General features: G+C 41.5%; 8 protein-coding genes across 10 annotated transcripts; 3 read left to right on the top strand and 5 right to left on the bottom strand.

The window, feature by feature from the left end:
- Nucleotides 1-1243: 1243 nt before the first annotated feature.
- Nucleotides 1244-4437, bottom strand: LOC127769297 (heat stress transcription factor A-6a-like). Its single transcript, XM_052294840.1, is given in 3 exon segments — nt 1244-2433; nt 3905-4296; nt 4299-4437. Coding segments are annotated over 3 exon segments (1185 nt in total). The 5' UTR covers nt 4345-4437; the 3' UTR covers nt 1244-1686.
- A 2977-nt stretch (nt 4438-7414) lies between these two features.
- LOC127764072 (uncharacterized) lies at nt 7415-10180 on the bottom strand. The gene is made up of 3 exons (XM_052288900.1): nt 9864-10180; nt 8054-8153; nt 7415-7795 (listed from the first exon to the last, which is right to left on the bottom strand). The coding sequence occupies exons 1-3, from the start codon at nt 10132-10134 to the stop codon at nt 7723-7725; spliced, it is 444 nt and encodes a 147-aa protein (XP_052144860.1). The 5' UTR covers nt 10135-10180; the 3' UTR covers nt 7415-7722.
- Nucleotides 10181-15683: 5503 nt separating this feature from the next.
- LOC127781318 (uncharacterized) lies at nt 15684-21297 on the top strand. 2 transcript variants are annotated; one of them, XM_052308268.1, is made up of 5 exons: nt 15684-15819; nt 16546-16719; nt 17350-17487; nt 20403-20564; nt 20805-21297. In XM_052308268.1, the coding sequence occupies exons 2-5, from the start codon at nt 16569-16571 to the stop codon at nt 21140-21142; spliced, it is 789 nt and encodes a 262-aa protein (XP_052164228.1). In that variant the 5' UTR covers nt 15684-15819; nt 16546-16568; the 3' UTR covers nt 21143-21297. The 2 variants fall into 2 exon arrangements, with proteins under 2 accessions (XP_052164228.1, XP_052164220.1); XM_052308260.1 differs by having other exon boundaries at nt 15684-15823.
- Nucleotides 21298-21733: 436 nt separating this feature from the next.
- Nucleotides 21734-25513, bottom strand: LOC127781308 (mitochondrial carrier protein CoAc1). Its single transcript, XM_052308248.1, has 7 exons — nt 24390-25513; nt 24205-24290; nt 23902-24112; nt 23560-23689; nt 22634-22818; nt 22413-22544; nt 21734-22229 (listed from the first exon to the last, which is right to left on the bottom strand). Exons 1-7 carry the CDS (start codon nt 24561-24563, stop codon nt 22125-22127), a joined length of 1023 nt encoding a protein of 340 aa, XP_052164208.1. The 5' UTR covers nt 24564-25513; the 3' UTR covers nt 21734-22124.
- An 18254-nt stretch (nt 25514-43767) lies between these two features.
- On the top strand, nt 43768-46953 carry LOC127760916 (IQ domain-containing protein IQM1-like). 2 transcript variants are annotated; one of them, XM_052285202.1, is made up of 7 exons: nt 43768-44040; nt 44377-45096; nt 45204-45292; nt 45401-45488; nt 45587-45724; nt 45837-46031; nt 46124-46953. In XM_052285202.1, exons 1-7 carry the CDS (start codon nt 43918-43920, stop codon nt 46649-46651), a joined length of 1881 nt encoding a protein of 626 aa, XP_052141162.1. In that variant the 5' UTR covers nt 43768-43917; the 3' UTR covers nt 46652-46953. The 2 variants fall into 2 exon arrangements, with proteins under 2 accessions (XP_052141162.1, XP_052141212.1); XM_052285252.1 differs by having other exon boundaries at nt 43922-44040; nt 44372-45096.
- A 2179-nt stretch (nt 46954-49132) lies between these two features.
- On the bottom strand, nt 49133-54319 carry LOC127775235 (carbamoyl-phosphate synthase large chain, chloroplastic). The gene is made up of 3 exons (XM_052301557.1): nt 52963-54319; nt 51160-51855; nt 49133-50977 (listed from the first exon to the last, which is right to left on the bottom strand). Exons 1-3 carry the CDS (start codon nt 54244-54246, stop codon nt 49439-49441), a joined length of 3519 nt encoding a protein of 1172 aa, XP_052157517.1. The 5' UTR covers nt 54247-54319; the 3' UTR covers nt 49133-49438.
- A 4380-nt stretch (nt 54320-58699) lies between these two features.
- LOC127778049 (uncharacterized) lies at nt 58700-60128 on the top strand. The gene is made up of 2 exons (XM_052304730.1): nt 58700-58780; nt 59343-60128. Exons 1-2 carry the CDS (start codon nt 58700-58702, stop codon nt 60126-60128), a joined length of 867 nt encoding a protein of 288 aa, XP_052160690.1.
- A 3061-nt stretch (nt 60129-63189) lies between these two features.
- Nucleotides 63190-68031, bottom strand: LOC127780123 (uncharacterized). The gene is made up of 14 exons (XM_052307084.1): nt 67738-68031; nt 67577-67617; nt 66851-66920; nt 66605-66753; nt 66397-66492; nt 66230-66300; nt 65901-65962; nt 65705-65768; nt 65537-65621; nt 65332-65458; nt 65173-65255; nt 65029-65089; nt 64022-64161; nt 63190-63900 (listed from the first exon to the last, which is right to left on the bottom strand). Exons 1-14 carry the CDS (start codon nt 67811-67813, stop codon nt 63607-63609), a joined length of 1419 nt encoding a protein of 472 aa, XP_052163044.1. The 5' UTR covers nt 67814-68031; the 3' UTR covers nt 63190-63606.
- Nucleotides 68032-69534: the final 1503 nt, after the last annotated feature.

The following is a 69534-nucleotide window of genomic DNA, read 5'->3' as shown; positions in this document are numbered from 1 at the left end:
TTTTGTCGCCTGGAATGTGATATTGGGGCTCGAGAAAATGGATATTTGGCTACGTTCAAAACTGGGTTTCGCTATAATACCATCCTCAAAACGTGATTCGATAAAATACCATTTTCGAGCACGTATTACTCGCCAAAGTGCCATTTTTGCTGTTTTATTCATTTCCAAAACGAATTTCACTCGGCTGTGGGGTGATGAGACGAAAATGCCCTGTTGACAGGTGGGACCCCGGGCTTGTTATCCCCTTGCAGCGAGCTCAATCTTTATACTGTACAGCAATGAAAGGAAACGAAGAATTGTCGTCGGCGCACCGCACGGTGGCCTTTCGGTAGAACCACTTCCCTACCACCGACCCCATCATAAACAACATCGACATCGCCACGATGTCTCATCCCGCGTCGTCACCGTCACAGCCAACTTCTTCACCGCCGCTGCCGGCTTCTTCACGTAGATCTCATCTCCCCCTCCCCCACCCGCCTCTTCTCTCCCTCCTGCAGAGAAAGAAGTGTCCGCAAACGTCCCCAGTAGCCGCCGCCTCCGCCCCCTTGAGCTCCTTCCATCTACGTCGTCGCCGTCGCTGCCTCCTTGAGCCCCATCGCCGTGGACCTCCCACCACCGCTGCCGCCTCCTACGGACGCGACGGTGATTGCCGCCACCAACCACCTGCTCCAGATCACGCGAGCCTCGCGACCGAAGAGCTCCGGGCGCAACGGTAACCCGCTGGTGAGGGAGCTCGAGGAGGGAGGAGGGATTGCCAGGAGAGAAAGGGATGAAGCGTCACCATCCGTGGAGATAAAGAGGAGGGTGGGACCCACTGACATGTGGGCCCTACTAATTTGATGTTTTGTTTGACTGACATGTGGGACCCACATTTAAAAAAAATCAATTTCACTCCTAGTCCACGTCACTACCACGCAGGACAAAGACAAAGTCAGACTAGTCACATAGACGCCACGTCATCCAAACCGCCTTAGAACTTTATGTGCACTGATTTTTTAAGTTGGGGGATGCCTTGTATCCGGTTTTGCGTATCAGGGATGAAAATCAAACTGGACGACAAATTGAGGGACCTAAAGTCACATAGACGCCACGTCATCCAAACCGCCTTAGAACTTTATGTGCACTGATTTTGTAAGTTGGGGAATGCCTTGTATCCGGTTTTGCGTATCAGGGATGAAAATCAGACTGAGCGATAAATTGAGGGACCTAAAGTGAACTTATTCCGAGTAAAAATGGGTGGACATTTTATATTCAAGAAATAATAATAATACCAGCAAACTTTGCAGCGAAGTTGCATAAACACAAACACATAGGAACAATTATCTCTGTAATTCGCAGATCCATCATATTGTCACCTGTTCTAATAACTTAACAGTATAAAGTATTCGCATTGATAAGACTGGCATTCGTATTTTTCCTCGGCTACATTGCCGAGACAGTATTGTATATCAACATCACGATTTTTTTGCTGCGCCCAGCAGAATTTACAGTAACAAATCTTCAATCCTACAAACTCCTGGCTTGCATTACCTGAGAGTGTTCGTTTTCTATATTTAAGCTCTGTTCCAGGAGCTTATGCTATTCATAGTACAGACTTCTATCGAAGTGGGTAATTGATATACAGATATTCAGACGTTATAAACACGTTCCACTATTCTAAGGACAGATTGTATTCTTCTCATGCCTCTAGTGTTCCACGAACTGCATCGGCTCCACAAGGTATGGGCAGTCATCAACCCAACCACAAGGCCTTCCGACGAACTCCTCGACATCGAAGGAGCCAATCCCAGCCTTGTCTTCCTGCTCCATTCCAGTTTCAGGTAAGGCGTCCAGCTCTTCCCAGACATCATCACACAAATTCTCAATATTCTGGAAATTGCACATTGGAGTGGTCTCCACTTTCCCAACTGTGCCACAGCCAGTGCTCCCTGGAGAAACATCAGCTTCCATCACAGATGCAGCTTCCATACCTTTGTTCAATGGCGAATCAGCATGCTGTTCTTCGTTTTCCATCAGCCGTTGTCTTTTCGCGGTGCCTCTTAGGCCATTCTTGTTCACATAGTTGAGTAGAACCTGCTGCACGAAAACCGGGTTGGTGAGTACCTTGGCAAAGAAGCTGATGGTCTGCTGTTGCCTTCTCTCGATGTTGCGGACCATCTCCTCCATGGCAATGAGCTGAGATTTACAGGCGTTGTACTGCTGCTTAAGCATGATGACCTCAGCTCTGAGGGCTGCACGGTCTCTCTTCAAGCTCACAACCTCACCAGGAGCCTCAGGCTGTCCAAAAACAACACTGGTTTTATTTCTTAGTTGTGAATCCATGAGAGGCTTGGAAACACGCCTCCTCTTGATGTTTTTCAGCAAATGCTTCTGACCAGCTAAGAATGCTTCATTTGCAAACTCCCACCGATCTGGAGTGACCTTTCGGAACCCCTGCATAGCAACAACAGGTAGAGGCCGGTAAGTTTTTCTAGAAGCAGCTGCAGGGAACTAAACCCAGTCTAGAAAGTCAGCCGTATTTAAGGATTGAAAACTGTCAATGGTAGGTATACGCATATTAACAAAAGAATCAGTCTATGGTTTTAGTCTATCAGATATTAAACTAGCAATTTCACTTCTGTCTTCTACCATTGAACCACAGGACCAGCATTACCCAGAAGCTAGAAGGTTCAGTTGCCTGATATGAAATGTCTATTTACATCAAGAAAAGTATATAGATAATATCAAAACAGCAAGAATGGTGGTGCCATTAGCAATAAACACAAACAGGCCAAAGAACCGAGAACACACTGCTAGATGCAGTTAGTGGTAGCAAGAACAAGGTAACTGTTCTGTACTTCTGCAGCTCATCGAATCAGATAAGCTCATGTATGTACAAAAGCACGGAGCTCCACATCATCAAAAAAGACAAAAGAAAAGGTGGGGGAGCATAGTTCACCTAGATCATGTTACCATCACCTTTCCCTTTTAACCATTAAAGGTATGGACAGGTCATGAGGTATTTGGTCTTTCAGAGTGGTAGAAAAGACTTCAAGATTTCGAGTACGACATACGAGCTACCTGGACACTTGTAATGCCCACAAGAAGGAATATTATCCACTTTAAGTATTTTAGGGATCAGTATCTTGGATTGCAACGTGAACAGACAGAACATAGGTCATATCTAGTGACAGTGGAGCAGATGAAATCCAATCCAAGTGCATCATCACAAAGGGGCTAAAAACCAAGACAAACATTTGTCCCGTAGTACAGATGGATGCAAGTAACTAGCATGACTTTGCATCGTACAATACAAGTATACCATCACTGAACATTCAGCATAGTACAAAAAAACATGGCTGAGGATTCCAATTTCTTGGTAAGACAAAATTTCTAGTATGCAACAACCTAAACTAGAGGTGGAACAAAATTGCATATACAGGGGATGGATGGTTCTATACCATTTCAAGTCCAATCTTAACCAATTTAGGCATGATTTTTATTCTGGTCAAACTTGAAATAGAATTCTCCTGCTATCATCACCAATTTTGACAAAACACGATGAATGGACTATTGTTTATGCGAGCGCATTCGTGGACACGAACAAACCACAGCATAGGACAGTACCAGTTCATACATGATACGATTCTTGATTAGTACGGAAACGCAGTAAGGATTTCCCACGAATTTGGTATCAGTCCTTTTCAAAATTTCATTCTCATAATCAGTTATCTATCATGTTCGATCAACTAACAACTATTGTCTCACCAGCATCAACGATTCAATTTACACGGAAACAGAAGCACACGAGACCGATCAGCGATCACCGATTCACAGAAAGAACAAAAACTGCGATTAGGGGCAAACAACAGATCGCGATTTCAGAGCGGTGTGTGGGGAGGGGGCGGCAGATTGGGATACGTACGTAGGTGTTGAGCTGGCGGACGAAGGAGGAGAAGTTGGCGTGCTTGAAGAAGCGCGGGAGCACGCCGGCGGCGAGCGCGTGCGGGTCCCACACCACGAAGGAGGCCCCCGAGCCGCCGGGCCCCCACGACACCACCGCGTCGGTGCCCGCGTCCGCCACCATCTCGTACGTCTTCGCCACGAACGGCGCCGGCCCCGCCTCCCCGAGCCCCTCCATCGGCCGGGGCGGCGGCACCACCCCCAGATCACCCCCGCCCCACCCCTCCCCCGCCTCGGGCTTCACCTCCCGCTTCACCGGCGCCGCCGCCATTCCCCCCTCCCCTCCTCTGGAGAAGCGGCGGGTGGTCGGCCTGGGGATGAGTAGTCGGCAGAGGGAGGAGGAGGAGGACGCCATGTGGGATGCGCGGCGCGGCGAGCGCGAGGTGTTTGGGGTTTAAGCATTTGACACGCTCTTCGCCTCCGCTATAATAATAGTAGAGAAAGCCGTTGGTTAACCCCACGGGGGGGGAAAGCGGTGGCAATGCATGGCTAACACGAGGGCACACATTGCCACCTGACTCACCCACCCTCCCCTCCTCCTGCCGCTCGTGAGCACTACTAGCAAGTGTTGACGAGAAAACTTCTCCAGATAATGAGTGTGACTTTGATACCATATCCGTTCTAAAATAAGTGTAGTCGTACGTATCCGTGTCCTATATTTGATCGTCTGTTTTATTTAAAAAATTTATAAAAAAAATAAAAATAATTAGTCGCACATAAAGTACTATTCATATTTTATCATCTAATAACAATAAAAATATTAATCATAAATTTATTTTAAAATAAAACGAACGGTTAAACTTTAGACATAAACAGTGTAAAACTGTACTAATTTTGGGATGGAGGGAGTAGTTTATACAAATATTCCTTCTATCCCAAAGTAAGTGTAGGTTTACACTATTTATCTTCAATCTTTGATCGTTCGTTTTATTTGAAGAACTTTTATGATAAAATATGAATAGTAATTTATGTGTAACTAATTTTTTTAAAATTTTTCATAAATTTTTTAAATGAGACGGATGGTCAAACGTTGGACACGGATTTTCACGGCTGCACTTATTTTGGAACGGAGGTAGTACATACTGAGAAAGAAGCATGTAAACAGAAAAGATGTTGGCAGTTTTAAGAAGATGATGGTACGGACTACGGAGAGGTTGCCAGTTTTTTAAAAAATATAAGTGTTTGTGTCTCGTCTACAAGAACGTGCATAAATATAATGGTTTGGTAAAGGGACTGGTAAACTGTAGAATGCTTTTAAATACCGATATGTCTTTTTGTAATATAAAAATTCAACCGAACGGTTTCGATCAGCCCGGGTAGCTAATATTGAGATTAGCATAGTGGCTATCACGTACGGAGTAGCTCATATGGCTATCGTAATGTGGCCAATGGCATGATTTTCGACTTTGATACTTTGAGCTAACACCGATGAGCCGTGGAAAATTGAATGAAGTTGCATACGATGAAAAACTTTAAAATCAACTTAAAATTAGGTCCTAAAATTATGGGTGATAAACTAACAACAAGATGATGAGAGATAATATAAGAGAAATAGAAACATCTAGTCATAAGAAGAATGAATAGAAAAAAAAAAGAGAGAACTATGGTATTGTCTTACACATCTTGAAGATGTTTTCATGGCTAGGCCAAAAACCATTTAAATTTTCAATGAGTTTTAGACCCCTTTGAAACACATAAGTAGCAAAATAAAGAAACAGAAAAAAAATGTAGAAAATTTACAGAAATGTAAGTGCAAATAGAAGATTATGAAAAAACAATAATTATTATTTAGATAAACCCAGAAAAAACACATGAACTGGATGAGAGAGATAAACTCGAAGAAATTCTTCTAAGAGGTTAGAGCTCTCACTAATTTTCTTCAAAATCTTTAAGATCATCCATTCCATACAAATTTTAAAGAAATTAATAAGATTCATTCGAAGGTCTTTATAGAAATATTTTATATAGAATTAAAATCCTCTAAATTTTCTCTACGGATGGGGCTGCCCATGATTATACTATCCCTCCAAAGTTGGTGAACAAAACAACAAATAAATCTAGCTGACACGTGCGAGCTCACAACTAGTCCGTCTAGCTGACACCTGCTTGTCTGCTTTATTATCTCGAGTGCAGCACGGTTTCTCCGGCAAGTCATCCGCGGCAGGCACACACACTGGTATATCGCCTCCGGAGCATCCACGTACACAAGGCTACAGCCACGTCGCACAAGGGTAGGGGAGCCAACGAGGCACAGAGCCAAACAACAACCTGCCATGCGCCGCGCAGGCAGCGACTCCATCCCCGGTTAGTCATCAAACCCAAGTATTTTTTTTTTATATTTTTTCAATGGTTTTTTTGAAGCGGCAGGGTACGTGTAGAATTCCCTGACGAATTCATCGGCAACAGGAGTCCGCGGCTTGCAATTCTCTTCTGCTTGTCATTCCCCAGTCTGAAAATAAAATAATCCTGGTTGGATACGCAGGGAACAAGAGCACCCAACAAGCAAAGCTCAGCATGGCGTCCAGATGAGAGATCACGATTAGTGTTCATGAATAAACTACTAGCAAAAGAATGGTTGAAATGGATTCAAGGACAGAAGGCAGTGGTTAGGACAGCCAAGAAGCGCACACAGACGGCTGTTTGAAGTTGAACCCTGCCAGCTGCGATTGTGCAGAGAGCATCTCCAACAGTTTCTTCATCCTACTTTCCAAGTTAAAATTTAGCCATTTTAAACAAAAATCACACTCCAACAGCCTCTTCATCCCACTGTCCAAACTATCCGGATGGCCAAATTCCTTCCCTCATTAGCCAAACTTGGCCAGCCTACTCCACTTGCCATTCACTTGCCATCTGTGGGTCCCACCACCTTCCATACCATTTTCCTCTGTTTGGAGCCGATGGCAGAGCCGCATCGGTGGAGCGTATCCAAGAAAAGGGATCGGGTCGACGAGGGGAGGGTGCTCCAACGGTCGATGGGCTCAGCGAAGGGGTGGACGAGGACGATGGCATCACCGCGAAGCCGATGAGGGCGGCGTCCCGAGCGGCGGCAACAGCAGAGAGAGAGAGAGAGAGAGAGGAGCGGCGGGAGCTCAGTTCCTAGGGGGTGACGGTGTCCCGAGCGGCGGCGACGGGTGACCGTAGCACCGCGGCGACGGCAGAGAGAGAGGAGCGGCGAGCCAGGCGGGGAGGCACGAGGAGGGGCGAGCGGGTGGAACGCCGCCGCCCGCGACGACGGCAGGAGGCGGCCCTCGGCGACGACGGCGCGTAGGAGGCCCATGGCGACGCCTCCTTCCTCCCTCCCTCCTCTGCAGCTCCGTTGTCACCGATGCTGGTCACCGCGCATCGCGTGGACATCATCGCCAGCAGTGGGAGAAGAGAAGGGGAGAAAGAGGAAGAAGAATAGATAGTAGAGGCTGACACGTGGTTCCTAAGTGTCATAGACTTATTATAGAGAGTGTAGATGGAGAAGCTGTTGGAACGAATAACTAGTTTGAATAGCCAAATCAAATGGAGAGTTAGCTATATAGGTGTTTGGAGAGTCCGATTTGAAAAGGCCGTTGGAGATGCTCTAAGTAGCCATGGATGTGGCCAATCAGTCCAATTGCCTAGTTTATTTCGTAAAGATAATTCGGTACATGGCACTACTGTTTCTGCTGCAGCTGTCCCTCCACAGTGAGGGCGGTAAAGCGTGCAGAAACTGTGAGCTCTTAGATGTTCATGGAACGGACGATGTGAAGCTGCAGAAGAACCAACTTCCAGGGGAAGCTATGGGTTCTTTTGTTACACTGAAATTCTGTGCCTGCCCTTGGCGATCCTGCGCGCAATCACCTTACGCCCACCTTTGGTTGATTTTCTGTTGATGAAAATGAAAAGAATGGAATATCAATGCACTGAACACACAAGCATCTGAACCACAATTATGTTCCAGATAATACCAACAAAACTAACACTGGTGGTGTGATTGGATTTTGGTATCCAAAAGTAATTTTGTCCGATAACTATGCAGTACAAAAGAGAATGATATTAACTTGGGAAACATGGCATCTTTCGCAGGGGCCTTTGCACAAGCAAAATGACGGAAAGTTTAATCAGATTAGTAGATAATCAATACCGTGTAAGAAACCCATGGGTTCTTTTCCGCTTGATGGTACTGGGCTGATAAGTTCTTTTTGGAAGTAGCTCCAGGGGTTCGTTAGCAACAGGATCCTTTCCTAATAAGAGCAAAATGAATAAAAAACAAATTAGAAACCATGGAGCCAGTCTAACCGACGAAAATAACCATTTCGTCTTAGCTCACCAGATCACAATCATACTCCTAGAAGCTAACTTCCTAGCCATTTTAGTAGCATTCATGTAACAAATAAGACACAATTTGAGCAGAAATACAACAAATAATATTATATGCCACCATGCAGTTAAACCCATATTGCAAAATATGAGTACTTCACTATTTCTCAAAACATATATGGCCAGAATTTAGATTTGAAGTAATTAAACCACAACTTCATAAGTTCAGTAATATTTAAGCTCCACAAGCTTTCTATTCTATTACTGTTATGTATGTTAAATTTGAGTTGGTTGGTTGATGGGTAACTGTGAAATGTTCTGCATATCTCTGGTTGCCATTCAAGCTACAGAAATTGCATCCAACTATCCATGAGATTGAAAATACCATATACTGCATTACAATTATTGCATGCTTTCATGCATAACATGGTGATCATTAAGTAAAATCTGAGGGTAATTCGCCAAACTATAATATGAGCAATATCATTTGATACTGCAAGTCATTTTTTATTATTTTCATAAAGCTGTTGGTCCAGGCCTGGTCCATGTTATAGATTAACAATAAAAGAGAACAACAGACAGTAGTACATTCTATGATTCACATGTGCAAAACATAACACAATTGCATATTGATGGCAACTCCTTCACAATTGAGATATACAAACAAAGTGGAAACAATAGACATCTTCTCAGCTCATAATAACTCCAAGCAATAAAATAGTTGCCAAGACCAAATGCCACAGTTAAGAAGTAAAGAGATCACAGAGAATTAGGCTGCCCATACACCAAATTAACCAAGGAACATTAACCAAAGTAAAATCCCGAAACCACTAACAGCATCGAGCACGTGAAGCAAATTTCGTAAACACCCTCAGTCGGTTGAGCGAAAGAAGCATGCTATTAACATATTATCCCAATTCATTCATTCGTGGCTGTGCACACTATGCAAGGCCTCAACCATAGTACATTGTATGATTCACATGTACAAGTACAAAATACTCCATAACACTAGTGGACCAGATCGAACAACTGCACAACTTATCATATCGATATAACTACACGATTGCATGATATACAACAGAAGGGGAAACCATCGACATCTTCTCAGCTCATAATAACTCCAAGCAATAAAATAGTTGCCAAGACCAAATGCAACAGTTAAGCAGTAAACAGACTGCAGAGAATTAGGCTGCCCACGCACCAAATCAACCAAGGGACATTAACCAATGTAAAATTCCTAAACCACTCTCACAGCATCGAGCAAATGAACCAAATTTCCCAAACATTCTCACTGAATCAGGCGCACGAACCATGCCATTAACATATTATCCCAATTTATTCCCGCATGCTCCTCCAGGCCTCAACCATACATAATAATCTAAGCACACCAACACGACTGAAACCACACAGAGCAAGCATTTTTGTCGAAATGAGATACCGGCTTCAACTCATTATGTAATTTCCTGCACTATATGCTCATGGCATGGTAACGATTCTCCCCCCCCCCCCCCACAACACCACCCCCCATACATCCCCCGTTCACCATTGATCCAACAAAAAGAATAAAACTAACGCACGATCCGAATACCCAATCAATGCAGCGGCCATTCTAACAAGGGAGGAGAGGACCGTACCGTCGTCGATGATGAACCGGAGCGAGGGGAGGCCGCAGGGGAAGGAGATCTCTCCTGGGAGCGAGCTCAGCCTCGCCACCGCCTGCGCCTCGTAGGCCTCCACCGTCGTCTCCGGCCGCGGCTGCGGCGGCGGCGGCGACGGGGGGGCGAGCGGCTGGATCCTGGAGAGCAGCGACGCCGGAGGCAGCCCCGCGCGAAGGGGAGACGGGGACGCGAGGAGGCGGCCGAGGAGGGAGGAGCCCGCCCGCGCTAGGGTTTTCGCCGACGCCATTGCCGAGGACCTGACGGTAATGGTCGACTTATCATCCGCCCCACTTTCTGCTCGAGCTAACGGTGAACTGGTCTCGGGCCAAATGGGCCTAATTGACTGTGTGGAGTGGAGCCCACTTTAGCTAGCTAGGCCCAAATAAGAAAACAAGCCCAACCAATAGCAGTGGCCTAACTGTGTGACTTTTTTTTTCTTAAGAAAATGGTAAATTTATCGGGATGACATTAGTACTCCCTCCGGTGCCAAATAATAGTCGCTTTAGATTAAGAAACACAGTAAAAACAACTAAGAAAATAAAATAGTTTTTTTTCTTAAAAAACATAGTTGCTCACAACGTGCGGTTACAACCAGTTCTTAAGCACTGAAAGGACCTTAATGTCACCTAGAGAGGGGTGAATAGACGTTACTAAAAACTATCACAACTTCATAGCATATTGGAATGATGAGAACTTTTGATTCAAATCGGAACATCCAGTATGGGATTCGAAGTTCCGGTCTCAACCGAAAAGTTAGGCGGATAATGGAATAAAACACTAGCTATGAACCTGTACCTCAAACAAACAAAATGTATATGAATCAAAATGTGACAAATAAGGTATCTAAGCAAGATATAAGGTCACCAACTAAATCAATTAAGCATTCAAGTAGATTGGGTAAAAATAAGCTCAAGCACAATATGAGAGAATGCAAAAATGTGCAAACCAAGAGAAGAGACGTGTGATTTGTTTTCCGAAGTTTTCCGTTGAGGAGCTACAAGGGTCGGGTCTATTTCAACCCTTTCCTCATGAGGTAGCACAAATGTACTCCTCGGTTTCACTCTTGATTTAACCCTTTCCTCATGAGGTAGCACAAATATACTCCTCGGTTTCACTCTTGATTTCTTCCCTTGCTGAGGCGAAATCGAAGCCTTCATAAACTTTCCGTGGCACACCACAACCTTGGGTGCTCACCGGCGACGCCTAGCCGTCTAGGAGACCTTAGTCCCCAAGAGTAACAAACACAATCGAAGATTTGCTTGCTATGAACTCGAGTGCTCAAATTATGAAGTGAAGCTTACTAGCTCTCAACTTCTCAATCTCTCAATCCAACTCTCTCCTCTTCTCAAATCCCTCTCACAAAGAGGCACCACAAAGGTAGGGAAATGTGGATGTCTATTTGGCTTTGGATGTGTCTAATACTCCCCAAGAACAACAGCCACTCAAGGGAGGGGTGGATGAGTTTATGTACCCGAGCCTCTCAAAACTAGCCGTTGGAGGCAAAGAGTGGAATTTTCGGAACTTCCGAAAATTTACAGAAGCTAAACTCAGTTTCGGAACTTCCGATAATTTTTCGGAATTTCTGAAAAGCACAGAGTAAAATAACCATAACTTTTTGCTCAGGTGTCCGTTTTTTATGATCTTGGACTCTATGGAAGCTCACTCAGAGGACTACCCAACTCAACCAAAAACAAGGTCTAAAACTACTTAAAGAATAGGTTAAAGTTTAGAGTTCTCTCAAGGTAGCACTATGATAGGTCACTTTGAGCATCGAGACACATACAAACACATCGACGTTGCATCCCTCTTGATAGTATGGCATTCATATACTTAAATTTAAATAGTAAGAGAATTGTACTAATAGAAATGCATTCATTCCATCTTCCTTTCATTGTCTTAAGGGACGCCAACGCCAAAATCGTTTCACCATATATTCTTTAAATGATTGATGCGGTTACTTGTAGCTTCAAATGGTCTCGCACGGTCCATCATGACAAAGCTGTCACTCACCCTTCAGCCTTCACCACCGGATTTGGTTCTTCGGCGCCAAGCCCCTTGCTTGCCCTTCACCGCCGCATGGTCCATCGCGACCAAGCATTGCTTGCCTTCACCATCTTGCCATAGTAACCATTTCATATCCCACATCTTCAATATCTCCATTTTGTCATTCTTGGTATTTTTAGGTGTAATGACATCACTTGAGCATCAACACCTCTGTAATCCTTGGGAACTATTTCTCTCATTCAACTATAAAATTATTAGTCTCAATGATTCGGTTGGCAACTTCCACATGTTGACCAACCGATCGCGTATATAAAATGAGATGAATAAGTGATGAGTATTAATCAACACCACAAATGTGATATACTCAAATATATAAAGACCTCAATTAAATGAAAGTGAATAATTTGGATCAAGTGCATGTATAACTAAGGTATAGAATTTTCTCCCCCTAAATGTATGCATACAGAATGATTGTGTGAAGCAAGAGTATGCATAAATAGAGATAAAATATTGGGAGCTTATCCTATAAAAAAAAGAAGGCATTTATCAAATATAGATATTAGAATAAAAGCATATCTTCATCATCTCCATGTCCTCAACGTAAATAAACTAAACAAGCGATAAGACTCAAACAAAACATTAGTCTCACATGCATATGTCAACCACATGAAAATATTATATATGAATATATCAATATGTGCATGGAGAGAAAGAGTGATACATATAGCTCGATCTCCATGCATTTCATCCTTGTGATTTGGGTCCACCATCAATGAACGTTTATATCTCAACTCACATGAAGTTTGGGAATGAGCTGTCACAAATTTCACTTTCATATCCACATGAGACTAGGCAAAGAAATACTTATAAAAACATTAGTCTCATATAATTGGATTTGTCATTAATCACCAAAACCAAATTAATGGCACTTGAGTTTTCAAGCACCTTCGAAAGACTGGGCCAACATATTTTGAGATTGATAAAGCCACCAGGGCGTCTTGTTGTCGATGAGTAAAGTTGTCTATCAATGAAAAAATAACCATTGCTCTATTTACTTATTCTGCATTGAAAAAAATAGAAAGAGTCGGATAAGTACTCTCCCGTCCCAATAACAAAGTTCTTTTAATGTTCTAATATAATTTAAATATTATTTGATAAAATAGTGTTATTGGATTGACATTTCAAATTATTTTCCTATGTTTATGATTTTATTGCTATAAAGATAATAGTATACAAGAAATTTAAAATCAAACATTAATTTTAGAAACCGTAACCCCACCTTAATGATGGAAAGGATCCTAAAAGTCCTAAAATAACCTCTGTTTAGCAAAGACTTAGAAGTTTGAAACGACTTATATTTGGTATAGGATGAAATAAAGTACATGTAGTGACCACTCATCAGAAAAATACTATTAAAAAACCCAGCCTATATACACTAATTAGGTCCACACCGAAACTTTTCATATATAAAAGAAGGCTATATAAGCAGGAGAGGGACGCTCATATTGTACATTTGGTGCTTAAGGAATGAATGAGAAGAGAGTCTCACTCCACGTCTCCACTTTTGTAAATATTATGTAACCCATCTGTACTACGGATGTACTCCCTCCGTTTAACAATGTAAGACTTTCTAGTATTGCCCACATACATATAAATGTTAATGAATCTAGACACATACATATGTCTAGATTTATTAACATCTAAATGAATGTGGATAATGCTAGGAAGTGTTACATTGTGAAACGGAGGAAGTAGTAAAGGGGTTGCGTAATAAATACTTCGTCAACGGTAATTTTCGTGCTAGTGACATGCTAGGTCAGCGCTAGAATATACAAATCAATTCATCGATGAACAAAGCATAAAAATTAGTACTCTACAAATTAACGAGAGTTGTGCATGGTGAAAATAGCATATTCCAGTTGCTACGAGGGAATCAAATTAACGTTAATCCGATATAGGTTTTCCGGATTAATAATCGGTCTAAATGCAACACAAAAGAGAGAAGAAATCACGGAGCTAAGCTAAGATTATCCACTCGTGCACGCACGCGCTCCTCGTATACGCATCCTACTATACCCAAATTAAACCTTCGCTAATTACGTGCAGCTACCGAACAACCATGACGATTACAGCTTGTCTGCTTCAAGTAATCAACTCGCATTAACTTCTGAGATACAGATGGAATTTGAAAAATATGCCGCATTTTCAGTGACACATCGACGCTGTTCTTCCATTTGTTCGATCGATCGATCCATACTGATTAAATTAGTATCAGGAAATCGATCACTGTAGACTAGGAAGCAAAAGATGTCAGCATCAATCCGGGGTGGTTAGATTTAGGGCCGTAAAATTTTAACGTGTCACATCGGGCATTATATAGGGTGTCGCATGGGGTGTGCGGGCACTAATAAAAAAAACTAATTACAAAATCCGTCAATAAACCGCGAGACAAATTTATTAAGTCTAATTAATTTGTTATTAACAAATGTTTACTGTAGCATCACATTGTCAAATCATGTAGCAAGGCTTAAAAGATTTGTCTCGCAAATTAGTTGTAATTTGTGCAATTAGTTAAGTTTTTAGCATATATTTATTACTTTATGCATGTGTTCAAATGTCCGATGTGATAGGATGTAAAATTTTTGTGTGGGACTAAAGAGGACCACCAATTCTCGATGACACACATGCCATCGATGGCTCGCTAAATTTCTGATTTTGATTTTGATGCCCGCAGCAAGAACCGACATAAACGTGTTCATCCTCCGATTGGCCGCGAGAGACGAGCAATGATGATGGCTCTTCTTCTTCCTCTTCCTCGTGTTCGTTAAATCCATTGGAATTGATGTTTTTGCAGGTCTTAATCTCTCGCTACTAGCTAATTAAAAGCGTCGTGAGCTGTCTGCCGGCTCGTTCTTCTCTCATCCCCCATCTGCTCCTGCTTAATTATCTCGATTTAAGGCGCCGGCCGTTCCTATCGCTCTTAATTTTCAGATGTTTCTGTCAATCAGGAATAGTCTTCTTTTTTGTTTTTGTTTTTGTTTTCTGATAATAGGGGAGATCTTTGGAGCATGAGTTGTTTGGCTATGAAATCTGCAGCAAAAATGTACATTTTTCCTGTCATTTTCAGTGTTTTTAGAGGTGCTGTTTCTGAATAACAAACCAGAATTCCATCAAACTGGACAGACAAATTCATATAGCGGTGTATGTTTCTGAAAATTGGGGCAATAATTTGTCCGGGTTTATCATTTCTGGCATCTGAATGATCCAAGGTTGTATCTGAACATGAATTTTTTTCATGAAGTGACAGGATAAGATAATTTAGGTACATCAAACTCTCAAGATACACGTGAGGTATATCCGTATATGTGAAGACTGGTTCAATTGTCTGTGCAGCTGCCAGAAGCAAAAGAAAGTGTACAAGATAGGTCAAGGGGACTCCTTGTGTAACACTTCAGATTCAACTTACGATTTTTCTTTTACTTAAATACTTAAGATATAATCTGCATGGCATGTGTTCATCTTTCTTTGGTGCAACAACCTCTCTCAGATAAACATGATTAGTTGTGCTGGTTGAGTCAAAACACAGGATGACATATCTACAACAATATCAGAAATTAAACAGAAACCAATTAGTTTTGGTCTCATGTTGTCGAGTTAATAAAGAAATGAAATGTTCAGCTCTGCAAGTTATAGCCAAGGGAAAAAAAATCAAGAAATTAGAGGCTAAATGGTTGCTGGTTGAGGCCTTGAGGGTAACCTGTTGACTAGCTTAAATTGTGGCAACAACTAAACAGCTCCATAAAAGGAGGAACACTTTTTTCCTCTGCATATCTCCTCTCTTGTCTTCTTCTCTTCTCTCATCTGCTCTCATCATCTCCATTGCAACTTCTCTCTCCATTTGCTGCTCATATCAACTTATCAAAGGGAGGTAGGTAAGATATGCATATGCCCCACATGCTCACATGCTTGTGTTTCTTGTCTTGTTTCTTTTTTACTTTTGTTTTTGTTGTGTTACCCTGAAAGTTTAGTGGAATGAATGAGTTTTTAGCTGGGTCGGTTGAATGATTAGTTTGTTAGGTGTTTGTTTGCCATGAGTTAAGGGCATATGTGTTGTTCTTGGTCACCTGATTAGATTAGACCATGTTTTTTCTTCATTTGCAATAGTTTCGGCACATTTGGTTGGGATTCCTCCCTCAAAATTTCAGTAACTAGGAAGAAATTGGCCTGAGTTATGAATCTGTAGAAACCATGTTGCAAAACCACCATGTGTGGTCCATTTTCTTCTCTCTTAGTCCAAACAACACGTGAACTAGAATGAATTGAACCTCGCAAAAAAAAAAAAAACTAGAATGAATTGAAGAAATTTCTGGGTTTTATATACTTTTTCAGATGAAGGAGCTTGGCAGTGCTGAAGTTAGCATGAACTGCATTCCATGGCTGTTCTGAATATGATCCAGGCAGTTCTAAGAAATAAAGAAATTAATCTTAGGCAATAAAATTGATAACTAGATTTGACAGATGGTGCGATAGGTATTGGCGATTGCAACAACAATATATCAAGAGTTAATACAAATATACAGTCATCTCTTTGATTTTCTGAATCTGATTCTGGTGGATTGCTTACATTTTATCCCTTCTACATGAACTGTTGTAGTGCAAGAGGAAGAACAAAACAAGATGTTTTTTCAGAGGAAGAATTCAAAGAAAGTGAAGGACTCCAATGGATCGTCGTCGAAGAAGGACAAAGATAGCCGCGGGAAGAACATTTTCGACAGTTCCAAGGGAGGACTTGGTGCCCTTGCAGGAACTCTCCAGACAGCAAAGAATGGTTAGCCATTCCATTCATTTTTAGCAAAAGAACTACTTTACAGGAATGCTATTTATGTTGAAACAAACCTGTTCGTCCTTTTGAGTTCAAGTATTAGCCATGATAGGAAGTATCTGACATTAATAGCATGTAAGAGTTTTGACAACAATAAGGAAATATGAATGATTTGGTTTTGAACTTTGAATGCCTGTGCATGTTGTTGTATTAACAGATGCTTGGATAGTAAGATTGCTTGATTACCAACTCAATACGCTGACATTTTGTTGGCACACGTCCTGAGACAGACATGCAAATGCCCTTAAAAAGTATCAAACACAGAAAAATAGAACAGCTAATATTACTTTTTTTTATAGTGGGTAATATGCTACACACCAACACAAGAAAAATTCTGATACCCACATGAACATGTAATAATTAATCAAAGAAGAGAGAATGCACTACTTAATCAGAGATGAAGTTTTTTTTTTCTTTTTCTTTCTGCGTAAATAAAGGTTTCAGAATTGAAATGAAAAGGAGTTCGTGCCTTGCATATTTCTTCACATTAGCTGTTCAAAGTCCTAATGGACAGCAGATCATATGTTGTACTTTCAATATTGTCATGAGTCCCTGACCTTTGAAATCGATCGATAGATGCCGGAGAGAAGGCTGAAAATCTTCAAGATGATGTGAAGACAACCATCGGAGCAATCTTGCGCAGAGGATCTGGTGTTCTTGAGAAAGCCAAAGAGATTGGAGGCCATTCAGAGGCCAGCCAGTCCAAGGAACTAGGTAAATTACAGCACTACACCCAATTCAGAGTGACTTCTTCTCAATGAAATTCTTCCCATTATCTATAATAAAAAAATTAAAGTGACTTTAGAGTCCTGCATCTTACAAAATTGTATTTGAGAGGTGTTCTAGATTGATTTCTTTTCTTTGTTTTGCATGGAGAAATAGAAAAAGAATGAGTTGTTGGCGTGGTTCTAACTTTCAACTTCCAGTTGGACCCTGCACAATAATTCATAAAAGTTAATTACAGACTGAAACCAATTTTTAAGTTCAACAAAAAAAATAATACATTGGGTATTTGAAAGTACTTGGCACTGAAAAGATTAGCTCCCCAAAAAAAAAATCTACAGTAAGATTTACACTGTACCGTAAAATACAAAGTGGAAAAATGACAGATTGATGCTTTTGTTCTACAAATTAGGATGTGATAGTCCCCTAAAAAAATTGAAACGTGATAAATACCACTAGATCATGGATGGAGCTACCTAATCTTTGCATCAACATACAACTTCCCTTATTAGGTGAGATATCCTTTTCAGATATGTATGCCCCCTTGGTAGGAAATCCGCAAACCATGTAATTAGCCAAAAAAAAAAAAAAGAAGGAGAAGACATAACAGATGGTTCTTTTAGGCTTTGTTCGCAAGTTTGGGTTCCCAACCCCAACAGTATTTACGGAAAACGGAGCAGTCCATTAGTACGTGATTAATTAAGTATTTGTTAATTTTTTTCAAAAATAGATTAATTTGATTTTTTTTATAAGCAACTTTCGTATAGAAACTTTTTACAAAAAAACGTACCGTTTAGCAGTTTGAAAAGCGTGCGCGCAGAAAACGAGTGAGAGGGGTTGGGAAAAGGGGGCATCCGAATACACCCTTAGAAGGTAGTAGTTTCCACTGATCATTTGATTCAGATCATGAGAATCAGTAGGTAACACATTTTCAATAGAAAATGACTGAAAAGTTTTGGTTCAAATAGATAAACCACGGGAAACACCAAAGGAACACAGGCTGGTTGTTCTCCAATGAAACCATGATGAACTGTGCAGCAAAACCCAGATGCTTAAATCTGAGAAAATGCAGAGGTGAACATGGAAAATGACTAACAACCAAAATTATGAGAAAAATTGACTAAGTTCTAATAATCACATGTAGGATTACTATTTGGAGTGTCCAGAGACCAAATTATGGTTTGCATTTGAGTATTCCTTCATTTTTGCAGAATTGCAGTTCCCTAGCTTCAGAAGAATAGGTCACCTAGCCTATAGGATTACTTAGCTTTACTTCAAAGTAAAAGCTACTTTTGTGCACAATGATTATCTGGGATGTTGGGCATGTGTGGTTGAGGAAGTAGTACCTGATACCATTTTCCAGCTTTGCTTTTGTCCATAAAGAGAGCTGTTCATACAAAAGAATCACAACTAATTCACTACACATCTCATACCCAAAAGATCATTGCTAGCTAAATACAGGAAATATATTTTTATTTTAAATTCCTAAGAGACAATTACAGCTCAAGCAACATGTTCTTGTGTCCTTCCTTGGCCTCCATGTGACAGATGATTAGGTTGACCTTAGTACAACCAAACCCTCAACTCAGCTCAACTATTCCAATTTCCAACCAAGAAACCAGAAAACAAAATCCTAAATAGCACAGGATCCAACTATTATTCCTCATGCTCTTCTCTTAGGTTCTCTTAGGATCAAGTAAAACAAATAAAAATTCAGAGAAAATAAAATAATAACAATAAAAAAGCATCATCCTTTATGGTATTTGATTGAGCCAGTTGGAGCAATGAGCCAATGACACTCTGTCAAAACCACATCGTGCAAGCCACACTGCAAAATCATCCTCGACCAACCACAATCAATGCCTGCAATTTGCCGGTGTCAATTTAGCTGTCACTCTCCAGCAACTGCCCTACCATGTATGATGCTCCTGTATTCTGTCTGTATATATATATCATACAGCACCATTAGCCTTTTTTAATCCAGATCAAGGGGCTCCATTAGTGCACCTATACAGAGACCCGAAACCAACAGCTCAGAATTTCTCTGTCTTCTCATTCACATTGAAAGCTTGAAGCTTTCAGTCTTCTCTTCTGCAGCTCTGCTTAGCTTCCCCTGATTATCCCAAAGCTTCAGTTCCATCTAATCAGCAGCTTTGAACTGGTAAATGACTGTCTTTCTCTTTGCTTCGATTGATCCAAGACGTAAGATGAGATATTTTTGTTCTTGCAAGCTTTGTTTTCCTTTTCTTTTACTTCGCTTTGACTGCATGATTGTAAGGGGATTGGACTCTCCTGCTTATATTTGGGAAGCATAGAGTGCTTTCCTTTCAATTTTATTTGTGACTGGGTGGTTCTCACCCTGGTTTGTGTTGATTAATGATGATTGCTTGATTGGGGTTCGCTGATACAGTAAATCGGGTTTTGCTAGAGGATTTGGAAGAACATAGGACGAGTGTGATTCTTGATCACTCCACTTTGTTGTTGATTATAGTTCTTGTCTGAATTTCTTGTCATATAAGTTCTGCAGGAATTTTGTTCTATCCAGTCACTTCTTAATTCAGTTCTTGTTTACCTCCTTACTATCCATGAATTCTCATACCCAGTTAGAATTTATATATGTTGTTTCTGAATTTATATATGCAAACATTGTGCTTTGCAGTTTCTTGATAGCATAACAAGAGGCCAATCTATACGCCATGTTTTCTATGCTCCTGAAAATTGCAGTCAGAAACAAGCGTCTTTTGTATCAGTAGTAACATTCTTATTGTCATCTTAGCAGATGCAATTGACAAACCTGAAGAATCTTTTGTGATGTTCCTGACATTAAAATGCTAAGGATAGGCTTTTCTGTTACTCTTCTGACCACATAGCATTCCCTGATAAGAACTCTTGTTGAATTTTCACAGAGCAAGGAAGTGAAGAACAAGGAAAGAAAGATATGGAAGCCTTAACCAAAGTCATGGACAAGGTCAAGGAAGTGAAGAGTAACCCAGAAGTGGTGGAGAAGCTGGACAAGGTCAAGGAAGACATCAGCAGCCTTGCTCATGCTTTACATCTGGGAAAACATGGTAAATCTTTCTTTTGAGATGTCTTATTTCCTAGGATAGGATAATCATATTTCTGACAACTATATGGTTGCATGATAAGTAGGCATTTCATTATTTACGCGTATTCCCGAAAAAGGAAGCACATCTCATTGTCACAAATAGAACTATAGAAGCACTTGCATTGTGTATAATCTGAACATCCAAAACCTGAATATTAACTTTTCTTACATCTTTTCCCATAATTTTACACATGATCAAAAGATAAGGAACATGAATCTGAGGAGAAGGCAAAGGAAGGTGAGACTGCGAAAAGGGCCGACGAGGGCGCCTCTGCCAGCAAGTCTGAAGATTCAGATGTGGTAGTACAAGCTGTGGAAGAGATTCAGGCCGTTGTCACAGCTGTGCAGCTGCACACAGAAGGAGCTGCAGCTGAAACTCCCAATGAGGCTGCTGCTGCTGAAACTTCAGCAGGAGAGAAGCCTGAAGAATCAAAGAGAGATGTAGAGAAGGATGATCCGTCGAAGCGGCTCGACTTCAAGGGCTTCTTTGCCATGATATTTGAGAGGTGCTGCAACCCTGGGAACAAGAAGAAAGATTAAGCTTGGAAGAAAATGATGTGGATTTTTTTTGTTTTTTTGTTTTTGTGTGTGTGTTCTTGGAGACTGAAGAATGATGTGCATGGGATTGTGGGATGGTGTACAGTTTGCAGTTTGTGTGTTTTCTTCAGAGTTAATTGTCTGCTTTTGGTGTTTTATCCTTTTATGTGTTGATGGATGTATGTCAAAGAGTACTTTGTGAAATTCTTGTTAGCCTTGTGAGCTTGATCTTATTTATGTGAATGAAAGAATTTATTTATTTATTTTAAAAAAGGGCTTCCTGTGCTTAGAACAAAAATGCAATTCCTTTGGTTAGAATGATGGTCTGAATTGAAGCTGTGGATTAACAAAACACTGAACCATTTCCTTATTTATTACTCCTCTAAATGATGTGTAGATTGTGTGATTGAATTTCAGTGGCAACTAGTTTACGCCCTGTTCCTTTTTTACATTATCATGGGCGCACTTCCCAGGTTTCATTTGTAACCTTAAATATTATCACAAAATCAGATAAATCTATCATCCATTCATCTATTCAGACAAGAACTGGAAGTGCCAAAGAGAAAATCAACCAAATGAAGCTCCAGAGGCTGATTAAATTTAAGAGCCACATGGTGTTTACCCTTTCATATTTCATGACCTCTGCTTCCAAAATATTACTTACAAATAGTTGATGTATTAAGTAGAAAATACAGAAAAGGGATCTCTAATTATGGTTAATACTAGCATATGTACAACCCATGCAGGGTACTCTCAGTTGCAACATTTGATCAAATTGTATAATACAGGTAGCACATTCAATACACAAGCTTATCCAAGTCTACAGTAACTCAAATGACTATCATTATTTACAAATCAAACAGTTAATTACGACTTATCTCCCTCCTATGCAACATAGCGATAGAATTTATGATTGAAAATACAACGCCACCGGGTGGAGTTTATTGAATTCACTTTGTCCTGATACAATTAGGCCAGTGCCGTTTCATGCGTTACCAGACGATTGATAAAGTCTCTCTCGGGGTGGCACTCTCAGCAAATTCTTCATCATGTCATATGTTGTGAAACCAATAGCAACCGAAGGGACGACCTGAAAACATGATAAGTTCATATTTTGGATATCACTGCATATTTAAGATCAGTTTGAAATGAGCATCTCTGTTGTCCCTATTCTTCAATAGATGCACATAACTGAAACAGAATAAAAGCGACCTAGTACACTTCCTTTTTTATTTCGCCTTCTCTCTCTAGGAAACTCAGTTGGGATTATTACCTTCACATAGTTAAGGCTTAGGCCAGCGAAGAGTTGCCTCCACCCCTGGCACCTAATAATGAGTGCTAGACCCTGAAATGTCCCTCTTATACGGAAGGCATCGTTCGCATTATGGGGCTGCTTATTCTGAACCTGAACGCAGGACAGGTGAAGAATTAATCAGGCATTGCAATCTAAATTATAACGCACAGATTATCTTTGACTGAGAGTTTAATTTGTACCTGCATCTGTCTTCGGACAACATCCAGTGGATAAGTGAGGGTTTGCCCAAAAAGACCAGCTAAAGCACCACAAGAGAGTTTCAATACAACAGATCTCTTGTAATCCTCTGGAACTCGCGATTTCAGGTCTTCATATATATAGAATTTTAGTCCAGCATATGGTAGGATACCGATCAGAGTTGGGCCTGAGATTGATTAGAAGAAAAAATTTTAACACAACTGTACACGGACTAAATAAATTCTAAGATAATATCTCAATACAAATTTTCCCTTCTAGTACAGTAACCACAATAACGAGGAATTTCATATACAAAGGTTTCAGCATACAAATGGTGTTAATTTATTGTAAGCTACAGTCATATATGGCATCCTGGCAACTGTCTTTTAGATCACCAAAATAGAGTCTTGATTCATTGGAACTAGAAGGTGACTAAACGATGGTGCCTTTGTTTTAGAATACACTGCAATTCTGCATGCTTATGGGTCATTAATCTGAGCTTGCTGAACAGAAAACTTGAAACAGAAGGTGGATTTTAGGTCCTATGTGGATATGAACCTATTTTGGTTTGTCTGCCTGCTTACTTAGAAAATCCTTAGATGTGCAACATGTTGGAACAAGTGTGCCAGCAAAAAAAATTGTGCAAAATGTGTTTCGTCTTTTTGTAGTACACATTGTTTTTTGAAGGGCATAAGTGCCCAAAATGACCAAAAAGAAAACATAGGTTCATGTACAATCAGTTGTTCATTTTGATTTCTTCCTTGATGCAGTCTAAAGAAAGCTGCAGAACATGCGCAGCACTAGATTATGCAGACTATGCAACAATGCAGCAGATCAGAAGAAATATGATATTATGTTACGCTCACACTAACAAACCTAAAGATGCTAACCTCAACCATAGCAAAGGGAGTTGTCAGACAGGACGTACCTACTCCACGGTATAAAGCTCGTGCGCCTCCTTCCTTGTAAACAGTTTTGAAAACGTCCTTGATACCACCATATGCTGGCTGTCTACCAGCATTTCCCAAAGCATTGCCAGGTTGGCCCACATTTGAAACCTAGAGCAATTATGAAGAAAATTATTACATACAATCCATGGCCAATGGCTCCTTAGCAAGGATGGCATCACAGAAACTACTAATATTTGCTGGAAAATACTAGCGAACTACTAATGCTGATTGTCGAATAATTTCAGTGATAGTTCTACTGAGAGAGATTCTTGACTACTAAAGATGACAATCAACAAAGCATTAGGATGGGCATGCAATACCTGATATGCCAGCTTTGTCCTAGCAAGGTCTAATGGGTAGGTACATAGAACTGCAGTCCCACCTGCGGCTGAGCCAGCCAATAGATCAACCACAGGCCCTGTACCCACTGATGGAGCAAAATTATTCAATATCCAGCACCGATACTGCTCATAAGTCATGTAATGCAATGCCGCATATGGAACAATCCGAAGCACACTGGCGCCATTCCCCCTTCATGAACAGTAAGTAACACGAAATAAAAATTAAGATACTAAATTGAGCAGCCAGAGCCTGAGGTAAGGTATTTTCTCCATGTAACTTACTTGTAGAAGCCTCGAATTCCCTCATACTGCCACAGCTTCCTCAATGATTGGAGGATACCAAGGGATTGAAACCCATGAGTTCTGGTCTAGAAAGCAACAGCATACGTACACTCAGAAATTGGCATAAGCCAAGATGTCATTCAGCTACCACATAATAATGAAATGGAACTCTGAGCAGTTCAAACCTGCAGTAAGATCTTGACCCTCTCCAGCGGCGCTACCGCAGTCTTTGCGAATGCACCGGCTGCACCCCCGGCGATAAGCTCCTTGGCGTATACCGGGAGCAAGTCCAGCGCGCAGGCATTCACCTGCGCGGCCGTTGAGGCGGAGGAAAAAGTGGATTCCTGTGAGGAACCCATCTCTTCTCCCCCAACTTGACAGGCAGATCAGAATGCGTATTATCTGCCCTCCCCACCACCACTAACATTAACATTAAATCAACTCAGTTGCCAAGGATATCTTTACAGTGCCGGAATCTCCCAATAGGATATGCTCCCGCAATCGGCAATCCAAATGGAAAACCAAATCCCTAATAACCTAACCTTTTTTAGTCTGCGTCCGTCCTAACCACTTGCGCTAATAGCCGCGTGAATAGGTTTAATCGAAGGATAAGCTAGAATCTCGCAGGAAAGAGGAAAACGCAAAGCGGAATCCAATCTCTACGCTCCCCAAAGGTAATAAACTAAATCGGAGATAGCTGTTGTAGCATAAGCTGCAAACCCATATGAAACAACGCATTCACCTCCGAAATCGCCAGCTCCTTCTGATCATCAAGGAAAGCAACAACTGTACAGTGGTTGCATCAACAGAGAGGAATCGATCCAGAATCTAGCGGAATACTGGTAGTAGGCAAATCAATTAACCAGATCTCGCGGAGAGGGTCCGGCTCCCCCGGTGGCGATCGCAGGGAGGCAGCGATCCCTCTCCTCTCCTAGCCCATCGGCGGCGGCAGCGGCCTAGGCGCCGCGGCGGGGAGCGGAGGAGAGAAGGGTGGTGGTGGTGGTGGTCGGCGGCGAGGTGGAGCTCCCTGGCATCCAAGTGGCGGCGAGGATTTGCGCGGGGAGGAAGAAGAGTGATAGGACTACTCATCAAATGCGGAGGATTTTGCGGGGAGCAGAGGGCACAGGGTTCGATCGAGAGAGTTCGAGAATTCGAGATCGAATCCGCCGAGGAGGAGGAGAGCTGCGGTGCGGTGCGGCCGCGAGCGAATCGGGAGGAGGAATGCGTGTGTTGCTTGTTTCGCGCTGGCAGTGGCGTACTGGCATCGCGTGTGTGGGGAGGACGACGTGGGGGACGGTCACGGTCAGGCCCGTGCTGCTGCTGCTGCTGCTGATGGAGGAAGGGGAAAGGGAGAAAGGTGGGGGCGGTTCCGCGTGCAAAACGCGAACGTGTAGCGCTGTAGCAACCACGCTAGTCACTCCCCCACCCTTTCCTCGCAGGAATCGCAGGCAGCAGCGACAGCGATGTAAAATGAGAGAGGATCTAAAATGTGTGAATTAAAGTAGAGGGTACTAAAGATAATCTTTTTATCGAAGTATAGGTTCTACTGTGTATTACTCCCTCCATCCCAAAATATTTGACGCCGTTGACTTTTTTAAAAATGTTTGACTGTTCGTCTTATTAAAAAAAATTAAGTAATTATTAATTCTTTTCCTATCATTTAATTTACTGTTAAATATGCTTTTATGTATACATATAATTTTACACATGTCACAAAAGTTTTTGAATAAGATGAACGGTCAAACATATTTAAAAAAGTCAACGGTGTCAAACATTTAGGGATGGAGGGAGTATATTACAAGTAGTGGTATCAAGTCTTAGCAAATAGCAAACCATCTCTTACCGTAGAACTGACACTCTAAATAAATAAGAATAATAATCCTTTTTTACATGGTGGCAGCCTGCCAGGCAACCGTTACAATCTACATTGTCTACAAATACGGCGGGTAAAATTGTTGAAGCAACGGTAATCCCTTTTCCTCATAGGAATCACATGCAGCGAGAGCGATGTATTGAGAACATCATCATGTGGGTTTTATGTCACTGTGCTAGCGTGTGATTACACTGTTCACGGATAAATGACGAGGATGCATAGAAACGAGTGTCCATCCAGCTAGAAGATTCTCGTCTACGTAGGCCACTATCGTGCTCCCACGAAGCCACTTGTATCTTGGCGAAGGCATGGATGCCATGCTGCTAGCGAAGTGTCCTAGCGTAGGGCAACGTTCACGCGGCTGAGAAATTTCAGGTCATCCCCATCCATCACCATCCCCAAAATATGTGATATGCTCGCGCAACCAAGCCATAGAGGACTACCATACATCAACTGCCATAAGCATATCATCGTCGGCTCGAGGTGCGTTGTCACCGAGACAACTCCGTCGTGCCACGATGGATGGGTAAGAAGATCGCAGTAGCTGAGAAGACCACAACTTGGTGACGGGGAGCGTGTGGTCAGAGCGGGGTAGGAAGGGGTGGTGGCGGCGGGTGGTGTCGTCATCGATGACGGGAGTAGGGGCCAGAAGGGAATGACGGAGAGGTGATGACCCAATCTACCCCATACTGCGGGGAGCTCATTGACCGCCATCCTTATTGGCTTCTTCCGCACCGAGATGGTGGCATGGTGCCGGCGCCAACTACGGGTGGAGGATGGTGATGGTAAGAGGAGTAATATTTTATATTATTTTGTAGTTTTGAGGGTGTTGAGTGTAATGTTTCGGAGTACTAGTGCAATAGAAGGGGCTAAAATACAAAATATTTATTGGTCCCACCCGTTCGTTTCTCTTCCATTGGAGATTTTTCAGGACAAGTGGAATAAGATAATTCATTAGCACATGTTTAGTTAAATATTAACTATTATAAATTTTAAAAAATAAATTTATTTTAAAAGCACATCATTTAATAGTTAAAAAACATGCTAACAGAAAATAAAAAAGGTTGATACTGTGGCGAATAGACGAGTAGAGTGAACACGAGGAAAGGCATCTATAAAAACATATTCCCCATTTGTCCTCCTAAAATGAGCTGGATGGGCTGAATCTTGATGGACTTTTAAGCCCACTCAGCTATTTCCCTTTTCTCACAAAACATTTCTTTCTTTCTGTTTAGGTCCAAATCTACACGTAAATTCAATCTTTTTTTCAATTCTTTTTTATGCCACTTACTAATACTAGTGATCTATTGAAATATTTTTTTCTGAAATCGATTGTTCCCAGATAATCAGCATGATTAATCTGCTAGCTAGCTTCGCACGTGCACAACATCTAGCTTTCTCTGCTATTTCTTAGCTAGTTTGACTTAACACACGTTGTACGTGTAGCGTGCAAGACTTGGTCAAGATGGCACAACATAATTCTTATTTAAACATGTAAATGAACATATATATTGGCACGCATGTGGTAGAGCCCTTGAATATTCAAACATACTACTCCAGAATGCGTACACGTTAATTAAGGATATATCGACACCTGGCTCATCTAGATGACATGCATCAATCGACTGATTAATTATTAAACACGTAAGTGTAGCACAGGTAAAGATCTAGCGAAAGACATATATAGCTACAGTTAGCTAGTCGCTGCCAAAAAAAAAAAAGGGTAAGCTCGGTAAGTCAAAGTCTAGCGTCGCACGTGTTTGTGTACGTGTGTGTATGCGTGTAACAGCTAAATACTACCTCTTATAATAGATGACGCCATTGACTTTTTCTCACATGTTTCACCATTTGTTTTATTCAAAATTTTTATGTAAATATATAAGATATAAATCACACTTAAAGTACCATGAGTGATAAAACAACCCATAACAAAATAAATTATAATTACGTAATTTTTTTAATAAGACGAATGGTCAAATATGTGAGAAAAAATCAACGGCGTAATCTATTAAAAAACGGAGGAAGTATATAGTAGTATAACTCGAGTGCGCGTTCCCATTTTATTGAAAAAAAACAATGTTGAACGAAATGCACTTGTATAAGTTATGCATTTTTGAAAATGCCCAAAGGGCCTGTTTGGTATAGCTCTAACTCCTAAATATAACTCCAGGAGTTGAGTCTGGAGTGGAGTTGTGGAGCTGCCTAAACCCAGCTCCACAACTCTAGTACATTTTGTGAGAGAGCTCCACCCAACTCCACTCCTAGTTTTAGTGGAGCTGAAACTGTTTGGCTGTGCTCCAGCTTCAAGAGGGGTGGAGCTGGAGCTATGCCAAACAGGCCCAAAAGCTTCAAATATGAAGTAGGAGTTCAAATAGGGGGTCTCAAACCGACCGAGGATATTTGTGAACAATCTTTCAGTAATCTCCAATCAAACTTCGGGAAGCTCTCATTCAAGAAGCACGGTTTCCCCCCCCAAAGTTTCCACAGTGTTCTGGCTGAAACCAAAAGAAAACTGGAGCTCAACACTCAATCATCGTTGCATTTGGCACCTTTTCGAATAAACGTGGTTGCAAAATAACCTCGGTTCTAACATCTATTTTCTTAGCTATGAAACTCCTTTCTTTTTGAATCCATTCAACTAACTATTCTGTATTGTTTGTTTTCCTCTCTATTTCAAAACTAAGTGGAAAAATAAAATCCAACATATTTTTTTAAGAAAATTTTCAATCAAGTAATAAAAAACAGAGAGATAACTAAAGAATACAATCCATGTTGGATTATCAACAAACTAGTCTCTAAACCGCGCACTGCAAAGCTATTATATTAATATTTATATACTAAGTCTTTTTTTAGATAATTAAAGGGATTTTTCTTGATATGGTACATTTGAAATTAATAATATCGAGTTGTATTAGGGTTGAGTCTTAGTGCTAGCTTTTTCATGTATTAATTTATAAGGTTAAGATTCAAAATCAATAAAAACTAAGTTCTATTCGAATTGGTAGATTTGACATGATTTAATAAATTTCAAAATTCTTAATTAATAATACCGAGTTGTATCCGGTTAATTTTGGGGTCTCAATTATAATATTTTTCATGTTTTCACTATTTTATAAAATTCAGAATCAATAATTGCAAAATTTACTCAATATGGTGGAGTCCTACCTGCAGCTTTTCATGATTTGATAGTCCTAAATTCATACTCCTATACTAATCGGTTAGTTTTAATGTGGCCCGTGATGTAAAATACGTAGATCATGATAATATAATTCATCTAGTTATCTTTAGAACAAATTAAAAAAACAATTTGTACACATATACATTTTTCTGGCTCATAATGTTCTATCATCTAGTATTAATGGATCACCGTCAAGGTAGGTACCCTTAGTGAAGAAATTTTACGGTCCATAAGAAAATATACCAAAGTTTTATACTAAAGAATTTGGTATCTTAGATATGGATTGGGATTCGGTGACATTACTCCGGTGACATTCCCCGTGACATTGAGTCACTGACGTGTGGGTCCCACGTGGGTCCCACATGTCAGTGACTCAATGTCACCGAGAATGTTACGGGGAAATGTCACTGAATCTGCATCCCTTAGATATACCAAGTGTTACACAATTTAAAATTGTGGTATCTTCCAACAACTTCTCAAGAATAGTAAAATTACCCTATTCTAAAAAAACAGCTGATCTCCATGTCTTTTAACATGGGTGGGTGATTGTAGTGTACGTACTAATGGTGTGATGGTAGGGAATCGAGGTGGCAAGGCGACCGGTAGAGACGACGCGACGAACAAGTCGGCGAGGTGCACCCGTGGAGGTGATGCGGCGGGAGCTGCTGGTGATGGACACGCGGTGCACGGCGGTGGAACCAACGCCGTTGTGGCCAAATATTCAACCCCACCTCCCCTGCAACTGGATTCGGTGCCCCCATGCCGGATTTGGCTGGAGTAGCGGAGCAATGGTAGTGAAAGGACAGCAATCGCAGACAGCAAGGAGTTCACGGCATGGCAGCAACGGCATGTGACGGGTGCTGGTGAGGTTGATATGAAAGGATGAGGTTGCCGACTGAGATGGTGGCCGGTGTGGGTGACGGTGGCATGGGCTACGGGAGGCAGCGTTGGCGGCACAAAAGACCTGACGAAGGCGGGTCTAGGGTGGTCGGCAGTGGAGTTGCGAGTTGGTAGAGTTGTTTGGGTGGCTGAACTCTAGAGTGGCAATGACAGGTTGAGAGGGCGCCGTTGGTGAAAGCCTAGCTCGGGTTTTCTTGAGTCAGCAACGACAATGTCATCAGACACCATAACAACCCCCTCCCCCTCGCCCCTCTTGGGGCATTATTGAGCGGCCACCCTTCGTCTCCCTGGTAGGACCATCTAGGTGAAAACCTAGTCTAGATGGACGGGCGACAGTAGCACCTAAGGTGTCATAACCTTGCCTTGGAGGTCTTGTCCCTGCCTTTATCGCCTTCTCTCGGTTTGGTCACCGGTGGTTCTTGGTTGTCATCATCAGATTGGCGCGAGGGACGAGTGGATCTCCTTCTCTCTCGCCCTCTCGCTCTCCTTAGCCCTTCTACGAGAAGATAACTGAAAACTCGTCGATGATCTTTTGCGTGGAGTCAGTGTCTGGGGAGGAGGGGGGAGAGGAGGGGCATCTTCGAACCTTCTATAGGTATACCGGTGGACGGCTTGGCACTAGCGCCTTCTGCTGGGTTATGTGAGGAGGTGTCAATGTACGACGGTGGTGCGTTTGCTTTGTTTTTTTCTTCCCAGTTCTGATATCCCAAAGTTGTAATCTTGTTTTTTTTTATATTAATTATGAAACTTTGCACTATATCTCGTGCGTTCATTTTTTTTCTGAAAAAAGCTAGGTTCCACGCAAATTTCGGCTGTGTTTGTTTCTATGGGTTGGGAACCCATCTCTTGTGCATGGAAAACGGAGCGGTCCATTAGCGCGTGATTAATTAAGTATTAGCTAATTTTTTTCAAAAATAGATCAATATGATTTTTTTAAACAACATTTGTATAGAAATTTTTTTGCAAAAAACATACCGTTTAGCAGTTTGAAAAGTGTGCGTGTGGAACATGAGAGGAGGGATTGGGTACACTGATCACAGAACACAGACTAAAGTGGTTTCAAGGAAGAAAACGGAACAGGCTGAACAAGTGAACAGCCTTTAGAGGTACAAACGGTTCATGCATTTGTCCATCGCCGGCGGCCGGCCAAGCTAGACCGCTTGCCTAACCGCCGAATCGCATCTACTGCACAACTTGCAGTGCACCAGCAAATTAATAAAAGCAAACCTCTATTTATACACGTGAACTATTGTACTTGCCTTTATCCAAACAAAGAGAGCTAACCAAAGCCACCATGTGCAATAAATTGGACAGCTGCCTATACATGGGCAAGATTAGATTAACTAAGCTGATCTAGATGCCAAATCGATCGGCAGGGGTCAGATCTCCAATCTAAAGTGCAAATTCGTCCATATATATACGTATAGTTTAAAAGCAGGTGATAATATATTAATTAAAATATAAAGTAACAAGCTAACTGCAAGTTGGCAACTAAAATAGAACTATATAGCTCCACATACACTCAATCTGCTGCTCCCAGTTGTGAGCTAGTAGTATGTATTATATACACAAGTTATTTGAAGAGAGTTAGTTAAGCAGAGAGTGGGCGTAGAATAACTTGACGTCCGGCGCAGATCATGGTGACGATCGAATGAATCGCGCGGTTCGTTCAACGAAATTAAGCAGGTCGGCACGCGTGCATACGCGCGTCCGTCTACGCGCGCGCGTCGTGTTAGACTGTTAGGCTGTGTTCGATACCAGCCAGTTTCCAACACGAACTGTGCCAAAAAAAAAAGAGTGATTTATTAGCACATAATTAATTAAGTATTAGCTATTTTTTTAAAAAAAAGATCCATATAATTTTTTTAAACAACTTTCGTATATAAACTTTTTTAAAAAACACACCGTTTAGTAGTTTGAAAAACGTACGCGCGGAAAACGAGAGGTGAGAGATAGGAACTCTTGGTATCGAACATAGTTTAAGGCCTTGTTTAGTTCTAAATTTTTTCTTCAAACTTCCAACTTTTCCATCACATCAACATTTTCCTACACACGTAAACTTCCAACTTTTCCGTCACATCGTTCCAATTTCAACCAAACTTCCAATTTTAGCGTGAACTAAACACACCCAGGCTGAGTTCGTTTCTCAGGGTTCCCAACCCATCTCACTTGTTTTTTCGCGCGCACGCTTTTCAAACTGTTAAACGATGCACTTTTTACAAAAAGTTTTTATACGAAAGTTGTTTTAAAAAAATATATTGATCTTTTTTTAAAAAAAGTAACTAATACTTAATTAACCACACGCTAATGGATTGTTCCGTTTTCCGTACCGGAGGGTAGTGTTCCCATCCATGAGTGACCTAGGCCCTGTTTAGTTCCCACAAAAAAGCTTTACACTCTGTCACATCCATCGAATGTTTGAACACATGTATGGAGTATTAAATATATAGAAAAAAATAACTAATTACACAAATTGCGTGTAAATTGCGAGATAAATTTTTTAAGCCTAATTACTCCATGATTTGACAATGTGGTGCTACAGTAAACATTTGCTAATGATGAATTAATTAGGCTTAATAAATTTGCCTCGCACTTTACAAACGGAGTCTGTAATTTGTTTCGTTATTAATCTATTTTTTTCAGGGTGTTATTAATCTATATTTAATACTTCAAATATGTGATGACATATTCGATATGACAGGTCAAAACTTTGCCCCGCCTGATATAAACACAGCCCTACCTAGCTTGCTCCCTCGCTCTTTAATTCACACGAGATACGGCGCCACACGGCAGGTGCGCCCGTTTCGGCTAGAAAACAAAGCAGCGGCTGGTTGCCTCGCCAAGCTACTCTATCCCTCTAGCGCTACAGTAAAATATCCCCATCTTCGATCCCTTTTCCTTCATCAATTTCAAACTACAGTAATAACTAGCATGGTCAGTAGCGGACGCAGGATTAAAATAAAGATGGAGTGAAGATGCTCGTCTCAATAAAAACAACTAAACGCAAAAAATACCATATTTACGTTGTAATCATATAAACATATAGTATAATCAATAAATTAAGGCAAACAAAAAAAATGATATTAAAATAAAGTAATAATTTCTGCGCCATACATAATTCATCATACATAAAAAGATACTAGTAAACATATCAATTTACAAATATGAGTCAATTCATAAAGTATGGTTGATAGATATCTATTAAAAAATAAATATATGAGAAGATATTGCATACCCAGAATAAGATGATTATTATTTTGCTTAGAATGGAGAGAGAGAAAAAAATTAGGCACCTAACTATAGTAGGGGACGGGGGTGTTCAGTGTCGAGGAATTGACTCTGGAAAGCATCACATACGCATGATTAAAATTGGACACTTGGGCTGTTTATTTATGAGCCAACTGTGAATTGGATGTGGTGGTAGGCGGCCCAAGAAGGATATGGAGGGTTGGGGCGGCACGAGCCATAGCTGGGCCGGCCACCCAACCCCGCCTAATGGGTGGTACCGCCCCTGAGCATGGTTGTCCACGCAAATAGCGTGGCTAGCATTCTTATGTTTCTTTCATATAAATAGCATTTATATTTTTTTAATTTATAATTTTAGTTATTTGTATGTTGTATTCCTACATGAAATCTATAATCTTCTTCCAATATTCCTTATTTTAATTTTTATTATTTCTAAATTGTATTTATATATGGCTCTAAACTTATCTTTTAATATTTCTTTTTTTTAATTTCGAATTTCAGTTATTTTTAAATTGTATTTCTATATGTACTCTATATTCTTCTTCCAATATTCCTTATTTTTTAAAATTTTAAATTTTCGTTATTTCTAAATTGTATTTTTATATGAACTTTACTATTTTTAATTCCGAATTTACGTTAGTTCTATTGTATGTCTGTATGGACTCTAGTCTTTTCTTCCTACATTCCTTACTTTTAATTCTGAATTTTAGTTATTTCTAAATCGTATTTCTATATAGACTCTGTTTTTCCTTTTTCTCCGATTAATATGAGAATTTCTAGGCCATGAGAGCAAACATAGAGGATTCTTTTTCTATTTCTTTTAATAAGTTAATAGATAGATTGTATTTATATATAGACTCTATTTTTCTTTTTCTCCGATTAATATGAGAATTCCTAGACCATGAGAACGAACGTGGAGGCTTTTTTTTTCTATTCTTTTAATAAATTAATAGAAGATTGCTTTAGCCCCTACGATACAATAGCTAAATCTACGACTCAACAACTATAATCCTCATTTTGTGCAAGTCTAAGGCCAGCTGGGTGGTCACCCATATGCTACTTGGTAAGTTGCATGTTACCAGAAGAGAACCCTGAATGTAATTGGCGTGGCAATGCCACTGACCACCGTCAAGTGCATCAGTTGCTACGATCTGCTTCCTTTTAGCAGATTCACCTTCAGGAGAGCTTTTAACCTTCTTTCTCAGTCTTTTTGGACGTTTGTTCTCGCTGTTGGTTTGCTTATGTGGTCTTTTGATGTGTTAAGTCAAGTGTCTTTATGTGATATAAGTTATAATGTTGTTGTAGGAGCGGTGCTATAAATCTGTAATCTGGGTTCATCCCAGAACTGTTATCATAGGGCTCAATAGACTGTGTTACAGTTTTTTTAAAAAAACAATCCATCATGTAGGATTTGTGAAGAAATATATACTTGGTATGTCTTTATCTTATATGAGTACGTAGTCTGTGGTTTCTTAACATGTTATAAGTGATGTCCCATTATGGTCCTATAGAAATTATATCCTTCTACTATATATATATATTGTCTCATCATACCAGATGTGATATATACATGATTCGAAGGGAATCTTTTAGCTCATAAAAAACTGCATACATAGCACCAATTTTGTTTTTGGAAACAAGAAAAATACTCAAAAGAGGTAGTGTGTATAAACAATTGATAGTGGGTAATTGTCCTATAACCCAACGATAAACTCTCTCAAACAAAGCATTTCGGGCTCAAACAATTCTGTCAAAAGAAGTGCTTGGCAAACAAACGGTTCCTCTGGACAAGAGCTGATAACATCATGAGCGAAAAATGTAAAGTCAACTGAACAAGAACTTGTATACCAATAGCTTATAGAGGGCTGGGGTGCTTAACCTGAAAAAGTTCTCGAGAGCGCTAAGGGTAAGATGGCTATAGCGCACCAGTGGAAGGCACCGAAAAAGACATAAGTAGGGCTGGATACGTGACAAATCCGAAAAACTACTCTTTACGGCAACGACAGCAATAACAACTGGAGATGGGAAAACTATTCTCTTTTGAAACTCAGCATGGATGCAAGGAAGAAGTCCAAGAAACGTGGCGTCAAAAGTCTATGCAATCTCCGATAGAAAAAAAAAAGGTCCCTCCGAAAGACAATCGAAGCCAAAATTTGGGCTTAGGCATGAGCAAAACACCTCGTGAACTTAATATCTTAGGAGTTGTCCCTTTTTATAGTTCTTTCATACTTGTATATGTAACTTTTACTACTACTATATTCAATGAAATTAACACATCCTGTAACGGTTGGTTAAAAATAAGAGGTAAAAGAGAACTGAATTTATGTTTAGGCCAGGTGTAAAATGGACTGAGTAGAGTTTACGGACAAAACAGGCTTCGCCCTTTTTTCATGAGGAAATTATATTTCGGTGCCTCTTAGAATCAGGGTTTGAATAAAGGTATATAGAGTTTGTTGAGCGAAGTTTAGGGTAGTACAACAAATCAAAAATGTTGTGGCAAAAATAGTTTATAGGAATAAAATGTACTTTTGAATTTTTGTGCGTATGCAGAAACATTCCCTGAAACTTCCTGGCTCAAATTATAGAATAACTGCATTGATTCCAAAATAATCGAAGAAGTCCAAATTTGGACGGGAAGTAGAAAATTGCAGTCGCTGCATCTCACTCAACACGGTGCTCCAGATCGTCCAGCAGCCAGCCAGCATTTGCTGCTCTGCATTCTACAGGTCAATTCCAAAAACACCAAAGTAGTGAAGTACCCTGCATCTTCCTCCTCGGCACAAACAAGTAGGAGTACTCGATAATATTGACCGAGAATGTTTTAGGTCCCTTTCATTTGTAGAAAAAAAGATAGAAAATTAGATGAAAACTATCTAAAGAAAACTAGCCAAATCCTCCAAGTTTGATCAAGATAGATAGTATCATAAAGAAAACTGTATGGTTACATGTTATGCATTTCGACAATATAGTACTACTATACTTCTAAGGTTCTATACAGAAATATTTCTGAAACATGATTAACTATGCTGGATATTCATACTTCCTTCATAGGTAAAACCAACTTCAATAAGTAGGAATAAGCACACTCCCGTTCTTTTCTCCAACAAGAGTTGGATGAAGATTAAGATTTTTTGGCACGTTTTTCAAATAACTAAATAATACGTTTCGTGCGAAAACTTTCTATATGAAAGTTGCTCTAAAATATCATATTAATCTATTTTTTAGATTTGTAATAATTAAAACTCAATCAACCATACGTTAATACCATCTTATTTTATATAAAAAACTTAATCTTCATCTTCATATTTATCTCCATAAGATTCGAACCCCACCAAGCCGTAAGTTGATCGAGAGCACAAAATGCCTCCTTCGAGGAAATTAGCCGGCTTCAGTGCTTCTCTGCATGCCTAGCTAGGTGCTTGTCATGCAGATTACGTAAAGATAGTGGAGTAAACAGTACGACACAATAAATCGAACTCCTTTTCATCTCAGGCATTGCATGGATGGTCGCCAGCCAAGCTATCCTATACGTGCGTGATTTTGACTTGACGAATCGAACTAAATGCCATTTCGCTATAAAGTTAATTTGAGTCTCGCCACTAACATTGCCGGCGACCCCAGATTTCCTAAAGATTTCCAGTTTATTTTCCACGTTGACTGGAAACCTGATTAATTGACGGTTGATCGATCAATTCGATTTCTGCAGAACTTAAATGAACTCAGTGCGCATGCGATCAGTTTTGGATTGGGTCTGCTGAAATCGATCGACCAGGAGGACGGTTTCAAAAAGGTTTGCGTTTGGTTCAGGAAAATCTTTTCAGAAAGTTGTTCTGTTTGGTTCAGGAATGTTTCTTCCCTTTCCAAAAAGTTAACACCAGCTCTACGCGTACGAAGATATGTTCAGAGAGAGAAAAAGGGCATGTCGACGATGATGAAGAGAAAGGTGACTCATCAGAATTCAGAAATGGGGCAAAGATTTAATTGGACGGTCAAGTCCGTTAATTAACCTGTTCAATTTTTGCTCCGATTCGCACGGTTTTTTGCAAACTCTGTTGCCAGTGGATTTTGATTGGAGATTAGTACTGCTTTTTTCCTTTTTTTTTTTTGGTAATTTTGGTCGGGCTCAACATGCCGACATATATGTCGCGAGTCACTGCCAGAGCAGTTAATTAATTAGTAGTAACAAGTAGGTAAAAAATAATATGTCAAGTTGCTCACAAGTGGTCGTCGTCGATCATGGCAAGTTGCCGTGCAATTTTCATATTTATAGCTGATAGCAAATGCTCGAAAACAATAAAATTTTCAGGTACTGTGTCGTCGGCCTATTCGCTCTTTTTTTTTTGTCTCCAGCAGAATATAGTCTTATCATAAAGCAATGATTGCAGATATACAGGCATATAGCTGATGCACACTACAAAAATCTCCAATATGATTAGGATCATGATTCGATCATGGTCTTTTTGTGATGATTAATTCTAAGCTTCCAGCTCCAATAAATGACCCTTTTGTCATGCAAATTAATTAGCATGCAGAACTATTTACTAGTAGTATGATGCTAAATAGTATAATTTACCACCAAAACTTTATCAGTATTTAGCATGCTATACCAAATTTTAGAAACCTACGTTTGGACAAACATTAACAATAAAATTAAAGTTGGAAATTAAGGTACCAAACTTTGAGAAATAAAAAGTCAAACATCGAGAGAAAAAGGCAGTGTCAAACCAAATAGCCTAGTCACATCTTGTATAAACACGCCACTCCGTATTGGATCGTACACTGCATTTTGCTCATCCTGTTGGCTGTTCCTTGTAGCTTTCAATCATTCAGTTCGTACAAATCTCTCACAATTGGTGCAATATGCATAACAAAAGAAAGTCAAATGCAAGTAGATGATAATATTAAGAGGCGGCTGGCATGTTTCTATCACCATCATTAATGCTTACATCGTAATCGAATGTGTGGCTGCTGCACACTAATTGAGTTGACGATCTGATCTTCTCATTTATCTCTTGGCAGCAAATATTAATTTGCATTATTTGATGACGCAACTACTTGCTCCATTTTTTTTTCTCTTGTCGCTCGTAATATCTATTATTATATACTAAAAATCCATTAAACTTCCTACAAACACTCCTATAGCGTCATGTGTCACCCTACAAATACGTCTAAGCTGCCACGTGATAAAAATAACATCTAACCATCGGTTTTCATTTAAACTGGTGACCAAGACCATTCTTTTACGTCGTTAGATTACAAAGATAGGAAATACTAATCTACCTTCAATCTGGACCCCACCCATTTGTGTGACGTGCGTATACGTACGTACACCGTAGACCGTACCATCTCCTTTTCCTATTCTTTTCTCTTCATTCTATTATATCTCTTATTTTCCTTCTATTAGTTACAAAGCAAAATTTATATAAAAACATTTAAGCAACTATTTCTTTAGAAACACATAACAAAACCAAACACTCACAACGCACGCATACTCATCTCCTACTAATGCACATACGTATACTCTATCCCTATGAGTAACTATAGTATTTTCTTAAAAGACACATAACAAAACCAAACACTCACAACGCGTGCATACTCATCCCCTACGAATACACATACGTATACTCTATCCCTACGAACACATTCGAAAGCATTTAAATCATACATCTAATCTTATATGCTTATGTTGTTAGATTTATAGTATCTAATCATGATCGGCCTATGTTGCTAGATTATTTATGATTAATAATTTTACAGTTAAAAACCATATTTACCATAAGTATGTCATTATTATGGATAAGTTTATACTTGAAATCGTAACACCCTATAATTATCTTAAAGAAAAAAATTCATCTCCCGAAATCACACGATCCATTTATCTCTTTAGATTGTTTTACATTTAGAAAACAATGTTCACTGTAATTTAAATTTTCATATGTCACTTTGGGGGTTATATTTTCTAACTTTACCGTGACATTCAAATAATTATGAACTTATGAAAAATTAATAATGATATAGATTTTATCGTTGTATATAACTGCATAATAATTAAATTAGATCTATAATGCTAAAGTAAAATGGCAAAAGGACTAAATCAAATTATTTGGATAGAATCTAATAAGTTTGTAAAAAAAATTAGTTCTTACTTTCTTACAAAAGATGTCTTTGTTAATTTATATGTAAGTATGTAATAACTTGCACCAATCTGAACCAACCAAAAAGGTGACTAACTTGGTTCTAGAAATGAAACACATTTATTAATGATAATAGTTTAATAGGATTTGTTAAAAAAGCCACTAAACATTCAACTAAATAAGAAACACCTTACTTTTAAGTTAGACACGTTTTCTAAACAAACTAAATATAACTCTATACTGAAGAGATCATATATAGTTTTTTATAGGGATGTGTTAAATATTACTATTTTGAAAGCTAAAAAATAGTTTGGAAAAGTTATCTAAGCAATGCGATGAAGAAAATTTATAGAGAAATAGTGGTTTTCATGGTGGGTATCATCCTGTTGATATCCCGTCTATTAAAGTTTTATAAATGAAATCTATCATATATGCCCACGTAACACGTGGGCTTCTAGTTGATATAATAGCATTTAGTGTGTACTATGTGCTTCACAATTAAATTTTCTAAAATAATGTAAAACACATGCAAATGTTTTTTTATTACAAATATATTGGTGTTACCTTTAAAGTTTAACTCTTAACATGTCTTTGTATTCTCCTATCAATAAAATTTTTAATCTCAAGTTCATATATTATAAAGGCCTATTTTCGAACAGAGAAGGATCTCCGGATGTCGACGGCAATAACACTGAAGGTAGCAAAGCAACGGCGGGCTACAGCAGCTGGTTGTTGCGCAGCCGTAGTCACAACCCAGTCTGTCGAGCAGCCCTGAAGACTGTTAATTTATTTCATATTATGTTTCTAACGAATATGATACAAAATTATTTTAAAATATAAATCTGACGATGTATAACATACATAATATTATACATAATATTTAGTACAGATATGGTTAGGATGATTATTCGTAAAAAATTTTTGAGTTTGGTTTTCTTAAAAATAAGAGTGTGAGGGAGCAGTACTCGTGAGAAAGATAAATTGATTTGTACGATAATTTTATAGAATTCTTGAAGCGTTGTAGCGCCGTAAAACGGACGGCAGTTTTTCTCATGGACAGTGAGCTCTACGGACGGGGGCGGTCGACGCATGCATCAGAACAACGCAAGTGTCTCCATCGTTGAGTTACTCCAAATTATTTTTACGGTTGAAACGGTCTCCGTCGTTGAGCTGGTTCTGCTCCTGAGCAGTGAGAAAAACCACCCGAAACAACTGTGTACCATGAGGCTTCTTTGACGGTCCATAAATGCTACGTCAGTGTCATATCAGGAAATGTCCAAAAAAAAAAGTGTCATATCAGGAGGATCTTCTCACACCACAAAAAAAAAGAAAAAAAAAAGAACACCACAGATGATAAGATTGCTGGCCCAGACCTACTCTTCCGTCCCATACAAAACCAATTTAAATTTAGTATTGGATATGATACATCCTAGTACAATAAATTTGGACATACTCTATCCAGATTCAATGTACTAGAATATGTCACATGTTACATTTAGTAGTAGATTCGTTTTTTCGGGATGGAGGGAGTACCGAATTTACTCCTACTCAGCTCAGAGCCTCAGACCTACTATTAACACTTGTCATCATGTACTACTCCTACTCAGCGCAGTTGTGGGTTTCAGTGTTCAACTTTTACCGTCTGTCTTATTTTAAAAATTTTTATTATTACTATTTTCATTGTTATTTGATAATAAAATATAAAGAGTACTTCATGTGTGACTTAATTTTTTTTAAAATTTCATAAATTTTTCAAATAAGACGGACGGTCAAACGTTAGACACGGAAACTTATGGCTGCACTGAAAATGGGACAGAGGGAGTATTATTTTAGAGTATATTTAAACTTATCATTAGACTTGTATCATAAAAATTATAAATGCTTAAAAAAAATTTCCGTACTATTACATCCTAAACATAAACACTAATCTATCATTCGTCATAACTTAAACCATCTAAAATTTATTATTGGTCAAAATTATAACAGGATTAATGAATATTAGCAAATGGATACTTGTGTAAAATTTAGTAGTAGGAACAGAGGGAATATTCAAAGCATATCTGCACCTGCATACTGCTATATAGTTTCTGTATACATATTTTTTTTAGTGAATGTGGATTTTGGTAGTACAAAGAGCACTTGGGACTTTTTGTTGAGCTTTTGAGTTTGCTTGGTTGACAAATGAATTTTGAGCCCATTATATCTAGTGTTGTTCATTGCATTAGATTTTTATAGAGTGTATTTTCAATTTTAAAAGAGTCAATTTTTGTGGATTTTGACCAACAATTTGTGAAATCAAAAGACACATCTAGTGTATAATGATTACAACTAATAGGTGCCATTGTTTTCGTTTCGTTCCACAAGTCCTTGCATGTATGGCTTATCTTGAATTTGAAAGCTTTTACGAAAATAAATCCAAGCAAAACAATTTTTCCATTGAACCTTAAAAACCAAAACCTACCACAGGAATTTTAAAAAAGCGCATGAAAAGCAAAATCCTGAATTTACAAGGCACTTCGGCCTTGTTTAGTTACAAACTTTTTCTTCAAACTTTCAATTTTTCCATCACATTAAAATTTTCCTACACACATAAACTTCTAATTTTTTCATAACATCGTTTCAATTTCAATAAAACTTTCAATTTTAACGTGAATTAAACACACCCAAGTACAGTTTGGAATTACTGAGCCCCAGCAAACAGTATTAGAGCTTTTCCATGCAGCCGCAGCAGTAGTAGTAGTATCAACTCGTTTACCAGAAGCCATCTACCACAAGTGGAAGAAGGGAGTCAGCGGCAGCAGCAAGCACATCAGGCGGTAGAAAACAAGAGGTAGGAGTAACTATAGAAAATTCTACCGCGTTTAGTAAAGGCAAATGAATCGTTTATTTGTCCCTGTCTGCTCCAATTGTCCCTGCCTTCCTGTCCTTTAGTACGGATATATCTAATTAAAGAAAGAGCATTTGTTTCACTCAGGACCCTGCTTAGATACCCTTATTGCATACTGACCCTCTTTACACGTAGTATATTCCAAAACGCTCCCTTCGTCAAAAAATAAAAATCAAATCCTAGCTTTCATAGTTAGGACTGTCTCTCTCTCTCTTTTTTTTAATGAGAAGTGTATATGGTGCTAGTAGCTACTGGACAAATAGAGTTACATAATACTACTAGGGTGTAAAAAAGAGCTTGAGGCTCACGGCAGCTTGAGCTCCAAACAAGCCAGAATACATATAAATTTTTATTTAATTAATTAGTGGATGAAATATGTCATTTATATGTATCCACATGATAAATTAACATGTGTTGACATCATCCTTTGTTTTAGCATGTTATTCTTGTTCTTCTCTTTTGTCAATGAGATTATCCAGTTTTTGCAAGAGATGTCCTTATCCTTGTTCTTGTGTTACACTGATTACAACTTACAAGGCCAGCTCAATAATCAAGCTCGAGCCGAACACGCGTGAAAGCTCAGAGGTTACGCATGCTCCGTTTGAGATTGCTCGAGTTTGTGTTGAGCTCGAGCCCTAAACAGTGAAGCTCGCTTGAGATCGGCTTGTTCAAAGTATATAATTAATATTTTCAAAAACCCTTTTACTAAGGTACTATACAATCCTCAGTTTTAAATATAGTTACATTTTCTATGAATATAAACACAACTACATTTAGCGACAGAAGAAGAACGAAGAGATTTGCTAAAACTGGGGCGGAGCTAGAATAAAATAAAAGAGGGTTCCACTCGCTTGTTTTACTCTGATTTAAATCAAATTTAGCTTGATACGGGTGTCTAAATTTATACTGATATGGTATATATATAGTGAAAATAGATAAATTATAGGTAAAAAATTTTTTAACGGGTTCCTGGACACTCCCTAGCTGTACTAGCTCGCCCAGTGAGTCTGTTGCGTAATAGTAATAATTGATTAATGGTGACACGAGAAGGACCGAATTGCAATTCAATTCTCCTTTAAACCAAAAAAAAAGAGAAAGAAAAGAAGAGGCGAAAAGAAAAGAAAACTCGTGGAGGTGAAAGGAAAATTTTAGTCGTCAGTCGTCACCTCGCCGGAAGAGTACAAACGAAACCGCGCGAGAGCGAGACAGGAAAACCGAGGCATAGGCATAGGCATAGGCATGGCCAGCCAGCCGCGTCGACGTATACGCGGAAGGAAGCATCGTCTCGTCAAGCTCCCCTCCGCGCGCGCGAGCGACGACCGGTCAGTCCGTCTCCTTCCTTCCCCACTCTCGCCTCCCCAATTTGGACTTGTGCTCTCCCTCGCCCCTGCTCCTACGCTGATGCAGTCAGTCATCACTAGTAGTCGCCGCACAACAACCGAGTGATCCATCCATCCATCCATCCATCCATCTATCCTTCCTCCTCCTCCTATATATGGGCGAGCCAACCACGCTGCCTCCCAATCACCAACTGCCCAGCTCCATTCCTCACCCAACAAGCTCACCGCCTTCTCCTTCATCATCTTCCTCCATTCATCGCCGCCGCCGAGCTCAGCCGGTATGCACTAGTACAGCAGTAGCTCGTTGCTCCCTTCTTCTTTCTTCTTCTTCTTCTTCAACTCTCTGCATCAAGGTTCAAATTAGGCCTGCCGTTTTTACTTCCTCTCGATAATTGTTTCAAGGAAAACAAAATGTTTTCTTGGGATAGGCCACCAATGGTCTACCGTCTACCTGTTGACTCCCCATGAATAAAAATCGGTTTTTATATATATTTTGATATCTAGTCAGTTCAACCAAATGGTTGCTATCTGCCAGTACAAATCTGATTCTGAGATGGATTTCGTTCCAACTTCCAAAGCTTATCTTATTTTTGGTCCATGATTTTGCAGAGCAGTTGGGAAGGGAACAACAAGTAGACGTCGTCTTCGTCTTCTTGAAGCCGATGACTCTGCGGCCACTCAACACAGAGAGAAGCTTCCTCCTCTCCTCCCCGAAGCCACACAGCCCCAGGGATGCCTGCTCGCCGCCGGTGAGGTCGCCCTCCTCCACCAGGCTCCTCGCCTGCAGGAAGCTCCCCTCCTCCTCCAAGCCCATGGCCACCGGCGCCGGCGTCCTCGAGAGGTCTCTCAGCTTCAAGAACTGGGAGCCCACTGCCGCCGAGGAGGCCGCCGTCGCCGCTCCGCCGCCGCACGATGAGGCGGCCAGCCGGTGCATCAACGGCGCGCGGCCGGGGATCCTGCTGCTGCAGCAGAGCCCCAAAGCCAAGCAGGGCGACGCCGCGACGTCGCCTGCGCAGGCCGCGCTGATCGAGTTCATCTCGCCGAAGCCGCGGTCGGAGCTGGACCAGGCGGCGACCAAGGTGCAGAAGCTGTTCAAGGGGCACCGCACCCGGCGGAACCTCGCCGACTGCGCCATTGTCGTGGAGGAGCTGTGGTGGAAGGCCTACGACTCCGCCTGCCTCAACATCAAGTCCATCTCCTTCTTCGACGAGGCCAAGCAGGAGACCGCGGCGTCCCGCTGGTCCAGGGCCGGCAAGCGCATCGCCAAGGTCGGCAAGGGCCTCTCCAAGAACGAGAAAGCCCAGAAGCTCGCGCTCCAGCACTGGCTCGAAGCTGTAAGCCCCTCTTCCTGGAATTATCGATCTCACCTCTTTGCTCTTGTTTGAAATCATGAAGAACTCATCACTAATCTGCTCAAAATCTTTTTTTGCTGCTACTTCAGATCGACCCGCGCCACCGCTACGGCCACAACTTGCATCTGTACTACGACATCTGGTCTGCGAGCTCGAGCACTGAGCCATTCTTTTACTGGTAAGTAGTTAGGAGTAGTAGACATCTGAAACTAATGTTCAGTTCATCTGACAAAGGTTCACATTGGTTGTAGTCAGTGGTTAATGTTGTTTTCTTTGGGTTTTTCAGGCTGGATGTAGGAGCTGGGAGAGACATGCATCACCAAAAGTGCCCGAGAAGCAAGCTTTATTCACAGCTGATCATGTACCTTGGACCAGTACGTGCCTTCAGCATCCTTTTCCTTCTCTGAAGATCTCCGAATCTGAAACCTTTTGCAGTTGCCTGACAAATCTGAATATATTGTTTCTGTTTCAGAACGAGAGGGAAGCTTTTGAAGTTGTTGTGGAGGGTGGGAAGCTGATGTACAGGAAGAGTGGAGTTCTTGTGAACACCACTGAAGATTCCAAGTGGATATTTGTGTTGAGCACAACAAGATCATTGTATGTTGGACAGGTAATAATTGGAATGTAGTATCCGTTCTGTTTTATTTTGCGGGTTCCGCATAGCGCATTCTTGTGTTACGATGAATCGATTCTAACTGCGTTTAATTTAATCCTCTGTGCAGAAGAAGAAGGGTAAATTTCAGCACTCAAGTTTCCTAGCTGGGGCAGCTACAACGGCTGCTGGAAGATTGGTTGCCAAAGATGGTGTTCTTCAGGCGATATGGCCATACAGCGGTCACTACCTCCCAACAGAAGAGAACTTCAGAGAGTTCATCAGCTTCTTGGAGGAGAACAGTGTTGATCTTGCCGATGTCAAGGTAAATTCAGCACCAAACAACTTTTGCTTGTCTCAAAACAAAACGTCTTCAGGGATGATATCTGATGAAACATTTCCAATGCGATTTTGCAGAGATGTTCGGTCGATGACGATGAATTCCCGTCATTCAAGAAGACAGAGGAGAAACCAGAGGAAGCTGAGAAGCCTACTGAACCCACACATGATGAGATCATGGACAGCTCACAAATTGAGCTGCCTGAGGTAGACATAGTGAAGGAAGCGGTTGTCAAAAACAGCGAGGACACCGAGGTGGCACCGATCATGGCCAGCCGCCCATCCTTCAAATGGGCAACCGCGAATGGCGCTCGCATTGGCTGTGTCCGGGACTACCCGGCTGATCTACAGAGCATGGCTCTTGAGCATGTCAATCTTTCACCAAGAGTGGTGCCCTCTCCTACTACAAACAGGCTGCCGATACCGTCTCCTCGGCCAAGCCTGAAGATCAGGCTGTCACCTAGGCTGCACTACATGGGTCTCCCGACGCCTACCGGTTGCAAGCTCCCGATCCCGAGCCCGGAGATCAGGAGGTCACCAAGGGATCAGTTCATGGGGTTTCAGACACCGTCAGTGTCTCTCACACTCCCAAAGCTTGGGAAGTGAATCAAGTGATCATGCCATGGCATTGTTCATGCAGCGGTCTCATGATATCAATAGTGCTGTTATGGAAGCTATAACAGCAAAATTTTTTAGTTAGTTGTAGCTTAGATCAGAGATGACACCATTTTTGTCGTTTGTTTTGTTTGTTCATAAGTGTGCTGCCATTCTTTAGTATGTTCATCCTCTTTGACCTGAGGTGAATCCAGGGCACGGTGTAAACAACGAGCTGTATAGCCTGGATTCGCAAACTTTCAAGTACAGAATGTAACTGGATTTTTTTGAAATAAAAGAGATTATTTTGCTCAGATTCGTCTGTGAAGTAAATATTGTGTTCAAACTATGCATGCCAATATGCCATGATGCTGTATGAATGAGAGCGCCAGTTCGCCAATACTAACACAACAAATTTTCAGCATCTTTGCGTGAATATAAATTTTAGTCTCAAACTAACACAATGGGTTGGCACTGAAGTTCAAGATGAGAAATTATGAATGAACTCATATAACAAAAAGGAGAAAAGGCCAATTCTTGCAGGTCAATTTCTATTGTGCCAGCTGAAAATCTTGGACGCGCAGGAGAAATGGACGCCAAGTTTGCAAGTTTCTTACCTTTTCCTTGCTTTCTTTTTCAGTAGTTGACCCTTTTACTTCTTGAATAGAAACACTGCAGCGAGGAGATGATGTTGAGCTGTATTTGACTTTTCCAAAGGGGGGATATCAAGATATACTTGAATATCATGAGGATTTTCAAGTATTAACTTGTTCTAGTTGCATTTGATCATTAGAGCATGATTGCATGATATTTCTGAAATTCCAATCCTGCGCCCCAATTCCAGGTATCTGCGTAAGATGCTGTTCAGTACTAGAATTTATCGTTTTCAAAAGTCCTGAAGCCTACTATTGATGACTCTGACCAAATAGGCTCCCAAATATATCTTTGTTGACTTTCTTTGTAGAGGAAAAACTTAAAGGGCCCTTTGAAATGGAGGATTGGCAAAGTATTTTTTGAGATTTAATTTTCTAAGGATTGTTTTCCCTATATGCTCCTTTGGTTCTTAAGAAAAGGTAGGAAATATTCATGTGATTGTATTCCTATGGTCCAATTCCATGTAAAAAAGAAGCAAGAGATCATATCTCTTTGGGAACTTTGTTTGTTCAATTTTTTTTTATCTTGGTTTCAATCAAAGGCTGCTCTTCAACTTCTCTATGTTTATGATCCCTGTAGAATTGAAAAAAAAACACATACTACTTTCATTCTTGCGTTTTTTCTGTTCTTGTGTGTTTTTTCTATCGTGCGTACCAACGAGACTAAATTATTTTCCTTTTGAGAAACGCAATAAATTGGCCTTAAATACGAGCATCCGTACCAAGTCTAAAACTTGAACCCTGATGGACAGATTCATCACATGAACCCAATGAGTTAAAACTACACTCATTTCGTCCAAGAAGGCTAAACTGTGTTCTTTTGAAGCTTTAATTTCCCTTATTTGGTTTGCAAATATGGGTGCGTTCAAAACAATTAGCTATGGCAACAGCTGCACTGCAGCTACAAGAGTCAGCAAGCAAAATTAGGCTAGGAGGGTTGCAGCGCTGCGGCTATGCAGCCAGCCCATCTGAACCGAACAGCCCACTAGGGTTGAACGCAAAAAGGATGCTTTTTTTTTTTACTGTATTTCAAATTTCCAAATTCATAGTATTTTCTTTTCTTTTTGTGAGAACATAGAATTCTCTGTTAGACGCGAGATTCAGACGCTTGTGCTGTTTGCTCCCTTTTGGAGGACCGAGATGAATGTTTGATCGTTGAATCGATTCAAATTGTTTGATGTGAATGCGCATGTACTCCGGTTGGTAGGTGCAGCTCTTTCCGATCGGTCAACCTGAACAAACATCTTACATGTCATATGATTGGACGATTATAACCTGGAATTATCTTTCTTCTCATCTGACCCCGTCTGTCCATGTGTTTACTTTACGAGAGATTTCCAAACGTACACGTCTTTGCTAACAAGCGATATAGTAGATGGTATTTCTATAATTAAACCAGCCAAAATATAATCTACTTTCGTCCCAAAATATATTCGTCCCAAAATGTAAAGAATTTTATGTTCGAATAAGGATATTAATAATGTAAGTAGAATTTGGTTGAGAAAAGAAAGTTAGCAGAAAATTTGAATGGTACTCCAGGTTGTGATTGGTTAAGAGAATATGAGTGAATAAGTTATTATAGTTTGCAACAAATTTTAAATGCTAAAAGTTATATTTTAAGACAAAGAAAGTAATAAAACAATGAATTGACTCGTTTACTGAATCGAGAAATTTTAGCAACGATATTCAAATGTCTTTTCCTCATAGAGAAAATGATTTGATTGTACACAGAGCATTAACATTACAGATAGATTTATATGAAGTACAGAATTAGAGACCACTAACAAACAACTTGCATGGTACTCATTATCCTTAGGGACAGAGGAGGCCAGGTAAATCATTATCATAGAATCTGGAGTAGCATACAATATAATAAGTCAGCACAAATTTGTGCCACAGGGATACAAGTACAAGCGCTCCAGAGAGGAATGGTTTCATAAGATGCAATTGGGGGCCTTATTCTGTGGATGTTGACCCCCACTGTTACACGGTAAATAATAATGCGCAAGACAAGGTTTGAGACTAGTACTTGCAGTCAACATGTTTATGCTTGCGCATGCAGAAGGTAAACAAAACCCTACAGAACAGAAAGTCTATAGTTGATACTACAATAGCATTAGAAAAATGACAATAGAAGGGCATGACCCTAAGAGGCACTTTGCGCTGCTTGCAAGTTCTGGGTTGCATCTGTAGTCTGGAAGTAATCTTGCAATGCGAGAGTCTCAATTGATTTGTTCTTCAAGCTTTTGATAGCATCGATGGTAGCACGTGCCCCATCCACGGTAGTAATTATCGGGACCTTGTAGGCCAGGGCCAATCTGCGGAGCTGGAGGCCATCTTTGGAGTCAAGAGCATCACCTGAGCTAGTTATCACCATCACCTGTATCTGACCATTCTTAAGCATGTCCCTGGCATTTGGCCGCCCCTCATGTATTTTCAGAACTGGCTCCACTGGGATGCCCTCCAGCTGAAGTACTTTGGCTGTTCCAGATGTGGCAATGATGTTGAACCCAAGTTCCCTGAACCCTCGTCCGATTTCAGCAAGGTGGCGTTTCGTCAGGTCATTTAGACTAAGGAAGACAGTTCCATTTAATGGGAGCTTCTGTCCAGCGGCAATCTGAGCCTTTGCGAATGCACCAGAAAACTCATAGTCAATGCCCATCACCTCTCCGGTGCTGCGCATCTCTGGTCCCAGAAGAATGTCGCAGCCCTGGAATTTCTCAAATGGAAGAACTGCCTCCTTGACAGAAACATGCTTAGGAACAACTTCCTGAGTGTACCCAAGCTCTGGCAAGGTCACACCAGACATGACCAGAGATGCATATTTTGCCAATGGATGTCCAATTGCTTTCGAGACAAAAGGGACAGTGCGTGAGGCCCGGGGATTTGCCTCAAGAAGGAATACCTCACCAGAAGTAGTAATAGCATACTGGCAGTTCATGAGCCCACAGACGTTGAGACGCTTTGCCAGCTTTGTGGTCCATGAACGGATTATATCTAAACACTTTGCAGAGACTGTTCTAGTGGGAAGGGAACAGGCAGAATCACCAGAATGGATACCAGCCTGCTCAATATGCTCCATAATTCCACCAATCACAACATTACCAACTGAGTCAGCCAATGCATCAACATCAATTTCAATTGCATCAATTAGATATTTATCCACCAAGACAGGCCGCTCCGGATCTACTTGCACTGCAGTTGCGAGGTATTTAATAAGTTTCTCATCATTGTACACAATCTCCATAGCTCGGCCACCAAGAACATACGAAGGCCGGACAACAACAGGGTAACCAACTTCTGAGGCAATAGACAAGGCATCCGATTCACTTCTTGCAATCCCTCCTTTAGGCTGCTCAATTCCAAGCTCTTCAAGTATAGCATTAAATCTTTTTCTGTCCTCAGCAGCATCAATAGAATCTGGTGAGGTCCCCCATATCTTCACAAGTCCAGTGCCTGAGGCAGACACCAGCTTCTTGTCCTCCAGATACTGTTGTATAGGAAGCGCAAGCTTGAGAGGAGTTTGCCCTCCAAACTGCACAATTATACCATCTGGGCGTTCCAAATCAATAACATTGGTTACATCCTCAACTGTTAATGGCTCAAAGTACAAACGGTCACTGGTATCATAGTCAGTTGAAACTGTCTCTGGGTTGGAGTTCATCATTATAGTTTCATATCCAGCCTGATAAATCATTGCAAATAAGCAATTAACCCATCAGTATTAGATAACAAATATAGGAACTTTTAACAAAACATACGGTATTTGATGATATAGCTTGATAAGGCAGACTTGTTTATTTGAATCACAAAAATGTTAATAATTGTAAAAACCAAAAAGTGGAGACAAATGAAGCAGAAACAAACCTCTCGAAGGGCAAATGAAGCATGGCAACAACAATAATCAAACTCAATACCCTGGCCTATCCGATTGGGCCCGCCACCCAAAATCAACACCTTTTTCTTATTAGTTGGAACAGACTCACATTCATACTCATACGAGGAATACATGTAAGGTGTATTGGCTTCAAACTCAGCCGCACAAGTATCAACCCGCTTGTATGTTGGAGCAACTTCTAGTGCCAGGCGCCTTAATCTCACATCAGTTTCTGAAGAAGATGTCGCAAAGGCAATCTGCGTGTCACTAAAACCCCTCCGCTTCACTTGATAGAAGTCATCTTTTGACAGCTGATCTAGGCCCCTTGAAATAAGGAATTGCTCAACATCCACTAGCTCCTTGAGCTCAGTAAGGAACCATTTATCGATAAAGCTAATTTCATGGATATCCTGAATCCTCATGCCTTTCTTAAAAGCTGCATAAATAGCATGAATCCGATCTGGGTTAGGTACCCGTAAACTATATTTTAACTTTTCCCAGTCCCAGTCAAGTTCCTTGATGGGTGCACAACCCCATCCTGCAAAGCCAGTCTCCAATGAACGGACAGCCTTCTGGAAAGACTCCTGGAAGGTCCGTCCTAGAGCCATGGCCTCACCAACAGACTTCATCTGTGTGGTTAATACTGGCTCAGACCCAGGGAACTTTTCAAATGCAAACCGTGGAATCTGCATCGTAAATATATGGTAAGTCAGGAAAGAAGGTTAACAGCCCTGCATTAACTTACAGGTACAAATTCTGTATGATGAACAATGTGAAGAACATGTCTGAATCATCAACTTTGAGTTTGTACTATAACCAACAAACATGCAGGTTTAGCACCATTATTGCTATACGGGCATGAGTAGTTTTGTGGGTACACATTGGCCCATCTAAATCAACTAAAATGCAGTTTTTCTAGTTCATGTTGTGTATTTTTGTTCATATAATTGAACTAGAGTCGGCCAACAGAGTGATCTGTGTCCATCCCTAAGCATCATTGCGAGTAATTGCATCATTATTTGCTGGTAGAGCATATTCCAATTTGTGGATGTTTAAATGCATTAAAGTAGTTGATTACTATGCTGTGAAGTTTGGACAGCAGGATAGTATTTCTGAGAAGGTAGGTATCACATCTTACATGTACAGAATATGCACTTCATATAAATTCTCAATTTTTGCATTACAGACTGGATACCCAAGGGAGGTTGGAAGTACTACTGGAACAATTATCATTGTATAAGCAGCGCTCCAAGATATGTGGATAATGTAGCTCAATTGATTGTGATATTTTGGATCTTTATTTGACTAATATTTAGCAAAGTTTTACAGTTGCATGGGTAAGATGATAACAAAGCAATTGGGAGCACACCATGCAAAATGGATAAAAGCATATACCAAAACAAAGCTAGTCAGTACTGAGTTAAATAAACACTACTAGGTTAGTGACAGATAAATGCTAGCACAGTAATGCACAGTTTCTTTGACCTACCAAACTATTAAATACAAAGATAGAATGAAGCACATCAGGAGTAATTGAAGTTATCATTTTAAGTGATACAAGTGTGCTTGCAAAATCAATAACCACCCATTGCCAAGCAAAGGGAAAGGCCTGCCAGGCCGAATTAGTTTGGTACTGTGGTCATGTCCGCGTTGCAGACCCTAACTATTGCAAGCATTTTTAGCACAACTAAAGGCAAGATAGCTTCTAAAATAAGGATGAAAAATGCAACAATTGCACAGTGCACCAAATATCATTGCCCAAGAAATCTTAGAAACTGAGGGAAAAAGCAAACCTTAGTGACCACGTAGTCAATGGAAGGCTCAAAGCTAGCAGGAGTCTTCTTCGTAATATCATTTGGAATCTGGTCCAAAGTATAACCTACAGAGAGCTTTGCAGCCATCTTGGCAATCGGAAACCCTGTCGCCTTTGATGCAAGAGCTGACGACCTCGACACCCTGGGGTTCATCTCAATCACCATCACCTCCCCATCGGCAGGGTTCACCGCGAACTGCACATTGGAACCCCCACACTCCACGCCAATCTCCCGGATGATCGCCACGGAGTAGTCCCTGAGCCTCTGGTACTCCTTGTCGGTGAGCGTCTGCGCGGGCGCGACCGTGATGGAATCCCCCGTATGCACGCCCATTGGATCGATATTCTCAATTGAACAAATGATGACCACATTGTCAGCCATATCGCGCATCACCTCCAGCTCGTACTCCTTCCACCCGAGCAGCGACTTCTCCACGAGCACCTGCTGCGTGTGCGACGCCGCCAGCCCGGCACGGCAAATGTCCTCGAACTCGGCCCGATTGTACGCAATGCCTCCCCCGGTGCCACCAAGCGTGAAGGCCGGGCGAACAATGAGCGGGAACTCCCCGATGTCCTTGGCGATGGAGATGCACTCCTCGAGCGTGGTGCCGATGCCGGAGGGCGGCGTCTTGAGGCCGATGCGGTCCATGGCCTGCTTGAAGAGCTGGCGGTCCTCGGCGGCGCGGATGGCCGGGAGGGAGGCGCCGATGAGGCGGACGCCGAGGCGGTCGAGGGCGCCCGAGTCGGCGAGCGAGACGGCGAGGTTGAGCGCGGTCTGGCCGCCCATGGTGGGGAGCAGCGCGTCGGGGCGCTCGGCGGCGATGATGCGCTCGACGAGGGGAGGCGTCATGGGGCCGATGTAGGTGCGGTGGGCGAGGTCGGGGTCGGTCATGATGGTGGCCGGGTTGGAGTTGACGAGCACTACCTCGTAGCCCTCCTCGGCGAGCGCCTTGCACGCCTGCGTCCCGGAGTAGTCGAACTCGCACGCCTGCCCGATCACGATGGGGCCGGCGCCGAGGATCATGATCTTACTCACCCCGGCCAGCCTCCCGCCCTCGGTCGGCGCCGCCGGGAAGCGCCGCACCGTGACGCCATCCTTGGCGGAGGCGGAGGCGCGGGCGATGGAGAGGGCGCCGCAGCGGCGGCGGCGGTGGTGGTGGCGGCGGGGGAAGGGGAGGAGGGAGGAGCGGTGGAGGAGGCGGTGGTGGGAGGGGGACGGGGAGGGGCGGAGCTGGGTCGGGGCGGAGGAGAGGGAGGTGGCCATAGCGGCGGCGGCGGCGGCGGCGGCGGGTGAGGAGGAGGAGTGGGGCGGAGGCGTGGTGGGTGGTGGGGAGGTAGGGTTTTTTGTGGAGATGAGAGAGGGGGGTACCCGTGTTAAGGGTTTAACCCTTCTACTAATTTAATTTTTTATTGTGAGCTTTGCTTACTTAAAATTGGACACCTATACGGTTTCTGGTGTCCACGTTTCATGTTCGAATTATAAACGCGCTCAAACTTAACGTTCTCCCTCCGTTTTATAATTTTCGTTTCATATTATAATTCGTTTTAATCTTTTATTTCGTTATAAATTCTTTTAGTTTAACTAAACTTATAAAAAATATAGTACTTCCTCCGTCCCATAATATAAGGGATTTTGAGTTTTTGCTTACACTGTTTGACCACTCGTCTTATTCAAAAAATTTGTGCAAATATAAAAAACGAAAAGTTGTGGATAAAGTACTTTGGATAATAAAGTAAGTCAAAAAATAAATAAATAATAATTCTAAAATTTTTTGAATAAGACGAATGGTCAAAAAGTGCAAGCAAACACTCAAAATCTCTTATATTATGAGACGGAGGGAGTAATATTTTCAACGCAATATAAGCATATTATAGTAATATATTAAAAGTTAGTTTTAATAAAATAAATTTGGTAATGTAAATATTACTATTATTTTTATAAATTTGATTAAACTTTAAAAAAATTAAAACGACTTATAATATGAAACGGAGAGAGTAGGAGCATACTTCTATCATATTTCTTTTCGATGTCTGAAATTTAATTACTGAAACCGCCTTTTGTCGTGACCTTTTCTTTTATTTTGGGAAATTTGATCCCGGAGACACAAACTGGCTGTCTAATTTGACTTCGATACGGATTTGCAGGGTGTAAACCAGTGATTTAATAATAGCCCGGAACGTAATTTGGGATGTAACCTAGGTGTAACAGGATATAAGAGGATAATGTGTTTTTTTAGAACAGATAATGTGTGTTCACATCATCGGCTTAAACCATAGGAAGAAGAAGAGAGGGAAAAAGAAAAGGATGCGGACAAGTTAAAAACGAACAGAACAGACAAAACTTTTGTGTTTTATGTTCCCTGTAATAGCATAGAACTAGATAGATGATGACTAGACTGAGAATATCTTTTTTATACGATGCTAATAGCATCGCCTCAATAGGCTGATAATCAGTTTCATTGTCATGCTATCGGGGTGATGCAGGGTGTAATTAACGTAAATCATTTAATATCACCTGGTTATTGCGTCACTGCTTGCTTGGTGCCCCATCAGTGGCGGAGCCAGAGACGCCATCAAGCCCGAACGATTAATAACATTTTTGGATAATCGATTAATTTATATAGGTATTAACAGCTATCGATAATAGAGACGGTAGCTAACAAAATCCGGGTAGTCGTCCGAGTTGTTCGAGAGGTGCCCTCCATAGATTAATTTCCTGTTTAGCTTGGTTTTTTTTCTCTGCTCTTGGTTCAGATATTTCAACATAAGAGGCACAGTGAACCAAACAACAGGGCAGAACTAAAGCAAATTCAGAGTCACACTCGAGTGCAGGATAAAAGTTCAGGTACAATCTCTCTGATAACACAGTTCTACTCCTACGATTGATATACAAATTTAATCTATCTAACAATGATAAAGCATAAGGATGTGAATAATCTCAGTACTAATGCCGGTTTTTTGTGTCCATATAGATACACTTAATAATTGCATGAGGTCGATGTTTCTGATGACGATGAGTCACGATTTGTGGATGGTTTTGGTTTAAAGAAAAAAATGAGCACGCGATTGGCGCCAATCAACGGTGGACCCGGCGAGAGCTCATGCCATAAAGCAAAGCTTGACGGCCCAGATAAGATGGCCGCTGGTCCCTCTTATGGATAAGCCAAAACAATGTATGCAAGGGGCAACTTGGACCTAATCGTGATATTTCGTAGAGAAAAACTTGGCTCTAATAATGTCACACTCCAATTACCGAGCAAACAAGCCAATCAGGAGTTGACAGAAATGCAAGGCCTACCTTTGCTCATGACCCAATTGACAAGAGAGAAGAGTCCCCTACTTTTGTCTTGCCCTGTGGTATTTAATACTCCTTCTATTTTAAATTATTTATCGTCCAATGTCTTTAAAGTCAAATATATTTATATCTTACTGCAATTTAGAGATACATATAATATAGCATTACAAGATTTATATTTTTAGATTCTCTATGAGAAATATTTGCATGTTGTTGAACTATACGGATCTCTCGAAATTGATTGTCAAAGTTATAAACGTTTAACTTATGACAAAGCTAAAACGATAAATAATTTGTAAAGGAGAAAGTATTGAATCCTTAAGTGGATAGGCTCACCACGATATGAATATGGTGTTGTCTATTGAGACGAACAAGTTAGATCACAACATGGTTGGTGGGATGAGAAGGGAAAGGATATGGGTTGAAGGGAGAGATCGATGCAATGGGAGAGATGCCTCATCCCTGCACTCCCCCTCCTCCAACCTTGCTGCCGCGTCCTCTCTTCCCCCCCCCCCAAGCCCAGCGCCGTGTTGAGGGCGGCTACCGGGTTGATGGCGGCGTCGACGGTGTTAGGGTTGGTAGTTGGGTTAATTGCGACGTCGATGGCGTTTGTGTCCTAGTCGAGGGCATCTCTGTCGGCTGGGTTGATGGCGGCGTTGGCGGCGGCTGGTGGGTAGAGGAGGAGAGGTGAGAGCGTTGGGTGTAAGCGGCGAGGCGGTGGCTGCCTTCTCCTCCCTTGGTTAGTATACACTGACCACACTTTACACTGACATGTGGGGCCAGCGTGCTGACTCAACCAGTCAACAAAGTCAAAGATGCTTTGCTGGATGAAACCGCCTCCTAAACCGCCCAAGGAGTCGATTTGGAACGGTTTTGTGAGTTGGAGGATGAGATATACCCAATTTTGCGGTTGAAGTATGCGATTCAACCATGCGCATGAGTTGAGGGAGGTAATGTAGAGTTATTCCGAAACATTTCTCATCAGGAATAAGTTCAGTTTGTGACCCTCAAAAGTGATTGAAATCTAATCTGTGACCCTAAACCACAAAACTGGATATCTTTACCCCCAACTCTTAAAACCGGTACAATCTGACTCTCTCGATGGTTTTGGAGGGCGGTTTCGCTAACATGGCGCCTACATGATGATGTTGACTCAGTTTTCGGTCCACGTGGAGTTGACGTGGCGTTTGTGTTCTAGAATTAAAGAAATATGTGCTGGGCCCATTGGTCATTCGCACTAAAATAATGTGGGACCCACTGACATGTATGGCCCACATGTCATTCCTGTTTCCTTCTTCCTCTTCCTTTTTCTCCATTCTCTCTCTTTCTCTTTCTCCCATTTCTCTTCGTCTTGTCTGCAGGGAGAAAATCGGCGGCGGGCGCTCGAGGGTCCAAGAGGCCGCGGTGGTGAGCGGGAAGGGAGGCGGTGGCTCAGCGGCAGCAGCGGCGTGTGACCCACTGGGAGAATTTCTGCATTCCACAACCAAATTCCAATGAGAAACCAATTATGGCACAAGATATGGATTACCAATGAAAGCTACTTAAGGAGATTGAGCATCGCGTCGTTGATTCTAAGTACCTCGAGTCCAAGAATATGGAAATCAACTCTTCCAGGCTCACCGGCGACGCCCGCCATGAATCAACCTGCGAACACGCGAAATCTTCTCATTTCACGGCGTGCCGAAAATGGCAAGGCACAGCACGAGCCATAGCGCCGTAACTCGAGCTTGGCCTCAGACTGGAGCGTCGTGAGCGCGCATGGGAAGCTACTGGACTCAAGGAATGCGGCGACCACGGCCACCACAGTGGGCCTCGTCGTCGCGTCGGGGACGGCGGCAGCGGCGAGCCCTTGGAGGACGAATTGGTCATGCTCTTCTCCTTCCTCGAGTCCTTCATGGCTCTCTCTTCCGTCTACGCTGCTGCTGCCGCCGAGCCGCCGCCGGGTTGCTGCCTCCTCTCCCGCTCGCCACCGCGGCCGCTTGGACCCTCGAGCGCCCGCCACTGCCTGCAGACGAAGACGAGGAGAGATGGGAGAGAGAGAGAAGGGAGAGGAAGGGAGGAGGAAGAGGAAGAAGGAAACAGGAATGACATGTGGGCCCACATGTCAGTGGGTCCCACATTATATTGGTGTGAATGACAAATGGGTCATGCACATATTTTTTTAAATTCTAGAACACATAAGCGCCACGTCAACTCCATGTGGACCGAAGACTAAGTCAACATCGCCACGTAGGCGCCATGTCAGTGAAACCGCTCTCCAAAACCGCCGAGAGAGTCAAATTGTACCGATTTTAAGAGTTGGGGGGTCAAGATATCCGGTTTTGTGGTTTAGGGCCACGGATTAGATTTTGATCACTTGTGAGGGTCACAAAGTGAACTTATTCCTTCTCATCGTGTTGTTATAAATTTGGCCCAACCCTCAATGGGCTGGTCAGGGGCTTGGCTCAAATCTGGGTCCCCGCGGCAATCACTGCAACCTCAAGGATTTGACAACTACTTGGAAGTTGGAACTTGGAAGACCAGTCGCGCGTGGGCACGGTTGGGCTCTTGCCACGTCCTGCCACACACTGCCGCCCCGGTCCTATCGATCGAAGCGCGCGCGCGTTCCAAACTGCGACATAGGGTAGTACGCATGCCGCGAGCGATCGAGCGGTTGCAGCATGAATTGGCCAAACCAACCCATGCACGCACGTAGCCACGTACTCCAACGCGCGCCTCCGTCGATCGCCACCTTTCCCGGATCAAGTACGAGCCCACGCACGAACGCACGCACACCACTAGGACAGTCCACTACCCCTGCCCTTCTCCCCCTATATCGATCGCGCGCCAAGCCGCCCCCGCCCATGAACGCACGCGCAGACACACCTGCGGTGCGCTCTCTCTCTCTCTCGATACCAATGATGGCGACGACGACGGTAACGCACCCTGCCGCCGCCGCCGCGCTCAACCACGGGCGCCACCTCCTCCGCCGGCTCGCCGTCTCTTCTCCCACGATCCTCCACGCCGCGTGGGTCACGGCCCTCGTCGCCGTCTGCCTCGCGCTCTGCATCACCCACTCCCGCAAGCCGCCGCCCTCCTCCTCGTCGTCGTCCAAGGCTGCCAGGCGCGAGCGCGGCGCCTCGTCCTCGACACGGCGCCGTTCCGCGCCAGGGGATGAGGGCAGCAGTGGCGGCGTGGGAGGCTCCTCCGCCAAGGCCGCCGCCACCGCCGCCGCCGCCGCCACTGCCACGACGGCAGCCAAGGTGTCCCCGACGCCGAGCGACGTCGCTGCCAAGGCCAACGGCCGTGTCGGCGAGACTCAGACGGCGGCGGCGGCGGCGGAGGGAGCGGCTGTCCCCGTCACGGTCATCGACGTCGGGACGCACGGCCCGATCGCGCCGGCGTTCCCGGCGCCCGACCCGCTCCCGCCGCGGCGGAGCCTGTCGGCGAAGCACATGCGCCTCGCGGAGCGGCTCGGGTCGCGGACACGGTCGACGCGGTGGGGGCGGGACGACCACGATGACGATGACGACGAGGACGCAGGCGGTGACCCGGCCGCCGCCGCCGCCGCCGCCGCCGCCGACGAGGGAGGCACCACGCTGTGGACGAAGACGATCATCCTCGGCGAGCGTTGCCGCGTCGGGGACGACGACGACGAGGACGGCGGCGGCGGCGCGGTGGTCCGGTGGAGGAGCTACTGGCCGAGGCAGCCGCGGTCGCTGCCGATGACGCGGAGCAACTCGTTCGCCGGCGTGGGTAGCCGTAGCCTGCAGCTGCAAGGCGGCGGCGGCGCATCCAGGCCACCACCTGCCGCCGACGTGCCCTTCCATCTAGGTCGGACAGCTAGCCTTCCTGCCAAGGATGAACTGTGACGTCGTCTCACGAAGTCACGAGGCTAGACTGCTATAGAGTTCTCGAATTAATGTTCTTCCATTTTGATTTCTTTTATATGTGACACCACCATGTTTCAGTGAAAATGTATGCAGTATGCGTAGTTGAAAACTTTGGCACAGTTGAAAAGGTAGAACTTCTATTTTATTTTCTAAATCCTATAAGTACATAATCTAAGCGAGAATCTAGATTATCCTTTCTTAATAAGCTTCGTGCATCTTTATAAATCTTACTAGATTATTTAGAGTAGGTGGGGATTCTGGATTAAAGCTACCAAAAATTTGAAAAAATAACCATTTTAGAAAACTTATATGAAGATTGAATCGTGGTAAAAACTAATTTCATAAATGAATCTTTTGTCCAAGCGCTAATCCCGATAACATTGAGCTAAGCCTATAACATCTTAGCGCCATTAATATTGGTGCTGAGATTCTATTGAGGTGATGAGGATTTGCCAAATCAAGCTTAGCTTGGCGCTGAATCCTTCACAGGATAGAATTATATCCATGCATTCATTTTTAGAAAACTCAGCGCGGCTCAGCGGTGGAGGTAGCCCTATTCCGGCCCCCTATCTAGCTCCTTTGTTCGTTTTCTCTCATTATCCCCTATTTCTTTTTTCGTTTTATCTCTTTATCCACTATTATTTTCTCTTTTTTTCTCCTATCTAGTTTCCTTTTTCGTTCTCTCTTTATCTGTAAATTTATTTGTTATGAATATAGAAAAATATGAAAGAAGTATATATATTGTAAATTTAGGAACTTAAATTATATAATATAATGTTTGCATTAATACTTATAAATCTGACACCCTTATTTTTAGGATTTTTTTGTTTTCTCTCATTATTTGTAAATTTATTTGTTTTCTAATTTGAAAAAAATGAAAGAAGTAATTTTTTTTAAAAAAATATATGGCGTTTGTAAACTTCTTTCATTCTAAATTTTAAAAGTTTGAAAAAATATACTATAAGTCTTTTCCATATAAATATTAGGAGAGTGTTCTTTCCATGTGAATATTAGGATATTAACAGAAAAGGTTAAAAGATTAATGTTTTTTCATACAAATATAAAGAGGTATTGGGAAAGTACAGTTCTTTTCATATGAGAGTAAGAGAAAATAATAAAAAAAAGAATTAACAGAGTAAAGTTCTTTCTAATTTAATGAGAAAAAAAATAATTAAGAGAGTTACGTTCTTTCGAATTTTCACGGGAGAGTAAAATAAACAAAATGAGAAAAAGAAGATTGAGATTGAGGAGAAAAAATAATAAGAAAAATAACTAGAGTGGGGAGAAAAAATAACTAAAATAAGTAGTATGGCGTTGAGCTCAGATGATTTGGCAAATTCTCGCCATATCGGGCATAATCTCATTGTCAATATTAGTGGCGTTAAGATGTCATAGGTCAGCACCATCAGGGTTGACGTTGAGCAAAATGTTCATTTTTGCAATTAGTTTTTACCACGGTTTAATTTTCAAATAAATTTTCTGAAAGTGTCATTTTATCAATATTTCGGTAAACCTATAAGCCTCCAAACAAGACCTTTTACCAGCTGCTACAAACAGAAGATATATGTAAAATGAGGTTAGCTATTAACGTATGATTAATTAAATATTAATTTTTTTAAATTAAAAAATAAATTAATATAATCTTTAAAACAACTTTTATGTAGATTTTTTTTTTAAGAAAACATACCTTTTAAGTGGTTTGGGAAGAAAGTTTTTCTCGCTGCTGCCGAATGCACGTACATGCTCTCCAGTCTCCAGACGCACATAATATTAATTGGGAAGTTTTCATCTTAATTTTCAATGAAAACAAGTGATTGTGTTCTTACGTAAAATGTTCCAACCTCTCCTTACTATTCCTGCACACACTCTTTCCGAACTGCTAAACAATATTTTTTTTAAAGAAAATCCTATAAGAAAGTGGCTTTAAAAAATCATAATAATCCAGTTTTTAAGTTTACTTAGCTCATGCTTAATTAATTATGCCTAATCTATCACTCCATTTTTTTTGACAATTTAGTCCTTTTAGAAAACTTATTTCGAAACTAACCATCACCAAAAAACTTCAACAAAAAAAATAGGCCATGGACTCAGCACCAATCCGTTGGCGCAAAGGTCCAACGTCTCAGCGCCAAATAGTACGGCGCTAAAATTTGCCACGCTAGCAGAGTTGATTGTGGATGTGGCTGTTTGGCGCTGACGCCATGTACGTAATAAGTAGATATTGTGCTATTCTTTGTCATAATTTATTAATAGTGCAGCGGTTGAACCACTTGTTGGGTTGTCACCAGGTCCCAAGGTCACCAACAAGCCAAGGGACGGGCTTCACCACTACACTACACATCACTAGTTGATATCAAAATATACTTCACGTACTTAACAGGTATACGGGATCAGCGCCAATGCAGTGGATCCACGTGGGCAAGAGTTTAGCGCCAAAGACACTGGTGCTGACCCGTTGGAGCTCAGTGCTAACGAGACTAGCGTTGAACCCACAGCCTATTTTTGGTTGAAGTTTTTGGCGAGGTTAGTTTCAAAATAAGTTTTCTAGAAGGATCAAATTGTCAAAAAAAAAACGGTCTATCACTCCGTGGGTTCCCAACCTTTGACACGAGAACACAGCCTAATTCGGTTGATAACTTGTTGAACAGTTATTTTCACCTAGTTCACTGACTTACCTGAATACCGGAACAACTGAGATTCACTTCTTGTTTGGTTGCTGCCCTGGCCTGGGGGCTCTCGCTTAGGCTGGTCGATCCAGCCGCAGGTGCACAAAATCGGACGCCTGAGAATTGCACCTGAGTCAGGCGAGTTTTCCAGGGCACGAAGCAAGCAGCCGTACTTAAACTCTCAGCAAGAGAAGAAACCTGACTATATGTTCCAACACGATTTCAAAACAGATATGCGAGTAAGACACATACAGCATAAAGTTGTTCTCGTCGGAGTAAACAATAAGACGTGTGATAAACTAATGCAACACTCCACACTAGACAATGCATTGCTCTGCGACCAAAATAACAGAGCACAAACTAAAACGCAACACTACACAAACACGTCAATAAATAATCACTTTAAGTTACTTACAATTTCCACACTTTCTCAGACAGCAATTGCATCGAAATGCACACACGACGCGTGACCCAGAGGGCAAATATCTTGACAACCTTGATACAGGATATGACATCTAAAAAAAGACTAACACACAGCATCTAAGAGCACAATAGGAGCAAACAAGAGCATGTACAGGGGGCTTAAAACGTTGTTTAAGGTCATAGCCGCTGGAGTACCAGGCCGACCCTTTATTTAGCCAGCCAGCCTCCAGTACTTCGGGTCAGCAGGCTGCCATAACACTCCAGCATTCTCATCCATCTCAGGATAGGGGGAGCAAGTCGAAAATATCTCCTCACTTCCCCTTTTATACCCAAGAGATCAAACGATTACGCATAAGATCCCAACAATATTAGTAGTGGATCCTATCGTTGGCATCAAAATTTAGGCCTTGGATGCCTCTTATAGTGGACTCATAGTTCTTGTTAGCTGCATGCCTGCCAGATGACGAATGCCTGGGGTCAGAATAGTCGAGCATCTGTGAGCTCCTACGTGGAGGAGCACTTCTTTGGAATGTCCCAGGACTTGCATCTGGTGTGCGGCTACGTGATGGTTCAGCTTCGCTGCTTTGCAGTTCTCGGCTACTAGAAACAACAGGTCGCCTTAAGGATCCGCTTGACCGACCCAACATTGTCGAACTAGAGAACTACAAGTCAATTGAGGATCACATATCACATCGCAAAAAGATAACCAAAATATCTTCAGGCTTTGATGGAGCATTTATCACAATAACAAGTCAAACCTAAACAAAACTAAAAAAAACTCACCAAAGCATCTTTTGAAGTGGACATGTCTGGCCTAACCGGGGACTTCTGTTTTGATAAGCTGCCAGCATTTATTCCTGTAGGTGGAACCTGACGTCGTGTAGGATCATCTGACCACCCGCTTCTTCTTCCCTCTTCAGTGGCTAAATCAATTCAGGACATAAACCATATAGAATTAATGAATGCAGATTTCACAAAACATATGAGCTAGGTCATAGAAACAAAATAATCTTTTTCAAAACTCGCCTCATCAAGTGTGCCATGATTTCAGTTACAAGCAAGAGTAGGTTATGCAATTATCTGATAGGCAGGAAACAGAAAGGAACATTTTTTACATAACTTACTGTTTTTACTGTTACCATTTTTTAATCGTAATTTATGTTGCACCACCTTTTGCTCTAATCACCTGATATATGTGTTGTGATTTGATGATAAATTGTAAAGAAACAAGCAGCTATCACCACATCTCCTCTACTATTATAAAAATTGAAGATGTTTCCGCGGTCCATCATCCGTGTTTGAGTTGGTTTTAATTTTATGTTTTGGTTTTAATCTATATCTCTTCTCTACTATTATAAAAATTGTAGATGTTTCCGCGGGACGTAATCCGTGTTTGAGTCGGTTATAAAAATTGTAGATGTTTCCGCGGTCCGTCATCCGTGTTTTTGCCGGTATTTTGGTACGTCATCCGTGTATGAGTCGGTTTTTAAGTTCGCTTGCTTTTGGAAATACATATCCATATTTGAGTCGGTTTTTAAGATCGTTCACTTTTGGTAATACAAAAGGAATCATATAGGAAATCTGTTTAAAAAAAACTCGCATGCTAATATGAGACGATAGAACTCCTAACTGCAGCTCATGATTTTCTAAAAAAAAAATATCCAAGCGAACTCCCACAGTGAATTTCATCTTAACTAAACCATATAACAATAATAAGATTAAAATAGACTTCACCCGTTGCAACGCACATGCATTTTTTCTAGTCAATTACAATTTGTAAAATTGCATACCTGATAGCCTATTATTATTTGCTATTGGAGACATTCCAGAGCTTTGCCCTGCTGCTGCAGCCTGAAACAAAAGAGCATGGACATTCATCAGATACCCATCTGGGTATGCAGCTGCAGGAAAGGAGTGCTTTGGCTTGCACTGACAATAGCACGTGGTGGAACACTGGTTATCTGTGACTGCTGGTACTTAAGAATGGTCCAGTCAAAAACGTAATCAAACTGAAATCCTACAGATAGAAGCAGCAATTTGTCAGAGGTATCCCAAAAAGAGCATTTCTTGAAACATTTTGTGCAGAAACCAACCCTCTCGAATGAAAAGGTCTCTGAACAATCTCTTCAGGTATTGATAGTCTGGCAAATCTTCAAAACGTAGTGAACGGCAGTAATGGAAGTAGGATTGAAACTCACAAGGGTATCCGCGACAGAGAGCCTGCAGATGAAAAAGAAAATGCTGGTAAGAATATGTTGGTCCATAGCCATAATTAAATCTTCAGAGGGGAAGAATGACCTCAATTGATGTAGCAATCTTCCGTTCGCTAATTTTCTCGTACTTCTGTTTTTTGGTCCCAGCTTTTAGACCCTGCCATGGAAGACTGGTACCAAGAAGAGCAAATGTGTTGTTTAGAGCACAAAAGACCATATAAGCAGATAATCAAATAAAGCTAACATAACTAACCTTCCTCTTAAGAAGTACATGAGTACATATCCAAGAGATTCAAGGTCATCCCTTCTGCTTTGTTCTGTTGAAAAAAAAATACCAAAGTTCATTTGTCAAACTAGATCTACCAGCAAGACAAAATAATTGAAGAAATGCATACAATTGTGCATTTAACATAGGCATGGGATCAAAATTCAAGTTGCACCAGACTTACCGATTCCAAGATGGGTGTTTACACTAGCATATCGAGCTGTCCCAGTCAAATTTTTGTTCTCTCTGCACTTCAGTAGACAATTGTCATATGGTTTGACGGGTAGAAGTCTCACTCAGAAGAAGAATGGCACTTGGTAAGAAAAAACTTTCATCGATGACCAAATTTTATGAATAAACACAATATAGTTATAGTGACCGGTGAGGTGACAGTAGGCAATGCGAAGGCAATTTTAATAAAGTAATGCATAAGTGAAAAAAATGATAATTTGATGCAAACATAAAAGATTAATAAATATGAACCTCATAGATAGATGGATTACAATATATTACCTGTATGGAATGTGCTGGTGTGTTGAAGTGTCCCGGTATTTCTTTGCCAGTCCAAAATCAATCATGTATACCTACAATGGATAAGGGAGAAAATGTAACTACAGCCACCTAATGTTACAATTAAGACCTAGAACTATAAGCACAAAAACAGCACCTAAATCACTTACCTGGTTTGCCCTCTTTCCAAGGCCCATGAGAAAATTGTCTGGCTTAATATCTCGATGCAAGAAAGACTTTGAGTGTACAAATTCAACTCGATTTATCTAATAAAAATATGGAGAAATTAGAAACAATCAAATGCATTTAACCAGATAGGACTACTATGTAATAATAACACAAAGAGCAACAACACTTGGCCTTAATTTCATACTGTACCATTTGATCAGCAAGCATTAGAACAGTTTTTAGAGACAATTTTCTGTTGCAAAAGCTAAAGAGATCCTCAAGGCTTGGGCCCAATAAGTCCATAACCAAAACATTGTAATCACCCTCAACACCAAACCACTTGACATTTGGAATCCCAGCTGCAGGACAAAAACAGAATGCAGGTTGTTATCTCCCAGGGAAAAAAAAATGGAATGCAAAAGGAAAAAAAGAAGTAAATAAAAGAAAGTGCATTACTTCCACCCTGAAGTATCCTGTACAGCTTTGACTCGTACAGCAATTGTGGATGCTTTGTTTTCACATTCTCCTGGACAAACGCAAAGAGAAAGAAATGCATATCAGTCCAAAGAGGGGCTTATCAACCATATAGGGCAAAGCCTGCAGTTGTTTAAATGGACAATCAGGAGACATTGACTGAGTGAGACATAATAACAAACATTATTCTCACACTGATAATGTGACATACATTTCAAAAAAAAAAGATTGTAAATGACAGGGTTACAGTTAGAAGCGAAGTAAACAAATACGTATTTTTTGCTGATGGATGTAAACAGATGAAAAGGGTCCAGCTGCCACATCCCTTTAAAATACACTGTAAAATCAATTCACGGTTACTAATCTAAACTACTGAGAGTGAAAGAGACAGACGAGCTGGGTGAAAGAGACAGAAGAGCTTACACAGCCCAACCCATATCAAAATATTCCCAAGCCGTATGGCAGGCGACATTTGTTCCAGTGCTTATTGGCCTTTCTATTACACAAATTACCAGTCCAAATGTGCTAGGATGAAATGTGCTAGGGTGAATTCATAGGTTATTTTGATTCAGAACAATTATCCATCACTTCCTCCCCAATCCACTAATTGACTACCCCGACGACCCCCCCCCCCCCCCAAAAAAAAAAAAAAAGGGAAAGGAAAATTGTAGAATATGCGAAAACATGAGTATTATCGCATCAACTCACCAGCTTAATCGCGACCTCCTCGTTGCTCTGCACGTTAGTACCTGCAGGCGCAAATCCACACCCAACAGATTCAGCGACACCAGAAGAGAACACAATCCACCAAAAAAAAAAAACCAAAAAAACGGAAACCCCCCCACAAGGCGGGGAGCGGCGGCACGAACCGAGGTAGATCTCCCCGAACGAGCCGCTCCCGAGCTTCCGCCCGAGGCGGTACTTGTTGCCCACGCGCGGCTCCATCGCGCCCCCCCCCCCCCCTCCTCTTCGCCGGTCGCCGGCGCGCGCTCTCTCACCCCACCACCGCCGGTGAACCGCAGGGGCCTAGGCCGCGGCGGGAGGGCGCATCCGGCGAATCGCGTGGGGGATTGGTGGTGGGGAGGGGGGGAGCTAGGGTTTGAGAGAGGGGGGGATCGGGGGGCGGAGTGTGTTTTGGATTGGGGATTTTTTTTCCTTTTTCCTTTTCTTTTTTTTTCCTCCTTGTGCGGGGGTGGCGCTTTGTTTTCGGCGAGCGCGACCCACCCCCCCGCTCGGATTAAAAGCGGGAATTGATGGGAAGTGGAGGGGCCAGAGTGGAAAAGTAACAATTAACGTTGCACCTCGTCGCAGTTGATCAGGAGCAGCTGTTTCGGCCTCCGCGGTTTGCATTTTAAGGGAGCCCGGTTTGTATATTGTTTAATTTTGATAGTTTATCGCTTCATGATTTCACAAACTTATGCGGATTCTATAGTTTTGAAAACAAAAATGGATTCAGAATTTCTTAAAGAAACTTGTGAAAAAAAATAGTTTTGTGCCGAGATATCCTCGTGCTAAAATATGCGTTACCCCATAATCACCTCCGAACTAACTCCTAAACTAGATAGGTTGGGCTAGTGTATGTAAACTGTAAATTAATATCAATAACTTTTATCCATCTTAAGGTAAAAAAGGAAACATTTCATACTAGCGTTGTGTTTCTTGGAAAATATAAATATGATGCCTAGGAATACACCGAGGTGGAGAGGGTAATTCGGTGCCATTCCAAAATTATTTTGTAAGAGCATGACAAATACTAATGACCGGTAATGCTTGGTCGAATATCTCAAGACCTCTAAACCCAATTTCTCCTCCCAATTTTGATATAAAGCCTTTATCATATGCAAGCCAATGAACTTTCTTCTTTCAAATTCATTATCCCATCAGAAATTCCTTAACATTTGCTTAAGATCATCACAAATACGAGAATTTGAACATGATCATAGCATAGGTGGGGTGGGGAGGTTATGCAAAACCAACTTAACAAGAACCTCTCCCCATTTGACAGATATTTCTCTGAGGCTCTGATCAGTAATTGACTCTCTTGCTGAATCTTTCTTTTATGCTTTTGAATTTTCCCTTGATCATTCTTCCTTCTGGGACTAGCAGCGTAAGATACTTTTCCTCAAAATTCTGGGTTTAGGTTTCCCAATAGCTGCCGATCGCTGCGATTGGACTAAAGGGAGACTATCATCAGTGAATAGGAGATGAAAAATACTAATACAAAACTAAAAAGATTAACCCCCACTTTATCAAATTCCAATGCAATTATTCCTCTATTTATCTATTCCCAATATATTTATCTTTTACTTTCACAAATTATGATATATAAGGATCGCTAGAAACTAGTAATAAAATGGGGTAAAAATGATTTTATTATAAAATAAAGGAAGTAATAAACATGTCATCCACAATCAATGTAAAGATCAAGATGTAAGGGGAAATGGCCCCATGTCTAGGACCACGAGTGGGAGAGGAGTCGTCCAACAACTGCCCATTGAGACGAATTGAGTACTTTACCGTTTTTATACATTCCATAACCTAATTAATCAGTCCACTTACTTTGAAAACTGAGTTTTTTCATGATCCGAGCCTTTTGGGAAATATATTGAGCATTTGTTGACTTGTTCAATTTTTATTATCTGAATCCTTTAAAAAAATTATTCTTC

This window comes from Oryza glaberrima, chromosome 1 (assembly GCF_000147395.1).
Source record: "Oryza glaberrima chromosome 1, OglaRS2, whole genome shotgun sequence".
Classification (NCBI taxonomy): domain Eukaryota; kingdom Viridiplantae; phylum Streptophyta; class Magnoliopsida; order Poales; family Poaceae; genus Oryza; species Oryza glaberrima.
The sequence above is the reverse complement of the archived record's forward strand: the minus strand, read 5'-3'. Positions and strand labels throughout refer to the sequence as shown.

Coding starts and splice junctions, on each gene's coding strand:
- LOC127780123 (XM_052307084.1), bottom strand. CDS start 67,813: ATGGAGCCGCGCGTGGGCAACAAGTACCGCCTCGGGCGGAAGCTCGGG. Junction 67,618..67,737: donor GTTCGGGGAGATCTACCTCG/GTTCGTGCCGCC, acceptor TTGCGCCTGCAG/GTACTAACGTGCAGAGCAAC. Junction 66,754..66,850: donor CAGGATACTTCAGGGTGGAA/GTAATGCACTTT, acceptor TTTGTCCTGCAG/CTGGGATTCCAAATGTCAAG.
- LOC127781308 (XM_052308248.1), bottom strand. CDS start 24,563: ATGGGTTCCTCACAGGAATCCACTTTTTCCTCCGCCTCAACGGCCGCG. Junction 24,291..24,389: donor GGGTCAAGATCTTACTGCAG/GTTTGAACTGCT, acceptor GTTGCTTTCTAG/ACCAGAACTCATGGGTTTCA. Junction 24,113..24,204: donor GGAATTCGAGGCTTCTACAA/GTAAGTTACATG, acceptor CTGTTCATGAAG/GGGGAATGGCGCCAGTGTGC.
- LOC127764072 (XM_052288900.1), bottom strand. CDS start 10,134: ATGGCGTCGGCGAAAACCCTAGCGCGGGCGGGCTCCTCCCTCCTCGGC. Junction 8,154..9,863: donor CCGGTTCATCATCGACGACG/GTACGGTCCTCT, acceptor TGCTCTTATTAG/GAAAGGATCCTGTTGCTAAC. Junction 7,796..8,053: donor ACCCATGGGTTTCTTACACG/GTATTGATTATC, acceptor TTTCATCAACAG/AAAATCAACCAAAGGTGGGC.
- LOC127781318 (XM_052308268.1), top strand. CDS start 16,569: ATGTTTTTTCAGAGGAAGAATTCAAAGAAAGTGAAGGACTCCAATGGA. Junction 16,720..17,349: donor TCTCCAGACAGCAAAGAATG/GTTAGCCATTCC, acceptor ATCGATCGATAG/ATGCCGGAGAGAAGGCTGAA. Junction 17,488..20,402: donor CAGCCAGTCCAAGGAACTAG/GTAAATTACAGC, acceptor GAATTTTCACAG/AGCAAGGAAGTGAAGAACAA.
- LOC127778049 (XM_052304730.1), top strand. CDS start 58,700: ATGGGCTGGTCAGGGGCTTGGCTCAAATCTGGGTCCCCGCGGCAATCA. Junction 58,781..59,342: donor GATTTGACAACTACTTGGAA/GTTGGAACTTGG, acceptor CACTCCCGCAAG/CCGCCGCCCTCCTCCTCGTC.
- LOC127775235 (XM_052301557.1), bottom strand. CDS start 54,246: ATGGCCACCTCCCTCTCCTCCGCCCCGACCCAGCTCCGCCCCTCCCCG. Junction 51,856..52,962: donor TTGACTACGTGGTCACTAAG/GTTTGCTTTTTC, acceptor TTTACGATGCAG/ATTCCACGGTTTGCATTTGA. Junction 50,978..51,159: donor CTTCATTTGCCCTTCGAGAG/GTTTGTTTCTGC, acceptor ATGATTTATCAG/GCTGGATATGAAACTATAAT.
- LOC127760916 (XM_052285202.1), top strand. CDS start 43,918: ATGGGCGAGCCAACCACGCTGCCTCCCAATCACCAACTGCCCAGCTCC. Junction 44,041..44,376: donor GCCGCCGCCGAGCTCAGCCG/GTATGCACTAGT, acceptor TTTGCAGAGCAG/TTGGGAAGGGAACAACAAGT. Junction 45,293..45,400: donor ACTGAGCCATTCTTTTACTG/GTAAGTAGTTAG, acceptor TGGGTTTTTCAG/GCTGGATGTAGGAGCTGGGA.